Genomic DNA, 71,448 nt, shown 5'->3' on the forward strand with positions numbered 1-71,448 from the left:
TCATAGAAGTTTGTTTATTGCTATAAACTTTGTTTTGGGTGTTCAATAAACTTTTAAGATTTGTTAAAAATTGTCATTTGTACGTCCATATGAGTAGCGAATCTATGATTCAGGCTCACATATATCCAATTTAATTGAGGTGGCAGAATAGATGTGTTGAAATTTTTTAGTAAAAGATATATATCATTAGATATATTGAATGCTTGTTTGTTTTGACCATCATCTTCATTAAGTTTATATTACTGTTCAAGTTGTTCAATATTGCATCTCCACATACATCCACAATATAAATTTCAAGATTTTATCTAAAGTCATTGTATGGGAACTCATTAGGTTATAATTTAGCCATTTTGAGTAGTTCATACATTCTAAGTGCTTAAAAAGGACATACTTGAAGTTATATATCTTTGACCGAATAAAATACATCAAATTTTGTAGTAGTGCGAGTAGTTAAATTATGATTTAAATAAAATAACTTGCTAGTAGCTACCAAATCTTTTTAACTTTGGGTTTTGTTTCCTTACGTATGGCTAGTTGGGCTTAATCTCAAACAAAATGTTATGCATAACATATTGAAGACTTAATAGAATTCTTCATGGACAAATTAGATAATGATTAAAGAGGTGAAAATAGAGCCAAATTCAAAAGAACATAAATTTTGCCTCGTTAAGAGTTTCAAGGCCCACCAGATATAGATGGGATGAGACATTTCCACTCATGTTAATTATTCATCAACTTGAAAACAAAGTGTTTTGACTTTTTTACCGTTCATTTCAATTAGAAAGATAGAATCATAATGAATGTATAAAAGTCAAAACATATTTTTTTAAGTGGATGGATAAAAAAAAGTGGAAATAACACCTCCCTCCCCCCCCCTCTCTCTTTCTCTCTCTCTCTCTCTCTATATATATATATATATATATATATATATATATATATATATATATATATATATATATATATATATATATATAAAATTTTGCCCTTATCTTTTAGGTGCTCTTACTCTTCATATAAAGTTTAATATAGTTTAAATGGAGCTTAATAAACCAACTTATCTCATATATAAATGTTGAAGTTTGATTCCATTTATAGATGAAGTAATTTCTATTCAAAAATTATCCTAAAAGTCTATACATTCAATATAAGTTACCTTTGATGACTAAATTCCAAAGTTACAATGCAATATACAGTAAATTTATATCTAATACTCTCGTTTCTAGTTTAAAATTTGTGCCCGTATGAAAAGCATGAATCTTATACAAAGTTCATGAATTTATGGTGTGCAAGCCCGCAAACCATGACTTTTAAGATTCGATTCATGGACCACTACAAATTTGGTCACGCGTTAGGAACCCGATCTACGAACATGTCTTGCTTTTCATGCTTAGCAGCTAATATTGAATATTTTAGTATTTATATTCGCTAGGTGACACCAACGACCACCGCCACCTCTATCTCTCTCATATGTCACCTTGCCTAGTAGTGACAAAACTCCATTGCATAAATCTCTTCACATTCATCCACCTCCTCATTACTTCACCTCTTCCTTTCTTAATTCTTCTCAACTACACACATTATCAGAAGAAATTGATCATTCTATGAATAAACAATGGGGAGAGTAAAATTACAGATCAAGAAAATAGAAAATACAACAAATAGGCAAGTTACTTTCTCAAAAAGAAGAAATGGGTTGATCAAGAAGGCTTATGAGCTATCTGTTCTATGTGATGTGGATGTTGCCCTCATCATGTTTTCTCCCTCCGGAAGAGCTAGCATTTTCTCTGGAAGTAAAAGGTAAAAAGATCAACCTTTAATGCAAAATAAATCCCCTTTTGAGCATATATTTTGTGTTGTTTTGGAGCTTTATTCTAACCGCCCATTGATTATTTTCCTAAAATTCTTGTTTGGGTGTTTGATAGTATCGAAGAAATTATGGCCCGGTACATAAATCTTCCCGATCATGAAAGAGGAAGGTACGCATTAAGTAGTGTCAATGTTTTAATTAATTTTTTTCCATAAATTTGTTTGGTATGAATGACTCTTCTTTGGATTTTAACTTTTTCTACTATTTGTGTATGTGTACTTTGTTTTGCTTGTAATCTAATTTGGATCCGTATTGATGCATCAAAAATCATCTGAAGGTTGCAGAACCAAGAGGTACATATTTTTACGCATTTGGTTGTCACGAATTTATCATACTACTATAGTAATATGATGGTATGGAGTAGTAAATAAAAAAACTATAAACTTTGGATCAAATGAGCTAATTCGATCTATATTTAAAGCAGTACCTGGAAAAGGCTTTAGGAAAGTTGAGAAGAGAAGCACAAGATCACCGTATTCAAAACCAAGCCAGGTTTTTCCTTTGTTTCTAAAATCACAATTGAATACATCATTCTTATTACTTATATTTTCCTTCTCTACTTCTTTTTGTTCTAGGTATTTCAAAATTAATGATGTTGATTTTTGACTAAAGCTTATAACTTTACTAATTTATTTAATTTGATCTCAGAAGTAGCCTATCAAATGCAGATTCACAATTTGAGGTACATCATATTGTAGCCAATCTATTTTATATAGATTTTTGGTTGTTTCATTACCAACCATGAATCATTGCAATTTTATAACTGTATTTTACTTTGTTACAGGGAATTCAAAAAGAAATCATCCGATGCAAGTCCCAGATGATAGAAATGGAAAAGCGTCTCAGGTAAATATCTTTATGTTATTTGAAGTTATCTTATGAGAATGTTATAGCGATTAATTCTTATGTAACTCAAGTCAATATACAATTTACATTACTAGAAAATAAATTTATCTAACTCATACTTAAATAAATTTATCTTGTTTATAACCCAGTTATACAAAGACAACACATGTTATTAGTGTAATTATCATGTAACTTTGTTAAAAGTTTAATGGCTAAATCTATCTTATGTTGTATGTGTGTAGGATGTTTGAAGGGGATCCTTCTGAAATTACAGCGTTGTGTGAAGCTGAGTATCGGGAAGAAGTTCTTCAGGAGACTCTGAAACATGTTCGTCTTCGCAAGGTACATGTGTACATAACATGATCATATTATGTTGATTCAAATGTGTGTGTGTGTATATATATATATATATATATATATATATATATATATATAATGAATATAAAACTAATTTGATCTGTTTGTTTCAATTAACTAGCAAGTTCTAGTTGAGAAGTATAACTCGACAGATGCAGAATCTACTACACAGGTATGTTTACACAACTTTGAAAGATAAAAGAAATAAAACTAAAACGATATATACATATATATATATATATATATATATATATATATATATATATATATATATATATATATATATTATCTGTTGAATTTGTTTATCGGTTTTATAGCGCATAAACATTAATAACATGGTTACTACAAACCCAAGCAACATGTTTGACTGGCTTCCACCGAGAGAACCTCAAGTGCAGATCATGAATTTTATGAACTTCAATGGGATTCATCCTCATAGGTGATTGTAAATATATGTATAACTTTTTATGAACTTCAACAGTGTTGAATGTTTTAAGAAAATTTATTCTTTTTAACCATTATATGCAGACAAAATGAGAATGCAAACCGAGCTAGTGTGATTGAGAATGATAACAATGTGAATGTTCAACGATCTGAGTTTGGACAAGTTATTGATATGAATCTATCTCCATGGACACAATTCTATCCCTCTGGTATATATGCTTGTTACACTTCCTTTATTTTATTTGCACAAATATACCAATTAAAGTTTTAAAAATGAATCCACCATAACTCTTCGATTTGGCATGTAGGAAGTGGCCCTATGATGATGACACAACCTGGAGAACGGTCATTCAATGAAAATTTCCTCCCGCAATTTTCTCCATGAAGTCAAATTAGAAGCGTTAATTATATTTCCTCCCAACAGTTTTCTCCATAAAATCAAAGTAGAAGTGTTAATCTTTGATAATTTCCTGTCGTACTATGTTTTTATATTTTCTGATGTCATTTTAGAATGATGAACTCTAAGTTATATGTATATATATATTTTATTTTAATTAGTAGTTATATGCTTCATGAATGCTTTATTGATGCATGAATGGAGATTCCTTAAAAGATTCCAACACAAATTTTAGGGTCAAAATTGGTTAAAAACTTATATTTTTAAATAGACAATTAAGCTATACAAATATGAGCAAAAAAAGCTAAACATATTTCTAACTTTTATATTTCCTTTTTAAAAACTAAGAGTTAGTATATTGGAGTTAATAACAATGTTTGTATTGCATACCTTATCTTATTTATAGAAAAAGTGACCATAAGTAACATAGAGAAAAGACACAAACATCAAACTAATTCACCTTAGATCATAACATTGCACCATTGATTGATGGATTAAAACTCATTAAAAGCACATATGATTTTGACTTCTTTAAAATTGATGTTACATTGAAAATGTTTTATTTACACATGTACTGAGTATTCTTCTAGGATTCTAATCCTTTGGATTAGCCATTTGCATCAAGATACCTATTAACAACCAAACAAGGTGTGCCTGCAGGTGTTGCTACAAACATAAAAGCCAACACAAAACATTTATAAATCATATTAAATCACCTTACTTAGAAAAATATCATATGAATATTCTTGTATGATTATATACACATGTAATCATATTGTTATTATATTATTATGTTACTTACAACATGATGCACATATGGTGAAAAAGTCAAATCACTTCAATACTTTCATTCTTTCATGAGATGGTCAAACCTCAAAATAAAAATAGTAAATAATGTTTACAAGTATTAATATTAGCACCACATTTGTTTAATTTGTATTCTGGACAACCCTAAGTCGCTCGCTTCTTAGGTTTTTGGTTTTCCAGATGGCTTCTTCATGGTGATAGATAAATTCATGTTCAATTTCAAGGCGAGACAAAAAATAAATAACTTTTCCCTATATTCCTTCTCGTAATTCCTTAGGAGTGTGGCAGATATGAAGTCATTATATAGCTACCTTGTGCTGAAGGGAGACGTGGCCTGAAAAAGACAACATGGAAAGTAAATTGCAACAACAGACTTATGGACATAACAAACTTATTTGAACAGTTATATATTTTGTATTAACTAGTTAGCAACTTGATCTCATAAATAAGCGATATATTTTTGGTGCGCTGCACTTTCACTTGTTTGAATGTTGTCATCCTCATCATCATCTTGTACATGGTTATTTGCAAGTGGCATATCGAGTTGAACGTAATTATATAAATACTCATCACTTAAGCTCTCTTTTCGTATAAAATTATAAAATGCAAAAAATGTAATGATAATGTTTCATTGGTTAACCGACATAAATGGAACCATCTCTTTTGTGCACGGAACCATGCTTTCAATACATTAAAATCACACTCAATGGCATTTTGAAGTTTTGCATATACGTGGTTAACATTTTCTTTGTTGTTCGATGCATGTCTATACCAGGAAATACCTTACATTACGACACCAAACCATAAATATTCGGATATGTGTATACGCAAAATCACAAAGATAATATTTATCTATTTAAATAATATTTATATGTTTAGATAATCAGATAATTAATGTTTAAAATAAAGTATAGATATGTTATAAACATGAACATAGCTGATGGTGGAAACAAGAATAATGCATCGGAAGATGGAAAACCTTGAGCAAAAAGGTGGTGGAGCTTGTGAAGGTGCAGTGGCTGCACCGCAAGGGGTCGGAATGGACTTAGGAGCATGAGGAGGAGACGACGGACCATTATCTAGGATTGTTCGAGACGGTGGACTTCGAGGACGAAGTATGATTCAAGTGGGGGAGAATTGTAATGCCTAGTTCCTGGTATGTATTTATCTTTGCAATTGTTATATTTTTCCTTGGAGAACTCCGCGAGTTGGAAGCCTCAACTCGTCGAGTAGAAGTTGTCTTGACTGCGGGGTTTTATGAGGCAACTTGACGAGTTGAGGTGCCTCAACTCGGCGAGTTGGCCGCTCAGGAGGAAACCCTAATTTTAGGGTTTTGCTGAACTTAAGAAAATCTTTTATGTTTAAGGGTTGAGTTGAGTCGATATTCGGAGACGGGATCCGTTTAGCCACCTTTCTGTATTCGAGGTGAGTTTCCTTACCGGGTTTAGCGGGTCGAAGGCACCAAGGTCGTCCCATGTTTATATTATGTTGTTAGTATGCTAGTTGTCTTCGTCACTCTTGCATGTGCTTGTATGTATTTCGAGCTAAGGCTCAATGTCGGGCGGGTCCTAATGGATTTCTGTATGTTATGTATCTATGTTATTATTGCATGAGTATGTGTTTACGTTGATATCAGTCATTGTATGTTGGGCGGGGCCCATTTTACCGAGCTCAACTCGATGTCGGGCGGGTCCCACTATATGTTTATTGTATGTTTGATATGTGGTATTTTAGGGGAACTCACTAAGATTTGTGATTACGGTTTTTAGTTTATGTTTCAAGTACTTCTGGTTCCAAGGGGAAGAGCTTAGGATGACTGCATCGCACGCACCATTAAGATTCCGCAAATGATGTTTTACTCTGATTTTATGACAACTGATACATTGGTTTTTAACTTTTTATTTGAGATGATTGGATGTTATTGGAATCACTATTTTATCTATTATTAAAAACAAAATTTTTGGGACCATATTTTTGGATGTTTCAAGTTGATATTAGAGCCTTGGTTTGAGGTATTCGGGCACAATCTCGGGTGTGTCTGAACTCAAAATAAGGACTTAGTAGAAAGTTTTAAAAGAAAACATTTTTATAAAAAGAAGTTCTAAAAGAGAAAAGGGTGTGGTGTGTTAAATCAGCCGAGCTCAAGTAAGTTATCCCAAAATACCCATACATGCTTATATATGATATGAATTATGAATTGTGAATTGTGAATCACATGCTAGATTAGGGCTAAGGATCTAGGAGGGATGCCTTTGTATGCATGTTGTATGAGCTTATAGATTTGTATGCTAGTACTGATCAGCCAACGATAGGATGACCTGATTAGGTTATGTTCAGTTATGTTTACTTGATGCCCGAATGCTGCTTGCTTTATGCTTTTAGGAGTTCTTGCAAGTCTTAGCTAGTTAGTAAGCGAATATGCAAAGTTACACATTACGAAAACTAAATAATTTCAGAAGGTTAGGTTTAGCTCTGTTGCACAACTCTTTTTTGAGTCCAACCGTTATAGGGAGAGACCTCTCATTCGAAAAATTATCTAGTATTTGTAATATGTAATTGTATTCGTGAGCTAGTTAGAGAAGGTTAGCATGAGTTCCTTCTGCAGCTGATGGCAGATAGTGGTGTGGAGTCTGCCTTAGGAAAACTTAGGATGAGATTTAGTGTTGGGAGCCCTAGCTACGAGGGATTTGTTGGTTATAGAGTAACTTGGCTGAGTGAAGGCACTTTTTGAGGAAAGTACAGATAGATGCGAAAGGTGATATGGGCCCATATTACTGGAAGTATAGGATCCGTACTCGATTCAAGGAGGGCTGTAATGAAGCCAGGAAGCTTATGTAGTTATGATTTTCCCGATATGCGCATTGATTCTTATTATGATAGTTGTATGATCTATTTTTAGTATGGTGGTATTGCGAGGCAGGCCAGTGGGCAGTTTCGGTGTCGGGGAGGGTTCAGGCTCGGGTTCTGGAGCCGGGCAGCTTGATGACCAGATGAGGGAGTTCATCTCGTATGAGATTACGTGCAGTATCCTTGATCAGACTCCTGTGATCTTTGGCTCGGTCAAGGAGGGTATTCTGGAGATTCTTGATGAGAGATTGAGCGCCTTCCACGTTGAGATTATGGCATTGATTGGGACGCGCTCTTTGACCTTCGGGAGTTTCGGGCATTTGGAGCGCCAGACTATCATGGGGCCACGAACCCGGCATGTGGAGCGCCAGACTATCATGGGGCCACGAACCCCATTGCGAGCAACAGGTGGTTGGCAGATGTTGGCAACGCCTTTCGTACTAGTCGTTGTCCCGAGGGGGACAAGGTCAGACTAGCATCCTACCTCCTGAAGGACCAGGCTCGTGATTGGTGGGAGGAGGTAGGGCATGCTGTAGGAGGTGATGGTATTGATTCGATGACCTGGAGTGATTTCTCGACTAGGTTCCGAGCCGAGTTTGCACCGGTGATCGAGGTGCAACAGCTGGAGCAGGAGTTTCAGGATCTCAGTCAGACTGCTGAGACAGTGACTGAGATCACCGCTATGTTCAGGGAGAGGGCACTTTTGGTTCCGCAGTATGTGGCGGACGAGGAGATGAAGAAGGCCCGGTACCACAAGATATTGAGGAGCGACATTCGGCAGTTCGTTAGCCGATCCAGCTGCAAGATGCTGGAAGACATGATAGCGAGGGCTAGGGAGAGGGAGATTGAGTTAGAGATTGAGAAGAAGAGGAAGCTAGGTTCTGCGATGAGTGTTGAGGGTTCGGGCAAGAGGCCCAGTGTATCTGATTCTCGACCGAGGGGACAGCAGGGTCGTAGCCGTTGTGGCAAGTGCGACAAGATGCACGAGGGGACGTGCATAGGGGTGGATTCTGGCTGCTTCAAGTGCAGCCGGACTGGTCACATCGGCAGAGATTGTACTGCTACCACCCCCACCACTCAGTTATCTGACCTGATTTGCTTCCAATGCAATCATAGGGCCACAAGAAGGCCCATTGTCCGAGTTTGGCTACGGCAGGACCGGTGTCAGCACCCGGTCCTGTGACATTAAGGATTACTGACAGCCGTTAGGTCCGGGCAGATGCGCCAGCGGCGAAGAGTAGGGCGTTCAAGCTGACTACAGAGGAGGTACGAGCAGCTCCTGACATGGTGACAGGTATGTATCTTCTCCTTATCTCTGTAATTATACCGAATAGTTGCTTATGATTATGTGTTTTATTTTAGGATCATTCCTCGTGAACAATATCTCTGCCTTGGTATTATTCGATTCATGGGCTACCCGATCTTTTGTATCTCTTACGCTTAGCAAGAGATTTACTAGAGCTCCAGGGGAGCTAGATCGTCCTCTTGATGTGGAGATTGCTGATCATAGGTCTATTCAGGTTGCGAGGGTTCATCGAGGGTGTACACTTCAGTTATTCAGCGAGAAGTATTCAGTTGATCTGGTTCCCATTCCTTTGCGCGGGAACAAGGTTATCGTGGGCCTGGATTGGTTGATCCCTAATGGGGTAGTGATCGAATGTGAGTAGCAGTTGGTTCGGGTTCGGAACCTAAGTGGGGGAGAGTTGGTGATTCAGGGTGAGAGACCGCAACATGGGCCGCTTATGTGTTCTGCAGCGAGGGCTAGACGTTACCTTCATCAGGGTTGTGCATGTTTCGTCGCCTATGTCATGGATACCCAGGATCGGGGTAAGGCGACCGTGGACGATATGTCGATTGTGTGTGAGTATCTGGATGTACTCCCGGAGGATATGCCTGGTGTTGAGTATTTGAGATATTGAAACTGATATGGCATATTTGGTTATTTAGGGAAGCCTTTTTAGGGTTAATCATTTTATGATTCCCAACGGTGCCTTTATAGTAGAAGTTCTTAATCGAGCTCTTCTAAGGCATTTGTTTTATATTAGGCATAGATTTTATATTTATGGCATATATTTTTTGTTCCCTATAAATAATCATTAGGTTTACTTTTGGTGTAAGCTTTTTATCAGATTAGGGTTTTCTCTGTACGTTCATCTCATAATCAATATACACGAAAAACCTTTATCAGATTACTTGCATATTGTGGTGATTGATTCTTGATTGTTCTTGATATTCCGCATTCGTCATCTCGGATTTATTCCCAACAAGTGGTATCAGAGCGGGTTCTTGTAGATCTCAGCGATTTTTGCAAGAATCGATCTTGTTTATGGCGATATTTTATCATGAATCTCACCTTGTTCTTCAAGTTTTGTAAGTTTTCTGAAAAGAAAAAGTCTAATATCTCGTTTTTATTGAAAAATCTTGTTCAGATCTGTTATCTTCTACTCAATATTTCATTTGATTTGTTCTTGAATCGAGTTCTGGAAGAAATTTAGAAGAAAATTTTCGTGTTTACTTGATTTTTCGTGTTCAGATCCACTTTTTCTTTCTAAAATCCATCTCAGATCTGTTTTCTCTCGCTAAAAACCCTTTCAGATCCGTTTTTCTCTCTCTAGAATCTTATCAGATCTACTTTATCTCTTTTCAAGTTCTATAATTTGTTGAAGATCTAATGGATAAAACGAATCTATTATTTGACTCCATTTTAGAACTTGGATTAAAGGTTACTAAACCAATCTATGGTGTTAACAAAGTGACCATCTTTCAAATCAGTGGTCGATCTATGTTTAATGATATTCCTGAGTTGTATAATCTTCTTGTTGATAAGAAAATATCTAGATACTCATATGTTAATCACCATGAGTTAAGAGAGGATGAGAGAATAGTAGAACAATTTCATATTATATATGAACATTTAAATCGGGAACATAAACAGATGTTGAAGATAAAAAGGGTTGAAAAAGAAAAAGAAGAAGTTCATGTTGTTCTTCAAGTTTCTGAAGAAAAAGTGACTCCAGATGTTCTTGTTGAGGGGGAGTCAAGTGGTTCATGTTTTTCAGAAGAGTTACATTCCGAATCAGGCACTTCAGAAGATGAATCTCAAAGAAATTCATCTGAAATCGTGAAAGTGAAGACATTCTGTTCTATTGGAACTCAAACAGATGGTTCTTTATGTTCTGATGATATATTTGAAGGAATGATTCCTTACAGAAAGCCAATTCTTCAAGAAATTCATATTTACCAAACTCCAAAAGTTTGTGTGTCAAAGTCTTCAAATGTTCAGATTCAGAAAGAAGAAAAAGATGTTCAGATCCGAAATTTGTTTTTGAAGTCTAGAAATAAGAAAAGGAGGAAGAAGAGAAAGAACAAGAGTAAAATGAAGAAAGTTTGGATGCCCAAAGTACAAGTACCCAATGCTTGTGGAAAAGTTCAGAAAGCTGAAGTCAAGAATGTTCAAAGAAAGTTCCATTCACATTTTTCTTCAGATGAATATGGTAAAAGTTAGAGAAAAGAGAAAAGAGTATTTGGTTGGTTCAATGAAGTTTTTGGAAATTTTTGTTTTCCAACTAAAAAGAGGGTATTATTTTCAGAAGATGATAGATTTTCTTCAAATAAGCGGGTGTGCAAGAAACCAACTTCAATGTTGAACCTTAAATGGGTACCAAAAGTCCCATAAAAAGTTTTGACCTTTAACAAAAAAAAAACGTAAAAGGGATAAAATCTTGTGAAATCTGGTGGATTTGAGTCAAAGATATGAAATCTTGTTGAAGAAATCAAATTTTTTTTGGTTGGGAATGACAAAAGTTGAAAAAGTTGACAAAGATGGGCCTAAAAGGACATTTTCTGCAAAAAGGGGGTAAAATTCTGACATGTTGCAATAAAAAGAGGATACTAGCTGTCAGGTGTATTTTTAAAAGGGGCTACTTTCAGAATATTGAAGACGCTTATGAAACGGAGATGACGAACTCACAAGCGAAACTCAAGTTAAGAAGCGAAAGTCTCATTCTTTGCAGTGGAATTGTCAAACAAGAAGCGAAAGTCTCAGTCAAGAAGCGACACTCACGATTAAGAACCGAACTCACAAGAACCGAACCCGAATCTACTGTTCATAGGCGAACGTTCGGTCTATTTCGCTTTGGGTATGAAATTGAAGCGAACCTTTATTTGGATTTGAAGCGAACCTGCTTTCGGTCCTTGATCAACTTTCGGTCCTTGATTAGCTTTCGGTCCTTGATCAGCCTTCGGTCCTTGATTAACTAATTTGGAGCGAAAGTCACAGTCGACGCTGAAGGTTCCAATCGATTGTCAAATGGGTGTCAGAACTTTTGTGTATCGACATCATATGTAAACGAAGGTTCATATTATTTTAGAACCACAATTGGATCTTGAAGCTTCATTCAGAAATCGAACAGAAGAATGTGTTTCTAGTAATCGGACATGATCGACCAATTTCCATCGAAATTGTATTTGGAATCGATATTACCTTTAAACGTTATATTCAGAAATCGGAATGTTACGATCGACATTTTATTTCAGCCTCATACTCTGAAAAGGAAATCGGAACATCGCATTCAAAATTGGAATTACATGTGTTCGGAACTTGACGTGGTAATTGGAATTTCACAGCATTAGGAGATTAATTTTGTTGGGAATCGGCATTTGTGGAATCGTAATCTGCCTTTGACTTTCTAGAGTCAACCAATGCGTTTCTCTGCAATTTAATTTGGAGAAGATGACTCATGTTACACTATCGGTCCCTAAAACTTCAGCTATTTTACAGTTTTGGTCCCCTGTGTTTGAACAAATTGGCAGCTTCCATTTACTTTCACAAGTCAAACGCGCGTTAATCTGATTCAATGAAGATGATGGGTAAATTTACATTTCCTGTCCCCGAAGTTTGCGTGGCTTGACTGATTTATCCCCATATCCCAATATTTCACAATATTTTTGGGATTTTACCACTTTTATCCCTTCTTTCCAAAAGATTTTCACTTCTTATCCTTTTTCTCTGGTCTTATTCTTTTTAAACCCTTCTAAAATAATTGCTTCTTATTCTATTCTTTTGTCTAAATTTAAAAATCGAAAAATACAAAATTATTTTTTGTTATTTTTCCGGTTTGAATTTTTGAAGATTGGGTTTATTCTAAAGGGATTTATTTCATCAAATCTGACGGGTTTTGAAGATTGTTGGTGATTCTTCTTAACTTTCCGGATTCTCTCCATGGTATTTGTTGAAGATTCAAGGGGGAGTGATGATTATTCAAGGGGGAGTTCGTATTTGGAAGATTATTTTTATTTCTCTCGCTTTGAAGACCCCATGTGCTGATGAGTATCACAATTTAGGGGGAGAAATGCCAAGAAGATCGGAAATCATGATCTTCATCAGTTTCAACATCTAGGGGGAGATTGTTGAGTATTTGAGATATTGAAACTGATATGACATATTTGGTTATTTAGGGAAGCCTTTTTAGGGTTAATCATTTTATGATTCCCTACGGTGCCTTTATAGTAGAAGTTCTTAATCGAGCTCTTCTAAGGCATTTGTTTTATATTAGGCATAGATTTTATATTTATGGAATATATTTATTGTTCCCTATAAATAATCATTAGGTTTACTTTTGGTGTAAGCTTTTTATCAGATTAGGATTTTCTCTATACGTTCATCTCATAATCAATATACACGAAAAACCTTTATCAGATTACTTGCATATTATGGTGATTGATTCTTGATTGTTCTTGATATTCCGCATTCGTCATCTCAGATTTATTCCCAACACCTGGGGTACCTCCGGAGAGGCAGGAGCAGTTCAGCATCGATTTGATTCCAGGTGCGAATCTGATAGCCAAAGCACCATATCGGTTGGCTCCTCCCGAGATGCATGAGTTGTCTACACAGCTGCAGGAGCTGTTAGACAAGGGATTTATTAGACCGAGCAGTTCGCCTTAGGGAGCCCCGATTCTGTTTGTGAAGAATAAGGACGGATCCCATCGAATGTGTATCGACTACCGGAAGTTGAATAAGGTAAACCTGAAGAACCGTTATCCCCTCCCAAGGATTGATGATCTTTTCGACCAGCTTCAGGGTGCATCTTGGTTCTCCAATATTGATTTGCTATCGGGTTATCATCAGTTGCGAGTCAGGGAGGAGTATGTACAGAAGACAACTTTTCGGACTCGCTATGGCCATTATGAGTTCGTGGTGATGCCATTTGGGCTCACCAATGCTCCTGTCGCGTTCATTGACCTCATGAACCGCGTGTGCAGACCGATGCTGGATCGGTCCGTGATAGTCTTCGTTGATGATATCTTGGTCTATTCCAAGACGCAGGAGCATCATGAGGAGCACTTGAGGGAGGTGCTTGAGACATTGAGGAGGGAGAGACTTTTTGCAAAGCTCTTCAAATGTAAGTTTTGGTTGCGCGAGGTGTAGTTCCTGGGGCACCTTGTTAATCAGAAGGGTATTCTGGTCGATCCGGCCAAGGTCAAGGTCGTAATGCAGTGGGAGGTTCCGAGGTATCCATCTGAGATTCATATTTTTCTTGGCTTGGTTGGTTATTATCGGAGATTCATCCATGATTTCTCCAAGATTGTTATTCCGTTGACCCGACTGACCAAGAAGTCGGTGGCATTTCGCTGGGGGCCTAAGCAGCAGGTAGCATTCGAGACTCTTAGACAACGGCTGTGTGAGGTGCCGATTCTATCTTTGCCAGAGGGTTTCAATGATTTTGTGGTCTATAATGACTCGTCGATCATGGGTTTGGGTGCAGTTTTGATGCAATGGGGTCGCGTGATCGCTTACGCTTTGAGGAAGCTGAAGCCTCATGAGGCGAATTATCCGATGCATGATCTGGATCTGGGGCTGTGGTTTTCTCCCTCAATATTTTGGCGGCATTACCTCTATGGAGTTCGTTGTACTATTCACACGGACAACAAGAGCCTGAGGTACTTGATGGATCACCGAACCTGAATATGAGGCAGCGTCGTTGGTTGGATGTGGTGAAGGATTATGATTGTGAGATCCTGTACCACCCGGGTAAGGCCAATGTCGTGGCTGACGCTCTCCACAGATCTGATTCGTGATATATGCTTGAGGATGACAGTGATTACTCCGTTGTTGGAACGGATCTGGGAGGTGCAGGTTGAGGCTATGAAGGAAGAGCGCCAGAAGTGTGAGCGGATAGTAGGGCAGGTGGCATCCTTCGATTATGATAGTCGGGGATTGTTGACCTTGCATCGGAGGGTCTGGTTTCCTAGTGGGGCGGTGTGCGCCAAATCCTGATGGAGGAGGCTCACAAGTCGAGATTTTCCATTCATGCCGCGGCGACGAAGATGTATAGGGATCTTTTCCCTGATTATTGGTGGCCCTGTATGAAGAGGGATATAACATGGTTTGTGGAGCGGTGCTTGACTTGTAGGAAATTCAAGGCCGAGCATCAGCGACCTCACGGCAAGATGCAGCCGTTGGAGATTCCCGTGTGGAAATGGGAAGACATCACGATGTATTTTATCACGAAGCTTCCCAGAACAGCGCGCGAAGTGGATTCTATTTGGGTCATCATTGATCGATTGACCAAGAGCGCGCATTTCATCCCGATCCAGGAGAGTATTTCTGCAGAGAAGCTAGCCAAGATTTATGTTCGGGAGGTGGTGGTACGTCATAGGGTGCCGGTATCAGTAGTTTCAGACCGGTATGTTCGCTTTACTTCCATATTTTGGAAGTGGTTTCATGACGAGATGGGTACTCGTCTCCATTTCAGTACAACTTTTCACCCGCAGACCGATGGGCAGAGTGAGCAAACGATTCAGACTCTTGAGGATATGTTGCGTACGTGCGTATTGGATTTTGGTGGGAGTTGAGATACGTAACTTTCGTTAGCGGAATTTTCGTATAACAACAATTATCACGCTAGCATTGATCGACCTCCTTTTGAGATGCTGTATGGGAGGAAATGTAGAACCTCGATCTGTTGGGGTGAGGTCGGTCAGCGAGTCATGGGGAGCACCGAGGTGGTACTCAAGACTACTAAGATGATTCAACAGGTTCAGAGCAGGCTTCAGACATCTCAGAGTCGGCAGAAGAGCTATGCTGATAAGCGCCTGTCAGATTTGGAGTTCTGGTGGGAAATATGGTTCTCCTGAAGGTGTCACCTTGGAAAGGTGTCATCCGGTTTAGGAAGCAGGGCAAGCTGGGCCCCAGGTATATCGGTCCTTTCAGGGTTTTGGTTTGGTTGGGACGGGTTGCGTATTGTCTAGATCTTCCATCCTAGCTCAGTCAGATTCATAGCATATTTCATGTCTCTTAGTTGCGGAAGTGTTTGGTGAATGATTCTACAGTTATACCCTAGGAGGATATTCAGGTGGATGACTGCCTGAATTATGTTGAGAGACCAGTGGCAATATTAGATCGGAAGACGAAAACCATGAGGAACAAGGTGGTGGAGCTTGTGAAGGTGCAGTGGCTGCACCGCAAGGGGTCGGAATGGACTTGGGAGCCCGAGGAGGAGATGAGGGTGCATTATCTAGGATTGTTCGAGACAGTGGACTTTGAGGACGAAGTCTGATTCAAGTGGGGGAGAATTGTAATGCCTAGTTCCCGGTATGAATTTATCTTTGCAATTGTTATATTTTTCATTGGAGAACTCGACGAGTTGGAAGCCTAAACTTGTCGAGTAGAAGTTGTCTTGACTGCAGGGTTTTATGAGGCAACTCGACGATTGAGGTCCCTCAACTCGGCGAGTTGTCCGCTCAGGAGGAAACCCTAGTTTTAGGGTTGTGCACCCTATTTAAACACCTTAAGTCCTAGGTGTTGGCCTCATTTCCAGCCTCCATAGTCCCTAACCCTAATCTCGAAACCTTAAAGACCTTTTTTAGTGTTGTGAGCTCTTTGTGAGTGTGTTTTGGTGTGTTTGAAGCCCTTGGAAGAAAGAGAATGTTGGTGCAAGGTGGTGATTCAAGTAGGAGCCTTCAAGATCTTGATTATTTGCACCATTTCCAACATATTTCGGGTATAAAGTTCTAACATTGATCTATATTTGATTAGATCTCTTTTTGGGGTTAGTTTTGATGCTTTTAGCCATGTTTGGGTGGTTGGTGGCGTTGAAGGACGTCCCAAGTGCTATTCTTCCAGATCTATGGTCCTCTTGAGCTCTTTTGGCATAAAGGTGCCAACTTTATGGTCTTAAGGGCTCCATACATTTATTGAGTTCATCTTATAGCTTCTTTTGAGCATTTGAGCTTCTTCTATGTATACTTGAAGGTAAAGTTGGAAACTTTACGTGGTATTTCAGCTCTTAGGGCCAGATCTACAGTTTGGGGTTATGCCTTTGGTGATTTAGTGCTTATTGATTAAGTCCTTACCCTTTTAAGCCTAGGGTTTGGGTTTTGAACCCATTTTGGTGGTTCTTAGGGGTAAAGTTGGAAACTTTACCCTTCTTGAGGCTATTTCAGTTAAGATCTAAGTCATGAAGCTCCTAGTTTTGTTAAGGAAGGCTTAATGGATTAAGAGGTTGAATATTTGGTGAACTCGACGACTTTATGGAGGAACTTGGCGAGTTGGATCGATTTCTCCTGACTTTGCAGACTGTTAGATAAACTCGGTGAGTTGAGTCAACTCAGATTGTTGACTTTGACTTCGACTTTAGTCTTTGACCAAGTTTGACCTATAAGGGGGATTCTGGGCATTTTGTGCTGAACTTAAGGAAATCTTTTAAGTTTAGGGGTGCAATTGAGTCAATATTCGGAGCCGGGATCCATTTAGCCACCTTTCTGTATTCGATGTGAGTTTCCTTACCGGGTTTAGCGGGTTGAAGGCACCAAGGCCGGCCCATGTTTATATTATGTTGTTAGTATGCTAGTTGTCTTCGTGACTCTTGCATGTGCTTGTATGTCTTTCGGGCTAAGGCTCGATGCTGGGCGGGGCCTGATGGATTTCTGTATGCTATGTATCTCTGTGATTATTGCATGAGTATGTGTTTACGTTGATATATGTTATTGTATGTTGGGCGGGGCCCGTTTTACCGAGCTCGACTCGATGTCGGACGGGGTCCGAAGCCGGGGGGGAGGGGCCCACTATATGTTTATTGTATGTTTGATATGTGGTATTTTGGGGGAACTCACTAAGCTTTGTGCTTACAATTTTTAGTTTATGTTTCAGGTACTTCTGGTTCCAAGGGGAAGAGCTCGGGATGACTGCATCGCACACACCATTGGGATTCCGCACATGATGTTTTACTCTGATTTTATGATAATTGATACATTGATTTTTATTTGAGATGATTGGATGTTATTAGAATCACTATTTTATCTATTATTAAAAAAATAATTGGGACCATATGTTTGGATGTTTCAAGTTGGTATCAGAGCCTTGGTTTGAGGTATTCGGGCACACTCTCGGGTGTGTCTGAACTCAAACTAAGGACTTGGTAGAAAATTTTAAAAGAAAACATTTTTATAATAAGAATTTCTAAAAGAGAAAAGGGTGTGGTGCGTGCAATCAGCCGAGCTCAAGTAAGTTATCCTAAAATACCTATACATGCTTATATATGATATGAATTGTGAATTGTGAATCTCATGCTAGATTAGGGCTAAGGATATATGAGGGATGCCTTTATATGCATGTTGATGAGCTTATAGATTTGTATGCTAGTACTGATCAGTCAGTGATAGGATGGCCTGATTAGGTTATGTTCAGTTATGTTTACTTGATGCCCGAATGCTGCTTGCTTTGTGCTTTTAAGAGTTCTTGCTAATCTCAACTAGTTAGTAAGTGAATATGCTAAGTTACGTATTATGAAAACTAAATAATTTCAGAAGGTTAGGTTTAGCTCTATTGCGCAGCTCTTGTTTGAGTCCAACCGTCGTAGGGAGAGACCTCTCATTCGATAATTTATCTAGTATTTGTAATATGTAATTGTATTCGTGAGCTAGTTAGAGAAGGTTAGCATGAGTTCCTTCTGCAGCTGATGACAGATAGTGGTGTGGAGTCTGCCTTAGGAAAACTTAGGATGAGATTTAGTGTTGGGAGCCCTAGCTGCGAGGGATTTGTTGGTTATAGAGTAACTTGGCTGAGTGAAGGCACTTCTTGAGGAAAGTACGGATAGACGTGGAAGGTAATATGGGCCCGTATTACAGGAAGTAGAGGATCCGTACTCGATTCAAGGAGGGCTGTAATGAAGCCACGGAGCTTGTGTAGTTATGATTTCCCCGATATGCATATTGATGCTTATTTTGATAGTTGTATGATCTATTTTCAGTATGATGCTTATCTTGATCAGACTCCTGTGATCTTTGGCTCAGTTAAGGAGGGTATTCTGGAGATTCTTGATGAGAGATTGAGCACCTTCCATGTTGAGATTTGTGGCGTTGATTGGGACGCGCTCTCTAACCTTCAGGGAGTTTCGGGCATGTGGAGCGCCAGACTATCATGGGGCCACAGACCCTATTGTGAGCAGCAGGTGGTTGGCAGATGTTGCCAACGCCTTTCGTACCAGTCGTTGTCCCGAGGGGGACATGGTCAGACTAGCATCTTGCCTCCTGAAGGATAGGGCTCGTGATTGGTGGGAGGAGGTAGGGCATGCTGTAGGAGGTGATGGTATTGATTCGATTAATGGAAACTATCCCTCTTTCAGATTAATGGCACGTCCGCACCATTTTTTATCCCTTTCCATGGAATTCGTTGGAGCACCACTTCATCTTCTTTTTAAGCTTGAGCACTCATTTCATCATTCTCAACATAATTTGATATCTCATCATTCTCAGCATTGACATTATTTGGAACACAGTTACCTTCGTTCACATATTCAACATTGGTATATCCTTATCATAATGAGTAAACATTGTTGGTGATCCACTATTAGTTACATAACAAACTTCCTTCAAATGATGAAGATCCCATTAAACAACATCATGATCTTGTTCTTGGAAAGTCATCTTCATGTAAAGATTTGAACAAATTGTTGGTGTTCTGAAACCAACAAAAATAAAGCCTTCCTAGTTGAATCGGCTTCGGGTGACTGTAGACTACTTCTTCAGCTAGACCAAAGGGTAGATGAGTCAAGCGATAAAGATAAATAGGTGGCTGTCATAGATCATTTCAAGGTCATGAATATCACTGAATCTTTCAGTCTAACACACTCTTTTAAAAAAGGTAGACGTATAATATATATATATATATATATATATATATATATATTACCGAATCCATTCTCTTATGTATCATAATCATTTACGGAAGGAAGAGCCATTAGTCGGTTTTCACATACCTGTTCTAACCAATCATGTAAAGTGAATCAAGGAAAGGCATGACGGCATGAGGAGAAAGCTGAAACATGTAAAAGTGGTAAATTGTTGTTGCAAAATTATTCTCTCATTGTTTTGTAAAGGTTCATCGGCGGTTTCGTTGGGGTTCTCCTACGAAAGAAGAAGAAACGATGGTAGCAGACGGCAAGGGAGGCGGCAGATAATTTAGACATTAGCAATGACAAAATATGAAGAAGTGAAGAAGGAATGTCGTGCTTCATTTGGAAACAAAATCAAGGGATTTTTTTTTAATTCTCTAAATTAAAATGAGGGTATTATTATCAATATCTTAAGTTTTCTGTGGATGGAAAAAAAGTCTCTATGGCAAAATTAGCTCCTTTTAGTAAATTCGGAAGCAGAGCTCAAGATCCCATTATAGATTTTCTTTAAGATAGATTTTAGTGAGATTGAGTTTTTGACTTGGAAGATCTTAAAATCTAAAGATCAAAATTGATATCAAGATTGAGATCTTAACAACATTGACTAAAATTAACTATATTTTACCCTAAAAATTAAGATATTTTTAAGATTTTAAACAATAATTGACTTTTTTATTATTATTTATTTTTAATTTATTTTTAATTTTTTAATAGAAGAAAGTAAAATAGTAAATGTATATGTTAGGCAAGTGATTTCTACGGTAGCCAAAAGTTATGTTAGGCCTGGTGCAGCACAAGTTCTGTCTGTTGTTCTAAAATGGCAGCATCGATCAAGTGAGAATGCCTTCAAGTTTCTGTAAATCCAGCTGATTTGAAATGGCTGGTTCTGCGGACGAATCATCATCACCATCAGGCGACACAGAAGGTTGCAGTAGTTGTTGGAATTGGAGGAGGGCATTATCAGCCGAAGTAAAGCTGTTCCGAGGATTTGCGTTTGCTTTTACCCTCGTCTTCACGTTACTCCTCTTCTTGTCCTTCTATCTCTTCTATCTTCGCCTCCGCCGTCTTCGCCGCCGTTCACCGCATTGGTCGGAACCCTCATCTGTCAACAATGCGGTATCCACGGTATCAATTTCTTCTTGCTACTGATTGATCTCGATTTATCTAGGTTTCGGAAATCGCATCATAGCATTGAGAGTATTTATGATTTCATACAAATCTATCGTTTTACTTACGTTTTCTGATGCAGATTCCTTTTCTAAACCTGCGAATATCTTTGGATTGATCTTGTTTATTTCCAATTACGAGCAGGAGCAAGCTGATTTGGGGCTGAAGAAAGAACTGAGGGAGATGTTGCCTATTATTGTGTTCAAGGAGAGCTTTTCTGTAACTGATACCCTGTGAGTCTCGTGCTTCTTTATTTTCCTTATATATAGCAGATCTTTAGATGATGCATTACATGATTACAATCTCACTACTAAGATTTGAAGAAATTGAGATTCTTTTATCAGAAAAATCAATCTAACCATGTAATCCGTCTTTTTCTAATATAGATAACTGGAATTCAGGTAACTTTTGTATCAAATCTAAGACACAACTCGTTTAGATTCGAATTCGAAGCCATCATTTCTTATCTTCTTGCTATCTATATCTTATCCATTTCACATTTGCCATATTGCTTTAAAAGTTGGTTGACATTAAATTTGCAGATGTTCTGTATGCCTTGGGGACTACCAAGCAGATGATAGGCTGCAACAGATACCAGTTTGCAAGCATGTATTTCATGTGGAATGCATTGATCACTGGCTTTCAACTCACACCACATGTCCTCTCTGTCGTCTCTCTCTTCTTGCTTCTTCTCCAACTGTTCCAGAAACAACTAATGATACTTCATCCACCACTGCAGAAAACAGTAGTGATGCAGATGCATCTCTTCAGATTGATAATTGTGGCCAATCTTCAGCAGATGTGGAGCTTATTACTACACAATAGTTAACAAGGCAAGAAAATCTCTATTTATATTCATATAGAATAGCTGTCTTTGGATAATATGTAGTTAGATTATTGGGCTTACAGTATGTAATAACTCGTTCCATATGGATACAAAAATGAAGAGTTCAAGTGGGGATCAAGTTTATATAAGATAGAAACCCATTCATGGACAGAAAGTGAGTTGTGATCGTGAGTTTCTTATAAGCCTATAACTAACAACATGGCCACACTGTGCAACATTTTCTTTTCTTCAAGATTAGCTTAGCATTTTAACGACATTATTTGCTTATAATGGGTATAAATTAAAAAAAAAAATTGAATTAAAGAAAACTTTCTTTTGGGAATATGAACTGAGCTTAAAGCTTTTATATTAAAGAAAAAGGGCTCCTTGAAAAATATCTTTTCTTTTGAGGTTTTTTATGTACTTTTACACATTTAAAAAACTTGCAACTATTTTTGCCAAACATTTCTACATAAATAAAAGTTATAGCTTCCGATTACTAGCTACCAACTATTTTGCCAAACATATGCAATGTCTAATCTCAACGGAAGGCCCCACATACATAATATGCAAAAAGATGAATATATGGGTGTTACAAATACTACATCCACAGAGAAGACTGTTAAGTTGTAAATTTGACCATATAGCTGCTAGGCAGACCAAGTATGGGGCCCCGCTCTTTTGAGAGCGGGTGGGAGTCAAGAGGGAGCTGCCTCTTGCAGGGCTGGGGGTAGCGCTCGAAGAGGAAATTTTTCGTGGGCTAGTTTCTATGTTAGATTAGCCTTTAGATCTTGTCATGGGTCAGTTTTTGATTTGACTTGATTTGACTGAGTTTCTAGGCTTGACCTTATTGGCAATATTAGTTTAAGTTACTAGTATATATATCACATGAATTCGTGTAACCTCATGTATCGTACCGAACCTTTTACGATAGAAATAATAAAACTCTCATTTTCACTGAGGACGTAGTTGATCATCCTGATTTGTGAACCATGTAAATTGATTGTGTCTTTGTTTTCGTTTTGCATTATCACTTTGTTTGAGAAATCGTTGAATCGTTTGTTGAAGTGCTTAAATCATAACAAAGACAAAAACTAACTTTGCATTTATACATAACATAAAGTTAAGTCTTCTAGTCATAAGTCTTATCCTCTCCAAAAGCACATCCGAAAGTGTGCTCGATTTCTTCGTATAAAATATTAATGCGAGAGGGATACAAGGGTCTAATACAACTGCATTATTCCAACTTGTTTAAAAAAAAGAACATACAAGGAAATATATACTAGAACACTAGGGTTGATAACCACTTAACTGGACGTTGCCTTCCTTATTGATGAAATAGAAACTTGTAATCACATGTAATGATAATGTTGTTGACATATACAATCATGATGGCAACATGTATGTCACTCGAGTGTTTAGTAAACATTGTGTGATATGTTTGTCCCTAGTAAATCAATAACTTTTAACTACTGCCAGCCGAACCACCGAACTACCGTTAACTGTCGGGCCACCGCCGTTTTATCCGGCACTAACTTCGTCAAAGAAGAAAAAAGAGAGCGATCCTTCGTAAATCGATACACTGGTGCTGCCCATTTCGCCACAGTTCTTCGTCTTCTTTGTTGGATTCGCTGGATCTATTAGTCGCCTGTCCCATATCTGTTCATCTCCTTCACCGGATCAACTCTTCGCCTCCAATAGATCTGATATCACCGCCGTTGTCTGGCCTTTGTAAAGACAAAGATGACGTCGCCGCCACCATCTATCCGATGAAACCCTAGTGTCGTCGCCATTTTCTCATCTTCGACCTCTCTTACCGAAACCCCCATTCGTTTATGTGTATGAGAGAAACAGGGAGGGTGAAGGATATGCCTACAAGCATCGATGTTGGACCTCTTTCAAAACCTTCCGATCTGATAAACCATCAGATCTGAAAAGTCGTCGTCACTGATAGAGGCGGTGTCTGCGTGGTCTAATGAACTAAAGATCTGTAAATAAAGAATCGAAGTTGGGATTTTTCTTGATGAAAACTGAAGTGGAGGTGGGATAAAGAGGAGAGGCTGGAGACTCTGGTGAGAGAGTGGTGACTCCTGTAAGAGGTAAGAGGGTAACTGATAAGATTTTCCGGCAACTTTATATTCTTGTAAAATGGAAATATATTAAAAACGAGAGAGAGGTAGAGAGGGGGTGTGAGGGATGGGGTGGTTTCCGGTGGTTGGTTCCGGCGGTGGTGGCGGTTTCCGACGGTGGCGGTGGTGTTTTCGGTGAAACACTATAGAGAGAGCATTTCATCCCGATCCAGGAGAGTATCTTTGCAGAGAAGTTAGCCGAGATTTATGTTCGGGAGGTGGTGGCACGTCATGGGGTGCCGGTATCAGTGGTTTCAGACCGGGATGTTCACTTTACTTCCAGATTTTGGAAGCGGTTTCATGACGAGATGGAGACTCATCTCCATTTCAGTACGACATTATCATCCGTAGACTGATGGCCAGAGTGAGCGGACTATTCAGACTCTTGAGGATATGCTGCGAGCGTGCGTGTTGGATTTCGGTGGGAGTTGGGATACGTATCTTTCGTTGGCGAAATTTTGGTATAACAACAGTTATCACGCCAGCATCGATCGACCTCCTTTTGAGATGCTCTACGAGAGGAAGTGCAAGACCCCGATTTGTTGGGGCGAGGTCGGTCAGCGAGTCATGGGGAGTACTGAGGTGGTGCTCAAGACCACTAAGCTGATTCAGTAGGTTCGGAGCAGGCTTCAGACAGCTCAGAGTCGGCAGAAGAGCTATGCTGACAGGGGCCGGTCAGACTTGGAGTTCCAGGTGGGAGATATGGTTCTCCTGAAGATGTCACCTTGGAAATGTGTCATCCGGTTCAGGAAGCGGGGAAAGCTGAGCCCCAGGTATATTGGTCCCTTCAGGGTTTTGGCTCAGGTGGGCTGGGTAGCTTATCGTCTTGATCTTCCAGCCGAGCTTAGTTAGATTCATAACACTTTTCATGTCTCTCAGCTGCGGAAGTGTTTAGTGGATGATTCCGCAGTTATACATTTGGAGAATATTCAGGTGGATGACCGCATAAATTACATTGAGAGACCGGTGACAGTTTTAGATTGGAAGACGAAGACCTTGAGGAACAAGGTTGTGGAGCTGGTAAAGGTGCAGTGGCTGTACCTCAAGGGGTCTGAGTAGACGTGGGAGCCTAAGGAGGAGATGAGGGAGCATTATCCCGAGTTATTCGAGACAATGGACTTCAAGGACGAAGTTTGATCCAAGTGGGGGAGAATTGTAACGCCCGATGGTTCCAAGGTATTATTTAATTATTTAATTATTTATATAATTGTTTAATTATGCAAGTTGTGTGGGCTTAGTGGAATTGGGCCTTATTTGAGTGGGCTTGCTGAGGCCGTACGCTGGGCGTAATGGTCCATTATGGAACACGGAGGCATTTCACGTACGCTTAGCATATGAAGAGGTACGTGCATCGTACGTGGTCAGGACCAAAAACCCTAATTTTTAGGGTTCCAGCCATATATAATGTCATTAAGTTCCATGGGTTAGCCCCTTATCATCCTCTTTTGTCCAAAAACCCTAAAATCGACCCCTTTATCATCTTGGTGTGTTCTTGAACTTATGGAGTGCATTTTTGGTAGTTTGGTGCCTTGGAAAGAAGAAGAAAAAGTTGGTGAAGGAGAGTTGTTGGAGTTAAGCTTGAAGATCCGGGTTATCTTCATCATTTGGCACTCATTTGAGGTATAAAGCTCAGAACTTGCCTTGTTAGTGCTTAGGTCTTCTTTGTTTGAGTTTTTGGGTCTTTTTGGTCCTATAGATGAGATCTTGTGAGTTATTGTCATTTCTGAAGCTTAGAGTTGCTACTCTTGGTGTTCATTTGGTCATTGAGTCATAAAGTTGCAATCTTTGAGGCTTTGAATCATCCATGCATGAGTTTGGGTTCATTTTATGGAAGTAGTGTTTGATATTTCGAGATTTGGTTCATTTGGGGCATGCAAAGCCACCAAGTTTACGACTTTATGGTTTAAGACACTTCACATGACTCCGATTTGGGATTGGAACCCTGGGTCTTAAGGATTTAAGTGCTTTTTGGGTTTATGGCTTAATGGGTGAGTACGTTGAGCGTACAAGCCTGTACGCTTAGCGTACGGTTGAGTACGCCCAACGTACAGTTGAGTATGCCCAACGTACTCAATGGATTTGGGCTTTGCGTCTTTTGGGCCTCGAATGGGCTACTTTCTTGGACTTTGTGTCTTGGGCGTTAGTGGGCCATCTGGAATCGAATCTTTGGGCTAGGGAAGCATTATTGGGCCTTAGGCTAAGGCCCATGTGAAGAGATTGGGCCCAATTGAAAATTGGGCCATATGTTGGGCTTTAATGGATTGTTTAACTTTTGGGCCATTGGATTGTGATTTAGGGTTTCATTCATGGACCAAGTTATGTTAGGGGTAAAATAGTCTTTTTACCCCCATGCAAGGATTTTTGGTTAATGTTGTAGATCCCAAATGTTAATTAGTTGTTTTTGTTAATTGATAGCTCGGGGAGTTGTAGGACCAACCATGGTTGTCAAAATCGTGATCCTGATCGTAGGATCGTACGATCCTACGATCCTAGGTATGAAAAACGATATGGATCGTAAAAGGATCGTATTTTGGGTAGGATCGTAGGTAGGATCGTAGAATCGAGATCCGATCCGATCCTACCTTCCTTTGATTTTTTTTTTTTTTGCAAATGAAAATTATTTTTACCACTTTATGTCTTTTACCCTTTACCTATTTACCATTTATAATTTTGTGTTGTGACTTATGACTAATATTTTGAAGTTTTTATAACTTTTGAACGAAAAATTAAATGTTTGAAATATTTTTCATGTTTAAAAATTATAAATTAAAATTATGTTTTATTTTGTGGGATCTTAGGATCCCGATCCCGATCTTGCAAACTCAAAAACGATCTTACGTAGGATCCTGATCTTAACAACCTTGGGACCAGCAATAAGGGATCATTCGTTTCATTCAGCTTTTCGAGGTGAGTTTTCCTCACCAGGTTTAGCGGGTCTAAGGCACCAAGGCCGACCCTTGATGATTATGTTGTTATACTTGTTGTCTGTGTGATACTTGTATGTGTTTGTACATGTTTGCTTATTTGGGCGGGGCCTGTATTGTGAGTGTGGGCGGGGCCCGTATTGCAAGTGTGGGCGGGGCCCATTATTCGAGTGTGGGCGGGGCCCGTATCTCTTTGGGCGAGGCTCGTATGTGATATGTTTGGTATGTGGTATCTTAGGGAACTCACTAAGCTTTGTGCTTACGAATTTTAGTTTGTGTTTCAGGTACTTCCGGTTCGAAGGGGAATGGCTCGAGTTGACTGCACCACACACACCATGGGGATTCCGCATTTGATATTTACTCTGATTTTGATAACACATGATACATTGATTTTGTTGGGTTGTATGGATGATATTTGAAAATACTATTTTATCTATTAGAAAAATGAAATTTTTGGGACCATATTTTTGGATGTTACACATCCTTTTTTTTAGCACCGACTATACTACTCACTCTTCAAAATCACTTCGAAAAAATATTTTTAATGTAATTTGAACAATTTATATGTATTTGTGAATTAGGATTGTGTTTTTGTCATACTTTGAAACTTTATTTACGTTTGAACTAATTTAAGTGATGTAATATTTAGTTTATTTATTTATTTTTTGATTTTAAATGAATTAACCCAAGTTTAATCAATTTATGTAGTAGGTTGGGTCGGGAACTAAATAAACAGGTCAACCCGGTGAGTAGGGGTGAGCATGGGCCGAGTTGGGTCGGTTTTGGGGTAAACCAAACCCAACCCATGTATTTCGGTTTCTGGGTTTTAGAACCCGTCGGGTACGGTTTTTGGTCGGTTTCGGTTTTTGGGTACTTGGGTCGGTTTCATTGGTTTTTGGGTTCAACCCATGGATTGATGGGTTTTGGGTTGTAACCCATTTTTCAAAAAATCTTTATAACTTAAAAATGAAACAAATTTAGCAACCTAGATTAAAGAAACTAAAAAAAACCATTTCAACACCAGCACAACATCAAAAGTATGTTGCTAAAAGTTTACAACAACCAAGTTTAACAAGTTTTTAGAAACAAAAACAAGTAGCAAACAACCAGGTAATAATCTCGGTTTCACTAAAACAACACCACAAGTCATATATTTGGTGTAATTTAGTACCAAAATCCATTTGATGTATATTACCTTTGACATAGAAAGTCAAATTATAGCATATTATTAAAAAACATGTAATAATATCGAGTTGGGTTGGTTTCAAACCCAAATGTTGGGTCGGTTTCAAACCCAATAGGTTGAGTCGGTTTGAGGTACTAAAACCGAACCCAAAACCCATTTTTCGGTTTTTAAAAATTTAAACCCAAACCCGACGGTTTAGGTTCGGTTTCGGTTTCTCGGTTTTTGGGTTTTCGGGTTTGGTTTTGCTCACCGCTACCGGTGAGAACCCACTTATCTAAAATGTTGAGTTGGGTTGGAAATATTAACCCATTTAAATAAACAAGTTGGGTTGAAATAAATGGGTTGAATCCAAACCCAACCTAGATCGACCCATTACCAGGTCTAATTTTTACACTATATTTTTTGATAAAATACTATAACTTTAAGACTTTGTTTTAACAATATAAGTTATTTCTTTGTTGTGTCTTTAAATATTCCTACCATGAAAAAAACTCATAATTTTCGCATGTTAAAAGAAATTTCACAAGTTAAACCTACAAGATTACTATTCATCACTTAAGTCCATCAAAATCATGGATAAAGGGGACAAAAACAAGAGATCTAGCAACATGGCAAGAAAAGGTTGAGTCTTGGGCACTCACCAAGGTCCAAGAAATAAGCTTAGATGAAGAAATGATGCTTGCCAAGTAGCCACCTCACCAAGAGCTTCCTTCTCCTTCTAAAATCACCAAAAAACACCAAGAATGAGCTCACAACTTCAATGAAGGCTAGGGTTAGGGTTTATGAGGTTGGGGGGAAGATGGAGGCTGAAACCCTAGCCTTAATGTTCCTTATATAGGGTCCAAAACCCGAAATTAAGGTTTCCTCTAAAACACCTGCCACGTCGTGGTGCCCCAAGACCAAGTCGTGGCGGGTCATTAAAATCTCGCGACCCCGCATAGTCCGCCACGTCGTGGTGATGCACCACCACGTCGTGGCCACCCCTTTTAAAATAAATACAAGAAAATTGATTTGTACCTAGATCGGATGTTACAGAAGGTTAATTGGCATTTGGCTAATTAGTTGTTTATTTTTAATACAATATATAAACAATTATAAATTTATAATGGTTAATAATTAAATAATAAGTTATGAAATCTTTTTTAGTAAATAATCTTATCAATTTAAATATAAAATATTAACTTATAGATATAAACTATAAAAATACATATTAATTAAATAGCTTATTCGGTTAACCAAATAAAAAATAATGAAAATTTAATCAAAACCAAATCAAATAAGGTATCCTTATTCGGTTAACCAAACTGAATTAACTAAATAATCGAATAACCCAAACCAAATAACTCAAACCTTGTTAATGTTTCCTTCATGAAAATATCCACTTACTTGAAAACAATTCAAGTGGACATACATGAATCTTTAGAATACATGCAGAAAAAAAAAATACATTTGACAGCCTCACGATAAGATTCTTGAAGAATAGATTGAAAGCGTACATAAATACACACATTATACATAATATCGGGTCGATAAGAGTCATAGTTTAATAGTTTTTCTTCAATTTTAACCCCTTAAAAATTATCATCATAGGAGTGTTAGAAAGTTTCATATTAGAAAAAATTAGATTTTTTCAACATGTGTTCTAGATAACTTAATCGTGAAAAAGGTCTTGTCTTTTACTTGGCGAATTTGCAATTTAGTATAGTTGAAAATAATATGGCTAATCACAAAAATGGATAAAATAGGTAAGGCAAACCATACTATAACATCTTTTCTTAATTTATCACAAAAATGGTCATGTGAGGGCCGAAATGGGTGTACCGAAATGCATTAATTACATATTGGAAGCCTTCATCACGTACAAGATTGAATGGTAAGCCAACCACATAGACCCAAATCACAAACTTTTTCAATGCAATGTTCTTCAACTTCTCTTTGATTGGATTGTTTTTATCCGTTGTCCTTTGATGTTTTTTTTTTTTTTTTTTTTTTTTTTTTTTTTGCGATCGTTTATATAAACAGATCAAGTGGACCGTGAACATAGAACTTACAAACTTTCTTTTCTTACTATCCTCCTTAACTCATATCTCATCTTCCTCGTCCTCGTTTTCCGATAATTCTATTGTGTTTGATGATCTTATAATTTCTATATTTCTTTGTTTTTCTTTTCTTTTTCTTGTATCGATGCAAGAACTCTCTTCATTATCTTTGGTGTCACCTTAGGACATTTGAATATTTCTCTTATATGAGCAAGGTGTTGCTTCAACCTTGTGATGCCTCTACATATATATATTTTTTCCGGTCACAATATGCATTTGTGGGGCCTTTCCAAGCTCTCCACTCCTAAGCCATATCTCAATTTAGGCATTTGGTATCGACATCTCATGACGTGGCAGTAGGGGTTAGATTTGTCGAAGCGTGTGAAGAATGACCTTCCATGTTTACAAGTTAAACTTGTTGCACAAAAAAGAGTTACATAACGTTTACCCCCTCTCAACTACTCAACTATACATAACAAATTACAAATTAAATGCATTAACTAGCTAACTATATATAACAAATTACAAATTAAATGCATTAACCGTGATCTACTTACAAATTAAATGCATTCCCTCCATGTATATAGTTGATTAACAGACACAAAGCAAGTATCGAGAAGAACTAACAAACAAGAAACAAGTAATAGAAAAAAAGCAAGTTCATTAACCGTCTAACTAAGATACTGAGGTCCTAGTATAAAAGTCGTCGATTAACAACAAAAGTAGGACTTAAGGAGGGGGAGGGAAGACTCAAAATTTCTTAAAGGAATAAGATGCTTACCTCATTGGTCCCTTTGATTTAGCTTCTCGTCACTTAATTTGATGGTGGGACTTGGGAGTCGATCACATCAATAAGAAAAAAGAAGGAAGTGTTGCAGACAAGGGGAAAAAAATTGTTGTTTCCTTCTGGTGTTTTCCGACAAGGTCATAACGGTACATAAAAGATACTGGGCTAAGAATATTACAAATAGTGGGTTGGTCCATATCAAAGAATATATTTTTTATAAATCAGTAAAATAAGCCCAACTAACATTTAAATGTCAAATAGCAGTAAAACGAGATATAGGTTTTGAAATAACGACTTATCTAGGCGATAATCCCAACTCCTCTATTTGTGAGCCCTATTTCAAACCGCTATTTTTGCTATACCTGCGAAACGTTATCTCATCGAGATCTCGACGCTATTAACTGTCTAGGTTACAATAAACTATCTTATTTTTAATAAACATAAACTTAAATATGCTTTCATTATAATTTTTTTTTTTGATAATAATGAAAAGGAAAGTAATTTCTAAATCAAACATTGGGTTAATTTGGATTATCCATGCTATTAATAACATAATTTGGTTGACAAATAGTAGAATTGAATTCAATCAAAATTCATCATCAAAACAAGTTCCTCATTCTATCCTTGCAAACTTTTCTTAGATCACATCTAACGCATCCATTTTTGCTTCTTCCCTGCTGCATTTTCTTAATTTATCACAAAAATGGTCATGTGAGGGCCGAAATGGGTGTGCCGAAATGCATTAATTACATATTGGAAACCTTCATCACGTACAAGATTGAATGGTAAGCCAACCACATAAGCCCAAATCACAAACTTTTTCAATGCAATGTTCTTCAACTTCTCTTTGATTGGATTGTTTTTACCCGTTGTCCTTTTTTTGCGATCGTTCATATAAACAGATCATGTGGACCGTGAACATAGAACTTACAAAGTTTCTTTTCTTACTATCCTCCTTAACTCATATCTCATCTTCCTCGTCCTCGTTTTCTAATAATTCTATTGTGTTTGATGATCTTATAATTTCTATATTTCTTTGTTTTTCTTTTCTTTTTCTTGTATCCATGCAAGAACTCTCTTCATTATCTCTATTATCTCTGATGTCACCTTAGGAAATTTGAATATTTCTCTTATATGAGCAAGGTCTTGCTTCAACCTTGTGATGGCTCCACACACACACACACACACACACACACACATATATATATATATATATATATATATATATATATATATATATATATATATATATATATATATATATATATATATATTCGGTCGTAAATTATGCACCGAATATTCCCTTTTTTGTGGGACCTTTCCAAGCTTTCCACTCCCAAACCATATCTCCATTTAGGCATTTAGTATCGGCATCTCATGACGTAGTAGTAGGAGTTAGATTTGTCGAAGCATGTGAAGAATGAACTTCCATGTTTACAAGTTAAACTTGTTGCACAAAAAAAGAGTTAGATAACGTTTACCCCCTCTCAAGTACTCAACTATACATAGCAGATTACAAATTAAATGCAGTAACTAGTCAACTATATATAACAAATTACAAATTAAATGCATTAACCGAGGTCTAATTACAAATTAAATGCACTCCCTCCATGTATATAGTTGATTAACAGACACGAAACACGTATCAAGAAGAATTGACAAACAAGAAACAAGTAATAGAAAACAAGCAAGTTCATTAACTGTCTAACTAAGATACTGAGGTCTGAGTATAAAAGTCGTCGATTAACAACAAAAGTAGGACTTAAGGAGGGGGAGGGAAGACTCAAAATTTCTTAAAGGAATAAGATGCTTACCTCATTGGTCCCTTTGATTTAGCTTCTCGTCATTTAATTTGATGGTGGGACTTGGGAGTCGATCGCATCAATAAGAAAAGAGAAGGAAGTGTTGAAGACAATGAGAAAAAAATTGTTGTTTACGCCTGGTGTCTTCTAACAAGGTCATAACAGGACATAAAAGATACTGAGCTAAGAATATTACAAATAGTGGGCCGATCCATATCAAAGAATCTATTTTTTTATAAATCAGTAAAATAAGCCCAACTAACACTTAAATGTCAAATAGCAGTAAGAAAAACGAGATATCGGTTTTGAAATAATGACTTATCTCGGCGATAATCCCAGCTCCACTATTTGTGAGCCCTATTTCAGACTGCTATTTTGTTATACCCGCGAAACATTATCCCATCGAGATCTCGACGAGTGTCATGGTTACAATAAACTATCTTATTTTTAACAAACATAAACTTAAATATGCTTTCATTATAATTTTTTTTGATAATAATGAAAAGGAAAGTAATTTCTAAATCAAACATTGGGTTAATTTGGATTATCCCATGCTATTAATAGCATAATTTGGTTGACAAATAGTAGAATTGAATTCCATCAAAATTCATCATCAAAACAAGTTCCTCATTCTATCCTTGCAAACTTTTATTAGATCACATCTAACAAATCCACTTTTGCTTCTTCCCTGCTGCATTGTCATTCTACTGTAATCTTTATCATCTTGCTGCTCACATCCAACACATCTTTGATCTTTAACCTCATCGTTCTCTTCTGTGTCGACCAAACACTTTTGACTGTAAAAGAAAGAAGGCTGATTCGGGTGTTTTTCCTCAATTTCAGTCTCCATAAAATTAGGTAATTTGTAATTTCTTTCTTACGATTCAATTCATATTGGATGTGTTGATCAAAATGTGGGTTTTGGTGATTCATCGTGAGTTGTTATGATCGGATTTTGGTTTGGAGGGTTACGAATCAAAATCAACGACTAACAAAATAAAATAGCAATCAAAAATCAAAATAGAAGAAAATGAATATAAAAAAATTAAAATAAAGGAAATGAACACAACCTTCGAAGCAAAAACGGTCAGTCTCACAAGTCTAAACCACCATCTCTCTCTAAGAATTTACGGCGACGGTGAGGGGCGACCACCACCGCGTCGAGGGAAACACTCTCCGCTGTCGATTTTGACCACCGTCGCTCCCTAAATGACTTAACATTCGGTACTCAACGATCTACATCAGGTAAGAAAAGTGGTATTTAGTGTAAAACAGGTTAAAAGGGATTCTGATTTGTGATTGCTGATAAAATTGTTGTTTTCGAGATTGAGATTTGCTATGATTTTTCCTTGAGAGATTTTTCCTTCCTCGATCTGAAGTCCGAATTGCACCGGAAGACATGTAATTGACGATAAAAATCATGACAGCTATCTTCTTGTTTTTCCATTCCACATAAGTCCATATTTTTCTTTACGTAGCCATGAGTCTCCATCTCACAGACATCTTCTCGACCCCTTCTAGAAATTCAGAATGAAATTAGGAGATTGATTGATAGACAATCCAGTCATTTGGTGGATCTTGTCACTGGATCTGTATCGTGTATTTGACAAAGCTCCATAATCTTTATCGAACCTTATACCCATTTTCACACCTGCAAGTCTTCATTTTCAGCTGTAACTTGTTCTATTGACTGAATAAAATGGCGGAAGCAGCAACAAACGAACTGGTAAGAGTTCTGCTCAATCTGTTCTAGCTTTTTCCCTGTGTGTGACATGTATATGTTGATGTTCTCAGCTTAAACCTGAAGGTGAAACCACAGATGCTAGTAAATCTGTTTTTAATTTGGGAGCTGTTGTTGGTGATTTAACCATTGAAGAAGATGCAAGCAGGTGCATTTTCTTACCCTTGACTCTAAATATTGATTTTTATGCAGTTAAATCAATGGTTGGTTTATTTCAGCAATGATATATCATTGGAAGGACTACAACAGGAGCTTGAAGAGTGCAAAGCCGATGAGGTACCTTTAGTCATATACTCATATGGATAATTATCAAAGTTATATTGTTTTCATGTACAATATCATTTTATTTGTTTGAATTTAGGTTGTTGCAAACATATTATCAAAAGGTGTGAAACTGAGGGAGTATACTAAGGGAGTTGAAAACAATTTACGCCAAGTTGAATTGGACTCTATTCAGGCAGGTGGCTGAGTTACATTTTTTTTTTTTTTTGTTTTTTCAGTTTACTAATGTAATTTCCTATCTTTTTTATCAACAGGAGTATATAACTGAGAGTGATAATCTAGTGTCACTACATGATCAAATTCGTGATTGTGATGTCATTCTTTCACAAATGGAAACTCTGCTTGGTGGATTTCAGGTAGTTCATCACATTTTATGCTAGACTCAAAAGAAATTTTCTTCAAGCTTTTGTATTATATATTCTTTAAAGTATTTCAACTTTCTTGTGACAGGTTGAGATTGGTTCTATTAGTTCAGACATAAAGATTCTTCAGGAGAAATCATTGGATATGGGGCTGAAGCTGAAAAATCGCAAGGTAATCCCATTATAATCTTCTGTAATACTTTTTTTTTTGATTAAATATTTCCTTTTGGTATATTTTACAGGTGGCAGAATCAAAGTTAGCAAAATTTGTTGAAGACATCATTGTCCCACCAAGGATGATAGAAATAATTGTTGATGGAGAGGTACTTTTTGTGAACAATACTCATTTCTTTTTGGAGGGAATTAGTAAATTTAATATTACAAAATTCTTATAGGTCAATGAGGAATACTTGAGGACTCTTGAGATCTTGAGTAAGAAGCTGAAGTTTGTGGAAGTAGATTCCATGGTTAAAACTTCAAATGCTTTAAAAGATGTTCAACCCGAGTTAGAAAGATTGAGACAAAAAGCAATTTCAAAGGTAAAATACATATTCATCCATTTCCTTTTACATTCTTCACATGATCTCACTTTGTTTCCTGTAATTTTTTACAAATTTCTTTCCACTTTTTAGGTATTTGAATTCATGATTCAGAAGCTTTATGCTTTGAGGAAACCTAAAACAAATATCCAGATTCTTCAGCAGAGCATCCTGTTGAAATATAAGTGAGTCCTCTCTTCTAACTTTTCACCATAATAGCAACATGCTTATGGATTATTATTATTTATTAAATACATTATTATTTCCATATGTAATATATACCCATGCAGATATGTAATTACTTTTCTCAAGGAACATGGAAAGGAGATTTATAATGAAGTGCGTGTAGCATATACTGATACAATGAACAAGGTAGACATAGTAATTAGTAAGGGTATATTTGGTATTTCTCTACGTTATTCCGTGTTTATAAAAATTTGGTGATAATGTGGCAGGTGTTAAGTGCTCATTTTCGTGCATATATTCAAGCATTGGAGAAATTACAGCTAGATATAGCGGGTCCCACTGACTTGATAGGTGTAGACACCAGAAGCACGAGTCTTTTTTCAAGAGGAAGAGAGCCTTTGAAAAATCGGTCTGCTATTTTTGCTCTTGGAGATAGGATAAATATTCTCAAGGTATTTTTTTTAATTCAAGTTATTGTTGTTTGTTTTCTTGCCAGCTGGCATTTAAGTTATGTTTGTTTATTACTGATATGATATATAGGAAATTGATGAGCCTTCATTAATTCCACATATTGCTGAAGCAAGCTCCAAAAAATATCCATATGAAGTCCTCTTCAGAAGCTTGCATAAACTGCTTATGGACACTGCTACTTCAGAGTACTGTATATTTGTTTTTTACACACACACACACACACACACACTCTCTCTCTCTCTCTCTCTCACACACACACACACACACACCAAAATGGTTATTAACTTTTATGATGTACAGATATGTTTTCTGTGGGGATTTTTTTGGAGAAGAATCTGTATTTTTAGATATATTTTCAGGTAGTTATTCTAATGATGAATAATCTGCAGTAATTGTATATCAGTTATTTAAATATATATATTTTTGGTTTTTTTTTTCAGGGCCATTTACTGTAATGGATGAGCATTTTGGTACAATTCTTCCAAATTGCTTTGATGCAATTGGTATAATGCTTATGATTCGCATCACACACCAACACCAGGTGAATCTTATAATTTTTCTTTTGAATAATTTATCTAGAAAATTTTAAATTTCCTTGTTATAAAGAATTACGTTTGTATATTTTTTATACATTGAGTCGTTTTTTCTTATTTTTTTTCAGCTCATAATGTCTAGGAGGAGGATTCCGTGTCTTGATTCTTATTTAGACAAGGTATGTATGTACTTTCATTTATTTGTTTTTAGTTCATACTATTTTCATTTATTTATCTCTATTACATCATTTTAATTTCAGTTTTTTCTTGTTCAAAAAAAAAAAAAAAAAACTTAGGTTAATATATCATTATGGCCACGTTTCAAGATGATATTTGACATGCACATCAACAGTCTGAGAAATGCAAATGTGAAAACATTATGGGAAGATGATGTGCATCCACATTATGTCATGAGGCGTTATGCTGAATTTACAGCTTCACTTATTCAACTTAATGTTGACTATGGTGATGGCCAGGTCAGCAGTCAAACTCAAAGTCAAACAACTGATTATTATTATTATTATATTATTTTTTTGAATACTTTGCAATTGATTTATAAATAATTATAGCTTGATCTGAACATGGAAAGACTCAAAATGGCTATAGATGACTTGCTTATTAAGCTTGCAAAAACCTTCACAAAGCCAAAACTGCAGACTGTGTTTCTTATCAACAACTATGACATGACAATTGCAGTTTTGAAGGTATAATAGATGCAATTTCTTTCATTTTATTTTAATAATCACATGATTATTTATAAAAAATTATTATTGATGTATTTGATTTTGGTTTCCAGGAAGCGGGTCCCGAAGGTGGGAAAATTCAGCTCCATTTTGAAGAACTTTTGAAAAATAATACAGCTGTTTATGTCGTAAGTTGTTTGAGTTTGACTTAAGGGGTGAAGGGCATTTTCGTCTTTATGGTATAAGTATGGATGAAGTATTTTCCTATTTGTCACAGGAAGAGTTGCTGGTGGAACATTTTGGCAATCTCATCAAGTTTGTAAAAACCCGAGCATGTAAGTGTGGTTTGTGTTTTTGAGTGAAGGGTAAAATGGTCATTTTGGTTAAAAATAAAAATGGTTTGCAGCTGAGGAGGGGAGTTCGGATAAAGCAGCAATCATGGTTGCAGAAGTGGAGCCGCTGGTGAAAGACTTTGGAAGCAGATGGAAAGCAGCAATTGAGTTGATGCATGGTGATGTCATCACTTCATTCAGCAACTTTCTTTGTGGGATGGAGATATTAAGAGCAGCTTTAACACAGCTATTACTGTATTATACAAGACTCTCTGATTGCATGAAGAGGATTGCAGGTGGGTCCGCTCTTAACAAAGATCTTGTTTCCATATCATCCATAATGTATGAAATCAGAAAGTACTCCAGGACATTCTAGAACATCATCATTCCTTCATTGATTTGTAAACATTTTTAAGGATTCACTTGCTTTTTTTTTTTTGTCAATTTGTATGTGTATGTGATGCGAGAATTGAGATGAGGTTTTTTTGATAAAATAAGATTGTGGAGTTGTGTTTATTTTACTTTATAAGAAATTAAATATCCTATTACCTTTTGTTCCTACATATCATCCTACCCAATTAAATGATGATATGTGTAATATTTAATGCTTATTTAATAAAATTTAATAATATTTAGGATACTAATATGACACATGTCATCATTTAAATGGGTAGGAGGATTGGTAGGAAGAAAATGTAGGAGGATATTTAATTTCTCTAAGTTTTTTTTTTTTTTTTTTTCCTTTGCACATGGGTCTAAGTAAATTAATAGATATCATTATGTTAGTTATAAATAGCTATTTTTGCATATTATATGAACATTACTTGTGAAGAAATATAGTAGGCTGCCTTAGTAGTAGAGTGGTTAATGTTGACAAAGTAGAAGAGCACATAATTTTGTCATTTTGGTATAAAAAAAGGATCATGGAATTTAGGTTTTTTTTTGGCTTACCCTTAGGAATCATAAAATCAATACGATACATATTCACTGATTCGATCCACAATTCAGTCCATTTGAAAACCAAACCAAACGCATCCAATTCCTTTGGATTCCACTTGAATCTTTGAACCAAACGTGCCTTAAGATAATCTTTTTCAAACTAACTCGCTATTTTATTAAAAAGGGTATAATCTTTCTTATCTATAAACAAACACATGCTTTTACTTAAAAATATATTTATTTGTAACGAATTATTAGTATTTTTAGCATAAACATTTTAAACTCTCAAGGATCAATCACCTTCAAAATTCATCAAAATAACTTGTAGTGGTATTTTTTTTACCAATCATAAGGACCATTGATGTAACTATCTATAAAAAAAATATATGAAAACTTATCGATATTAGTTACTAGTTGTGAGAACCATGTATTACATGTGTTAATTTAAAAAAAAAGTTAAATATAAAAGTCAAAATATTTGAGAACTTTGAATTTATAAGAAAAAAATAATGAATTATTATAATAGAATTGTTTTTTATCTTTTAAATTTAAACAAATAATTTAAATAAATAAAAGAAACTAATAAGCTTTAATTTTGAAAATTTTGAATTTAAAAGGTAAGTTCATTAATGAAATTGATATCTATTTATTACTACATTTATTGCAATTATTATATTAAAGTATTATGTGAAATTTAATAAAATAGAAAAAACTAATAAAATGACATGTAGAAAAAAAATTAATTCAAAATAACCACATTTGACAATTGAGTGAGAGTGTGACAAGTGGCAAAAAAAACCTTCATTTAGACATGTGGAAAAAAATTAATTCAAAATAACTACAAAATGACATTTGACAATTGAATGAGAGTGTGACAAGTGGCAAAAAAAACCTTCATTTATTAGAGAGGACTCATGTATTTTAGTATATTTGTTAATTTTTTGATAAATATAGAATATAATTAATAACCAAATAAGTTTTATATAAAAGTAATTATTAGGCCATTGATGGTGGGAAGATTGGCTCAATCTCAAGTATATTCGAGTGTATTTTTTTTTTTTCTTTTGATTTCTTTTGTCTTAATTTGTAAACTAAAACATCCATATATGGGTCAATAATAAGTTTGTTATACATGATAAGGATCATCAAGGAGTACGACGTGGCAAATACTGTCTATAATCTATATGATAATTGATAAGGATAAAGTTTGCAAATTTAAGTATAAATTCTATATATCATACATCAAATATAAAGGAGAATGTTTTCCTATTGATTTCCCAACAAAGTAGGTTACAAAACAGGAAGAACAGATAAGCTAATTTTACAAAAGGATATAAATGGATATACAGAATATTTACGAGTTATTTATCATATCTTTTTTTTCTTCTTAAATTATCAATTTATACAACAATATTCATTTTTTTCAATTTATGCAACCGACACAAATTACAGTCACATTTCAATTAATTATCATATTTTTTGGTCTTAAAATAAAATATTGTTGCGTATCGGTATTCATACAAAAAACATTTATTAAAATAATTATGAAAATGTGAAATATGTTGTTATATATAAATACGTATTTAACTTATCTTTTTATATAATTTGGGTTTTAAATCGTTGGTCCATTGGATAAGAAAAAAGTCAAAAATATGTAGAGGTCAAAGTCCAATCTCTCCCATCCTCTTTATAGATCTTCTTCCTTCTCTCTCTTCATCTTTTTCTATATATATACATATACACCTTCACGCGAATACAACTCCGATCACCATTCTTCATCAATCATCATTTTCACCATTTTCCAACACAGAATCAATCCATTATCAACCCTGACGACATGGCATCCATTGTATGTTTCGGAGAGATATTGATCGATTTCGTCCCAGATACCGCCGGAGTCTCCTTGGCCGAGTCTCAAGGATTCCTCAAAGCCCCCGGCGGCGCACCTGCAAACGTCGCATGTGCCATCACCAAGCTCGGTGGCTCCTCCGCTTTCATCGGCAAGGTAATTACATTTCAGCCATTTCATCAATTTCACGTTCATCTCATCGGATCTGCCATCTGCGTGATTAAGATTAGATTGGGAATTTTTAACGTTTTATTCTCATGGATTTCTATTTACGTATGGAACACAGGTTGGGAAAGATGAGTTTGGATACATGTTAGCAGACATACTGAAGAAGAACGGAGTAAACGCGGACGGAGTTTTGTTCGATGAGCATGCGAGAACGGCTCTTGCATTCGTGACGCTAAAGAAGAATGGAGAAAGGGAATTTATGTTCTATCGGAACCCTAGCGCTGATATGCTGTTGAAAGAGTCTGAACTGAACATGGATTTGATTAAGAATGCGAAGATCTTCCATTACGGGTCAATCAGCCTCATTACGGAGCCCTGTAGGTCGGCTCACATGGCCGCCATGAAAACCGCCAAGCAAGCTGGGGTCCTCCTCTCTTACGACCCTAACGTCCGCCTTCCTCTTTGGCCTTCACCGGAGGCTGCCAGACATGGTATTATGAGTATCTGGAACGAAGCTGATTTCATCAAGGTATTGATTTCCACATACTTTAAACCTAAATAATTCACTATGACGACGGTGGACGGTGGTTGTACGTAGGTGAGCGACGACGAGGTGGCATTCTTGACACAGAAAGATTCCGATAGCGAAGAAGCAGTGAAGTCATTGTGGCGTGATCACTTGAAGCTTATGGTTGTTACAGATGGGGAGAAAGGATGCCGATATTATACCAAGGTATGTATGTATTATGCATATATGAATATGAATATGAATATGAATATGAATCTGATGAATGGATTAATTAATCATTTGAATTCTTATTGGTTGATTGTTTGTAGAATTTGAAGGGAAAAGTTGGTGGATTCTCTGTGAAAGCAGTAGACACAACAGGTGCAGGAGACTCGTTTGTGGGCTCCATTTTGTGTTCCATTGCCAAGGACAATTCCATTTTTACGGTAAAACTTTTAAATTCATTTCATTTTAACGTGTCCAAAGACTATTTATATTTAAATTATATTAATATAATTAAATGTGTTATTGTCAACGTAATGATTCGATTTTTTTTATTAATATAATAATAATTTGTAAACACGTGGAGGATAATTTAAATTATCTGTAAACTATTCAAGTGTACCATTTTTCAAATCAAATTTGATAATAGAAAATGTTAGAGTTGGAGAAGTCGAAGAAAATTTAAAATAAATTTATTGGTTTAATCAGTTTTCAATAAAAATTTATTGTATTTGGTAGGACGAAGGGAAGCTACAGGAGGCACTGAAACTAGCAAACGCTTGTGGAGCAATATGTACAACTAAGAAAGGAGCCATTCCCGCACTTCCATCAATATCCGATGCACAAGCACTCATGTCTAAGTAAACAACATAGTATTATATATATATATATATATATATATATATATATATATATATATATATATATATATATATATATATATATATATATGGTTCCAAATTGTATCTTTTTTTCTAGTCATTTTATTTTTTGAAAAACTTCTCTTTCGTGTCTGTCTATTAGTAGGGAGTGATTTGCATTAGATCTTTTCATAATCAATAACAATGTTTTGTTGCGTAATGTATGAGAGATTGATTTTTCAGTTTGTTAGCAATCTTGTGAAGGTGAAACTAGTTTGGAAATGGCGTTATAATTTTTGCCCCAACTATTCTATACATTCTCATGTACATGTTTAAAATACATACGCAAACCATAAACCATCATATATGGTTCTATAAAATCATTTCGTTAATCACAAATTTATCATTGGTAATTATTATTACAAGGCTATCTTTGAATCATATTTTATCTATACTAATTGAAGATACATCCATCCAAGAGTGCCTTATTTTTTTGCATCTCTATAAATTTAGAAAATAATATAACAGAGATGATCGGTATAACTTTTACCCCAAGTACATTGAACCCCGTTATTGTATTTTAAAATGTTGATACCAAAATAATTTCCACCCTGAATTTTGTACAAGTCTTTTTATAGACTCGATAATGTAGCGACAAATCGAAACTTTTTGTCCACCAAAAAGACAGGATATGGACTTGATTTTGACATTTCGTCCATGGAAAACATGAAAGTCTTCTGTCATTACTATAAAAAATAACTCTAAAAATTAAAATCATAATAATCATAAACTTAATCAATTTTTATGATCAAATTAGAAAAAATTGAGCAAATTACTGATGAAGCCTAAATTTTTTTATGTGAATCTGATGATCAAATTAGAAAAAATTGAGCAAATTACTGATGAAGCCTAAAAAATAAATTAGCCACTGTAAAACAAATGGATGGTAACCTATCGAAATGAGTTTGTATCATAACATATTTGCACGACCTAACAAAACCCAAGGAAGGAACAAAAAAAAAAAAAAAGTTTCTTTGATGTTTCTTATTCTCCATAAAAAAAATCCTAAATTAAGTTGCTGAAACCTTGAAGAAATAGTCTTGTCTGTGACTACGTACTCTTTTCAGCAGCCAAAATTATACTTGAACTTTGATCCAATCAAGCAAAGCAAAACAACCAAAACTGTACATTGAGACCCTGACTGATCCAAATATGTTGTTGTTATATTTACAGTTTGATGACTCATCCATCCATCCATCACCCACTGCCGCCAGCAACCTCCGCCGCACGCTGCCTCATCATCTCCATAACCGCCGCCCTCCTCCTACTGTCCGCCTGTTGATTCAGCCTTCTCAAATGTTCCCTTAAGTCTCTGTACATTAACAACATTCATCATGATAAATGCAACTTAAGCATATATAGTCATAGTCATAGTCATAGTCTTGTTTTTATGGTATGGTTTAAAAGCACATCACATAATACCTGCAACGGGGGACATTGCATGGAGTGTCTTTACAAGCTCTGGCATGAAGCTGAAGAAGATGCCACATTTTCTTGCAAAGAAGACAACCACCAGATGCACGTACTTTGCAATGCATTCCATGTCTGAAAAGCCCCTTCACCTTCCTACAATTTGGATACTGACATAACTGTGCCCGACATTGAGCCGCATGCACCAAAAGATCAAGCATTTTCCGAAGCTACACAACCAACAAATCATTTCTACTTTCATTCTTCTTTTCTTTTATTATTATATTTAATATTTATATAATAAATATGTATTATAAATTACCTGGACAACCCGTAGTTGTCGGGCTTCTTTATTTTGTGCATCACGTTCAGCAATGGAAGGATGATGTGTCAACTTATGAGGATGATCGATTCCTCTATCTTTTCTATAACACGCATTACACAAATCATAATCCGGGCAGATCTCACACCTCCAACCCTGCCCGGTTTCTATATCCAACCGACATGCAACACATGTGATCACAAAAGCAGGAGCTGTTGGATTGTGGAGATGATACAATGCCATCATTGAAGAATGTTTAGCACGTCTTAACGTGTCATATTGATAATGGTTTCCTTGGCATAGACTCAGAAACGCTTGTCTCGTATCAAAAAATTCACTCTCAAGAATCTCATCTTTATCCTTTGTATCTGTAGCCACATCCTTAATCTCAACCTGTGTATAAATCACCCAAATTTTTTGTAAAACGTTACAAGTTTTATTTTAAGGAAAAAAAAAAAAAAAACTTACAGGATAAAGTGGATGTTTGACCCTTTGGTTAATAGGATGTTTTTCTCTCTCTTCAATATTTTGTTCAATCTCATAACAACTGCAACAAACAAACAAACATGCGGGGCCCGTTTTGTTATACAGAACAGAACAGGTTGTACTGTAGAATATTAGATTATTATTACCTGTTGCAAAGCTGGAAATTTTTGCAATTGTTGCAAACCCAACGTGTTCCAGAGACCATAAGGAGACAGCAATGAGTGCATGCATGCTGTAAGTGAACCATTATGAAATCTTCCTTCATTGGGGATATGGTTTCACCAAGCTGTAAAAAAGTTAAATCACAAATCATGTTTAAGAAAATAATAGGAATAACAATATGGTGTATTTAAAATTACCCTATGCATGAGAAGGAGATCTTTTGAAGCGTTTCCAGAAAGATCCATTTGACCGGAAGCTTTCAAAGCTCTTTTTGTTATAGTTCTTTTCATTGCACCTTTTTTATTTAATTTCCTTCCTTCTTCTTCTTGTCTAAGCTGGTAAATAATATCTTCAGCAGCTCCAGGCCAATAATCACCATCAAAATAAGGCAAACGAGCTGCAGTAACTTTAGCTTTACATTCACCAGAAGACACAAAAAAATGATCATATAAATTCGTAAGATCCACCACAATATTCTCCTTTGTAGCCTTTCTCAACATCGACAAATACCTAAAATAACCAACCAAAACAAAAAACAATTCATGTCAATAAATATAAAATTAATTCAATTCAAGTCATGATAATTAATTTTACTTACCATTCCCTTAGTTTATCGGATTTTGGTGTTTTTTGGATTTCTGGATGACAATATAAGATATAATCTTCACCCTTTAATGGAGGACATGCCCAAATGTAGCAACTTGTGAAACCACGTAATTTGCAGTATTCTAAATAACCGATTAAAATTTCATGATATACAAATGTACGTAAGGCTTCCCCTGTTACTGTTCTTATTTCGGGTCTAAAGTATTTGACTGAATCCAAATAAGACAGATAAACACGTCGATGATTTGGTTGTTCACATTCTGCTCCAAATTCTTGTACATACATCCCAAATAAACACACTTCTACCCCTTCGATTTTTTGAAATAATAATACCACCTACAACAACATATATATATATATATATATATATATATATATATATATATATATATATATATATATAACACATTTAGTAATTGAGTAATTGCTCAACTTTAATGATATATAAATAATATGTATAGCAAATACCTTAGATTTATATGCGAATTCCGAAGGGTAATTTTCCTCTTGAAAGATCTCAAGAAACCTTGGTTTCACTTCTAATTTTTTGTCGACAGATGAAACAACTCTCACAACAAGTGATTCTGCTCCAGGAACCTAATAATACCAACAAAATTCATATTTATTTAAAAAAATAATAATAATAACTAAAACCATATAATCACAATCAGCTACCTCATCATAACTTTTCCCATGAAACCTGGCCCTATCTAGTCTTTCCTGCTTCAATCTCTTAAACAATCGGTTCTCAATATGATCACTAAGAATAGTTCTTGGCAAATCTTTTGCTCCAAGAAGTGCACTTTGAGGTAGTGGGACCCGCTCCCCATTCTCAACTTCTTCCATATAACAATTTGGACACGTGTATTCCGCTTGTCCCCCATCATTTCTTCTTCCATTAAATAAAGCACATATTTGATGTTGCCACGCTTCACATTTGTCACATTGAACCCACTGTAACATAGCATCATGTAAATTTTTATACCCATTATTTAAATTTTTTATAACTCAATAAAAATATATATATAGTGTAGCATACCGGTTCTTCAGTCTCCTCATCATTCTTCTTTTTTTCTAACCTTGCTTTCAAGATATTAGTTCCATCAACACTTACAGTGTCCCCACGTGCTTCATTATAACAGGGTATACAAAAATAGTGACGTGTATCACCACTTCCAATTGTGTAAAACATTGCGTTTCTTTTTATGCGGGCCCCACATGGTGAACAATATATAGGAGGTGGTTCAAAATTTAGCTTTTCAACCGCACATAACTGACATGAATTTTCATTCATTGATAGCTCCATTGCTTGATTCTTTTCTACCTTCGCTTTACTCTATACAACAAATAACAAATATTAGAAAAAAAAAAGGGTAAGTTGCAGGAATTACTTCATATTTTTTTACCCATAATTTGATTGATATAAAAAGCTGACCTGGCCAACCCACTGCCTGAGACCGGTTATATGCTCCCGAACCTGCTCTGGTGTAAACAATTCCGTCATCGATACCCCTTTTATTTTTGGCTTCCCGGATTTCGTTCCAGGGGCGATTTCATCATTTTCTTGTTTGGCCGGGCCCGCATCATTTAACATAACAGAAGCAACATCGGTAGTGATCTTAAGACTTTCTTGAACAGAAGTTACAGGAACTTCCATTTTCACCACGGTAACCTCTTGAGGTGGGACCCGCTTTACGTCCTGTAAAACTTCAGATGTACTGGTAGTGATGGGAGTGGGACCCGATGATGTTACCTGGTTTTCGGTTTGTCCAGCTGGCGACTGACATGGCTGTTGCTCAATCTTCATCCGTTTCATGGACGGATGTAAATCTTCTGAAGTTTGAACAACAGATGAATTCATGTTTTTACTATTTTGCCCCTGTACGCCCTTCTGTTGTACAAAGAGCTTCACAGGGACACAAACAGGACATGTTTCATCCCTACACTTTCTATGATGATGGAGTAATCGTTTTGTCCTATGACAACGAGGATATGTACATTGATTTACATCCATACATGTTGAAATATGATTCAACAGCTTTTGAGCAGTAAGGCAATTCGATTCCGGGCAACTTCCGGGCGGATGAGGGCATTTTCGGGCATGCATCAAGAACAACAACCACCTTTTTTGATTCTTGAATTGTAATTCACGGTCTAAATTACCAGATCTAGATACAGGTGTAGTATCTGGAGGGTCTATTGGTCTTTTCACCTCATTTGACAGAACACCTTGAGATCTTGACTGCCATTGACCTGCCTCTTGTTGACCTCCAAAGTTAGGCTGTTGTTGCTGCCCGGAAGTTTCGGGCAGTGGTAAACGTGTATCTTGAGAGATAGATGACTGGAATTGTTCATAGACTTGTGGTGGCTGTAATGATTCCGTTCCAGGCTCGGACTTTATTCGATTTCCCATATCGGAGATTACTTGATTCTGATTCTGATTCTGCCCATATTGGAATCGCTGATTCTGTTGTTTTTGTTGTCTTTGAGGTTGAATAACTTGTTGCTGAAAGTGAAGAGGCTGTTGTGAATGCATGGTGTTCCTGAAGTCCATCTCTTCAGATTGATTCATGTTTGCAGGCTGATGGTCGGTTGACTGGTTGACCACCAAGGGCGAATTTGTCTTTTGTAACGCTGATAAATTTACCGTGTTCGTGTTCGTGTTCGTGTTCGTGTTCATGTTCATCATTGATGAAGCTGACGTGGCGGGGACATAAAAATTACCTGATCCATCATTCACCATCTGTCCTTGATGTTGATCAAAGTATTGAGGAACTGGAACTGGTTTAGGGGCGTTTCCGTAATCTGTCAAAAACCCTTCGGATGTTCCCAAACTGTTGACCATCTGTTGACTTTTACCCATCATCCCTAGATTGTTACTGTTTAATGACCCGTTTTGAAACCCGTAGGTTTTTTGATTCAATGTAGACCTGATTCCCCCTCCCATATGACTCCCTAAACTATGCAAGATCCGACTGTTTTGACCACCAACTTGTTGCTTTTGTTGCTGTGGTTGACTCACCATTGTTGAGTCAACATTTGAAAGCATAGAAACATTATTTGTGGTATTATTAGTATTATTAAATCCAGGAGTAGGCATCATTTGGCTGTTCATGGAAAAGCTTCCTGGATTTACAGCTGATGATGACACCATGACATCAGTAGATGATGGAATCATATTCCCACTTTGAGGGACACCAGGAGTTGGAATCATTGTTCCCATTCCAGAAGCATTATTTTGTTGCTGATATCGTTGTGTGGGGCGTCTTATCAGGTTATGTAAACGAGTCTCCAATGTATCTAAACTCATATATTCCTCCTAAAACAACAACATATATATACATATAAATTATAAAGTCTGTATGTGTATCATAAATCATATGTTACAAGAAGAAGAAAAAAGAAAACCTTTGTTGTAGCAGTTTTGAATAAGCCTTCCTCCAATCGTCTAACAATATCAAGAACATTCTTTGGAGCTATCTCCCGAGTTTGTTGCCTTTGCATTAGGAACTCATAGCTAGAGAAAAAAAAAGATTAATGTTTTTCATCAGGATTTAATTTATAACTAACTAAACAATGTTGAAAAAGAAGAGCAGAGCTTACATTCTATCTTGTATGAATCTTCGAGCTTTATCAAAACCAGGTTCCATGATTAGTGAAGCATGGGAACCTTCAGAGTTCTGAATCATATTCTGTTGGTGTGGTATTGCAGGCAATGAAGTTCCAGCTTGATTGGAAACTTGCCTTGAGAATTGTCCTGCCATTTGAGTCTGTAAATTCATTTTTATCCTGTCCCCTTTTTGCTAAAATATGTTTCATAACAAAATGTGACAACTCCAGAGGTTGGAGAAGTGAGGCCTGATCATATACGCCTCAATCTGTATCAAGATTCAGCTTCAATTTTGCCTAGTAAAACCAGAACATATCACATTGTATCAGAATTGTAAGAACGACCCTATCAATTTGGCAATAGTAAGTCTAATATAGATGATAAAAATGAGTTCTTTTGGGGGATCTATCAATAAGTTGTAATCAGTCAACATTTTGGATTCACATTTGATTCTGCAAGATATGAAACCTACCCAACAAGTATCCCAACTATTTCCACCCAGGCACCCACATCAAATCCATAACGCTAATAGAAAAACATAATTTGCAATTCAATTGCCAAGAAAACGTAAAAGAATTAATACATTAAAACCGCAATTTCGATTCCCATTTACGAGAAATTTCAAATTTTCAAGCCCCAAAACCCCAAACTCGATGTGTATCAACATCGACTGTCTTTTTCCTTAAAATTGAATAATTCAAAAGCTAAAGAAGCTACGGCAATCATCCATGGCATAACAACATGGATTAAAGCATCGTTCTTTGCAACAATCAATTCCGATTGTTGCAAAACCGCAATTAAATCAAGAACCCTAAATTGATTAAAATTAAGCAATGATTAAGCGAAGGCTAACGATAGATCGCAGTGCACATACCTTGATTTGGTCAGGATTTGTGCACCACGTCGATAAGCAAGAAGAGACGTATTTCGACCCGACGCGACTTAAGAAGTGAGAGAGAAAAAGGGTTGAATTTTGTACGGCATAGTAATAAAAATACCTTTGTCTATGTATATTTACACAAAATATATCAACGGATTTAAATGAAAATTAAGTTTATTTACTTTCTGTTCTATAAGATAGTGTTTGATATACAACATTAAACTAGATCACTATTGTATATATATAGTAAGACTATAGTTCAAATAAAGTGAGTTTTCCGAAAACATTTGGTAAAACTAAGACACAACAAAACATGACATTAAAATTACCGTATCGCCTTTAATACACAATGAGACAAACTTTGGGGAACGGGTCTCACGCCATAATATGACATCAAAATTGCCACATGCCCGCAATTTGGATATCTTTTGGCCAACGACGATAGGATTACAGTTGTTTAGGATGAAACAACTGACATCCATAAGTGAACTCGTACTATTACACTGTATTACAAATGGACGACAGAAAACACATATTTTTTGTGTATATTCAACTGATTTGTATTAGAAGGTTTACATTAAACATATCGACCATCATAAACCATATAAGGTTCAAAACTTGATAAATGATTAAGAAACATGAATGCATAGATGTAGTTCATCAAAACTGGTTAAAGTATAGTACATAGTTGACCCCCCCCCCCCCCCCCCCTTAAGATATCGTAGATCTTTTAGGTAAAAAGATTTATATAGACAAGAAGGTGCATGATATTTGTACTCGATCATATTCGATCCTTTACGTAAGTATACACACAAAGGAAATTTTTTGTCTCAAGTAACCGTTAGTTCTCCTATGCATTTTTCTGTTACGAGTTCATATATGTAAAACAACCTTAGTAATAAACAGAATGTTGAGGCTCGTGTTGAACATGATTCCCTTAAACAGATTCATCACATGTTCCCAAGGTACAACATCTGAAGCAGTGTGTACTGCATGAAGGAGTCTCAAGGTGCTAACCTTCATAAGAAGGAGTCTCAAGGTGCTAACCTTCGATTTTATTTTGAGGACGAAATCTTTTTAAAGGGTAGACAATTGTAATATACTAAAATTTAAGACTAGGTTCTTAAATTTATAAAGTAATAAATGAAAGATGATTTGTATATAATTAAATCATCAAGGAATAATCATATCATTACTTGATAAGAAGTTTAGAAAGTTAGAAGTGAAAATAATAACATTTTAAAAGTTAAAGGGGCAAAAATGTCAAGTTTGCAAAGTGAGTTTGACAAAAGGGTTAACTCAATTAATATATATGACCACCAAAATTATATAATTGATGAATGAGGACTTGTTATGTCAACCTTTTAGGCAAATGTGAAAATAAGTGAAGTAATGGTAAATTTGACAAAAGATATGAACTAGAGGTGTTCAAAACCGAATATCCGAAAATTCGGATATCTAAAAATTCGGATAGTGGATTATCGATATCTGAATCCGTATCCGAAATTCGGATATCTGAATTTTCGGATATCGATAACGGATATCCGAAATTCTTAGTTTTTTTGTTATTACCAAATATCGATCAACTTAAAACAACATATTTTAACATATATTGTTAATCATGCAAATCAACTCAACAATTACAAACCACTTGAAATTCAAAACAAACAAAACATTCATCCATCAAGTATTAAACGTTAAAACGTTTGTAACCACAATCAGATCCATTGCTCAAGTAGATCTAAAAAAGGTAAAAAAAAATTATTTGTTTATGTCCAAATAAATAAGACATAACCACATTTAAAAATCTAAATAAACTATAATTTTAGTTTTAATAGTAGGTCATCAATTCATCATATTGACAACTTTTGAAAGTAATCCAATATGTTATGTTATATTTTTTAATATGGAAAAATAAGGTGTATTTACATTTTTCTTGAAGATAGAGCTATGTTTCTTTGTTTCAAGTTGTTAATATTATTAGGTGTTAGTCTCGTGTAGTATACATGTTGATTAAAAAAAGATTAAATATGGATTTTGCTTCAAACCACACTTATCATTTCTATGTTACTGCAAGGAATGGATTCATAATCTACTCTATTGTAACGCCCGCAGATTCGGGCTAGTCAATTTAAGGACAATGAGCGTCAAAAATGACTTTTTGATGGAAGATTATTTATAAGGAGTAATCTTAACTAAGTTGTAGTATATGTTACAAGGATTCCGTACATATAAAGAACGCTGAAATCCGAGTTATAACGAAGAAGTTATGACCTGTCGAAGTTTCGCGACAGAACCGACACGACACAGCGCGACGTAAATAGTGAATTTGCGATAGAGCGATATTTGGCCTTAGAGATCTAAACGAAAGTCGTAGAATACGCAAAACCGAGAGCGTGCATAAAAGAACGCCCAAATCTGACTTCGTATGAGGAAGTTATGATTTTTCGAAGTTTCGACTTAGCAGTATGCAGTCCGAAATTTGAATATTAGATCGAGCGATTTTTAGCCGACACAACCTAAACGAGAATCGAAGATCTCGTTAATAGTAGCGTAAAGATAAAAAGACAGACGAAAACGGACGTCGGATGAAGAAGTTATGAAATTTTAACGGACTTTTCCTGTCCCGGCCCGTTAAATATATAATATAATATAATATTAAAAATAAAGTCAAAAATTTAGCCGACGGAGTCTAAATGAAAGTTGTAGATCATAATCTCACCTACGCGCGGATATAAAGAACGTCAAAAACGGAGCTCGTATGCGAAAGATATGGATTTTTGAAGTTCGGAGCACAAACTTCGAGAATTTGACTGCATTCACGACGTGGACACAGTGTTCACGATGTGAACTCAGTGAACGACGCGTTTCGAGCCTAGAAGACACACGAAAATCCTAGGGGATGACCAGGATCAAAGTCACGACGTGAACATACATGATTCACGACGTGAGAGTCGATTTTTCAGCCTATAAATAGAAATCGAGCCCTCCGGGTTTATGTTACCAATTCTCATTTCTCTTTCACTTTAAACACTCTTTTAGCCTACTTTTAACCCCCCTAAGTCCCGATACCATCCCCGACACCTGAAGCAAGTCCCGAAGCCTCGAAGATCCCGAGAAAAAGAGTTTTCGAGCCGAAACTTTGCCCGCGTGAAGCCCGGTTTTTGAAGATATCCTGGTTTCATCGAAGAATATTACTTTATAGAGTCGTACTGCTGTCCGATCATCGTCTTATCATGTGAGTGCATAGTCCCTTTCATGAACATGATTTTAATACAAGTATTGTTTGAATGTATTAAATATATGTTTTGTGTGAGTTATTTGATGATGTCTGAATTAAGTGTTAAAGAACATACCTGATTGTTTATGATAACTTAGGTTAAAGAGTAAACCTAAGGTTTGTTATAATGTTTATGGGGTAGTATCTATTTATGAGTACGAGTGAGATATATACGGAGAATAGAACTTTAAAATATGTCATTGATCCCGAAGCATGGATTAGACATAGTTATTCGTCCCTAATCCGAGAGTATGGATTGGACTTAGTTAATTGTCATTAATCCGAGAGTATGGATTAAGACTTAGTCAGTTGTCATTAATCCGAGAGTACGGATTAATACATAGTCAGTTGTCCTTAGTCCGGGAGTATGGACAGGACATAGAATTTGTCATTAATCCGGAAGTATGGATTAAGACATAGTCAGTTGTCCTTAGTCCGGGAGTATGGACAGGACATAGAATCTGTCATTAGTCCGGGAGTATGGATTTAGACATAGACCAATTGTCCCTTATCCGGGAGTATGGAATGGGCACAATCATGGACTAGAGTATATGGATTAGATCCGGGAGTAAGAGTTAAAATTTAAGGTTCAAGGGTATGGATAGTCTAGTTGAGAGGATTGACGGGGTGGGGGTAAGAGTTGGTTATATATATAGAGAGAAAATTTTATATTGTGTGAATTCTAAATTATATATATGTTATAACATTGTGAGATTGAAATCCCTATGTACTCACCAGATTTTCCCAACCTGACCCACTCAATATTTTTGTATCACAGGTATCGATACAAAGACACATTACACTGAGAGATTAAAGAGACGTATATCATTAGTGTAGATGAATGTAAGTTCGGTTTATGTTTATGTGTTTGTATTGACCAAGACATCCTAAATGTTTTGAAACGAAAAAAATGCATCTCTTCGGAGATGCTATGATAAAGTATTTATCATGTTTTCTGGGAACAAATTCCGCAACACTTTTAATCAAAGGATTACTCTGATTTTATTTTTAAAAAAACATAAACTAAATCGGTCTTTTCTGGCCGTGAATTTTGGGATGTCACATCTATGAATATTAATAATACAAATAAAAGATTTATATAAGTAGATACTAATTAACTATAGTATGAAATAAAAAAAATGGATGAGCTACATATCTTACAACGGAGGATGTATGCATAATACTATATATGTCCCATATTTATTGTTTACTTTTGATTTTTGAAGTCTTTATTCTTTAACTTTGACCTTAAATATTTTTGTTTTAGATATATAATACTTGATGCAAAATGTATGAATGAATTGTGTTTTAAATGTCTATTCAATGTTAAAAGTTTTATCAAGTAATACATAACACAAATAAAAATATTTAAGGTCAAAGTTCATAAAGTAAAATAACATAGACTATAAAAATCATAATAATTAATCAATTTACAAACAATAATAAATCTCAACACACATATTTTAAAGATTATTATATAAACATTAAAAATAATAAAAAGATTATTTTTAAAGAGGAATATTCAATTAATTATAAAAAGACATACATAAATATATATTTCAAAACCAATGACAAACAATAAATAAGTTTTATAAATATTATCCTTAAACTCTATTATTATGTAATCATGATAATACAAATATTTTATTAGAATGAAACACGTTATTGTTATCGATACTAGTATATAAAAAAAAAGTGGTTGTAGCCTCGAAAGAAAAGAAAATGGTTTTAATAAATTGCAAATAATTATAAATCAAATATTCATCACATTAAAAAAAATGACATTTAGTTATTAATTTTTGTTTTGCACCACATATTAGTTTGAATGGAAAAAAAAATGATTTTGAATAAGTAATTAGTTTGAATAGAAAAAAAATGATTTTCAATAAGTAATTATTAAGAGTGTTTATTGGATGTCAATTTAACAACATCCATTTTTTCATATTTATACAAACAACTTCAACGACCATTATAGTAATAAATATTTATTTATAAATTTGTCAAATTTACAACTTAACAGTCTTCTCTGTGACTGCACGATATCTGTTTCTCGCCTCCGAGTCGACTTCTCCACCAGAAATCGGAGGTAAGTGGTAATCCGTTTACAACTGAGTCGACTATTGGCTCACGATTTTTGTTTCTCACCTCCGATTTCTGTGTAACATTGTTTGTTGTTGTGTATTTCATGGTTTGTTGTTGTGTATTTTATGGTTTGTTGTTGTATTCTATATCTCAAGTTGAAATTTGTTCACTGTATTTCATGATATACTCATGTTTCTTTTGATTGGTTGCAAATCTGAATTTGTTCAATGCTCACTATAATTTTGATTATGACTTATGAGGCTCTCTTGGTTGATTGTTTGAATGATGATTAGGTTTTATAGTGGTTGTTTACAGATTGTAGTTGTGTACATATTGTAGTTGTGTATATGTTTTATAGTGGTAGCCGGGGGACCGGGGGACCGGGGACGATGGAGTTAGCCGGGGGCGGGACCGGGGGCTATGTAAACGGGGGATCCGGGGGCGGGACCGGGGACGGGGGCAGGAACTGATTTCGGGGGCGGGGGCGGGGGCAGCTATTTCCGCTCCCGTTTGCCCCCGTTGACATCCCTATTATCAATGCACGAAACATAGATACAATGCGAATAAACATTTAAACTATATTAGTTATAGTTATGGATTATACAAACAGTCATTTAAATTCAGAGGATTCATTTTATTCTACACTTAATCGTTAGTATAGCATTTTATGAGTGAGCATCTTCGCGTACTTACCTAATTACTAACAAAAGTCCTGAGATTATAACCAGAGTCTCCTGGAGGGAGAACGTGACTTTGTGTATAGATCTATACGGGACTGACAATCCCGCACCGCAACTGTTAGCTGCAATTAGGCTGGCAGGCCTGGGTGATAAAGTCATTTCGATTCCGACACCTGAAGAACGTCGTTCAGGCAATTCAATGGTCAAGTATGGTTATAACAACTCATAAATTTGGTACTAAATAATATGATTAATGTAGGAATGGTAAACAAATTCAATTAGTTTTATTTTAAATTAATAGAACTACTATACACACTGGAGGATTCCAGGGTTTTCATACAAGGACATACTATACATACTGGTGGTAGTCAGGGTTTTCATACAGAACACATTATACATTACTGGTGATAGTCAGGGATTTCATACCATAGTTTTCATACAAAACAATACTATACAATTCCATTGGTGGTATCCAGGCATATAAACTAACACTTTCATATACTACTACAAGAACATAGTAACGAACATACATTTTGGTCTTAGGGTTTAAGACTACCTTTCATTACTAAAGAAAATATTGGATTTTCTTGAGAACATGCAAACATTTTACAGATTTACAGACAGGTTTTCGTTACAAAAACATACTTATGAACTCACCAGCTTTAATGCTGATACTCTTTCAAAACCGCTTGTATTCTCAGGAAATCAGTAGACAGGTACTCCTGCCGACTTTTGAGAAGACGGAGCTTTTAGAGTCGCGTCTTTTATACTTTTGTTATACTTTTGCTGTATACAAATTATGTATCGAACAAATGTAAATATTCTACTTATTCAATGTAATGGTTGTGTTTACTTTGATTACTATGATGCAATTGTTGTGATATTGTACATGACGTCCTCCACCCCCGAACGTTTCCGCCGTTCCGGTTTGGGGGTGTGACAGATTGGTATCAGAGCATTGTTTGTAGTGAACTAAGTATATCAAACCTTACATGATATACAACTATAAACGCTAAAGGGGCCGAAGCGCTCTAAACTAAAAGTATACTTTTAAAATCTAAGTATTTTATAAAAAGTATACAAGTATCCATACATACCAGAAACAGTATCACAAGAAGAACAAAACAAAAGTATGTAGATGTTGGACACTGCAGTCAAACCTGGGCAGTTGTCACACCCCCAAACCAAGGATGGCGGAAACGTACGGAGGTGGAGGACTTCATGTATCGTATCACAACAACGAGTATAATAGTGCTCAAAGTAAATACAACCATCATAAATATAATTGAAAAGGTTACACCATAGTATATGTTTACATGTTTCAAAATCAATTACATTATGATGACAAAATGAAGTGTTTGACGATTTAATGTCCCATCCTCAAGATGTTGTTGATTTCCTGAGAATACAAGTAGTTTTGAAAAAGTGTCAACAATTAATTTGGTGAGTTCATAAGAGTTTTATTTGAGAAAGAAGCCGTTTTCCTTGTAAAAGCGATAGAGTATGATTCCAGAAAATCCAATATTTTCTTTATTAAGTGTGAAATGAAAGCTCCTATGTTATGCAATAATGTACCCTAGAGAGACCCGTAGATTCCTTCTATAATCACCCAGTGTATATAAGTTATATAAAATTTAAGTTAAATAAACCATCGAATATAATGGGTCCGCCCTAGGTCCACAACCAAACAAGGAACAGGAAGTAAGGCGGGCCCACCAATTCTAAGTCGACTGTGACAAAATTCATATATAACTCTAACATGTACACTTAGCAATTATAGCTGAAGTCTAACAATTCTAGATGAAACGTAGTTTTAATAGGAATGTGTTTCCAAAGAAAATCCAATATTTTCCTTATAAAAGTCATGTAGTCCTAAATCCCAAGACCGAGAGTATGAGTGTGTTTTATACTTATAACGTGTTTGTAGTTTTAAATAGATAAAACCCCTTTTCAAAGTAGAATTTTCCATGTAAACTTGAAAGATTGTTAACTCCCTATGTGAGTCGTTATAACCATACTATAACGAGAAATAACATGCAACAACGTTTTTCAGACATCAAGATCCTATGACTCTTGTCACCCGCAGACCTGCCGGTCCGGCTGTAGCTAGCAGCGAGGTGTGGGGTGTCAATCCCAATATAGATCTATACATAATTATCACGCTCTCCCTACAAGAGACTCTGGTTATAACTTACAGGAATTTGAACCCGTACTCTAAGAGTACAATGAAGACGTGTCTCACAATTTACGTTAACTAGTTTACATATAGTTTGAGTATTAAACCCCTTCCGTGGTGGAAGTGAAATCACCTTTTATGAAAATATATTAGTGATATGAATCCATAAACTATTACTATTAAGTAGTATATGAAAAACCCATTTGTTTTGAGAGTAAAACATTTTCCATGTAGTATGTTTTTATCGAAAATTCATAAACTCTACTTAATGTAGTTTATTATATGTGTTCGAAATGAATGGAGGAAAAACCTTAACATGAATGACTAATTTCTTTTTATGATGGTAAACTAACAAGAATGCATCCAAACATTTAGAAACTTATTGTTATGCACTTTGCTCAACATACTACAAAGTGTTGTTAATATGGTAAGCTATGTAACTAGTTTTTATCCTTTCTGCATTGTTTTAAAAATATCATAGACAAATCATACGAAGTCAAAAACTGAATCCGTAAACTCTGAGAGTTCATAAAATATGTCTAGTTTATTCATAATTTTTATTATGATTTTTAGAAGTCTTTAACTTGTGTGAAAATGTTCATATTCACAGACTGGTCCGAATTCGTTTATGAAATGATAGGCAGTTTTGTAAAAATCACCATAAATTGTAGAAAAATCGTATGGAGATATGCAAGTAGTCATTTTAAAGGTATGAACCTGAACTATTTGCATATTAAACCGTTTTGAAAGATATTAAGTCTAAGTTGGTTAAAACAGTCCGTGAATAGGACTCAACTTTTATGATGAAAGCTGTTGTTTGAATTTAGTTAAGTTTTTAGTATTTTAACTTGTATTCCCCCCCTAAAACTTGAAGAAAACATGAAAATGTAGGGGTATGAACTCACCTTGAGTGATTTCAGTAGATGGATGATGAAGAAAAGAAGTGTTCAACTCAAGAACACTTGGGAGATGCTTGAAGATTCGAAGATCTAACAACAAATATGATGATATTTGTGTAAGGAACCCTTGATTTGAGTGAAGAAGTGTAAGGAAAACAAGTGAGGGATGAAATATCTTACCAAAGGTGGATGAGAAGCCTTAGAACTCCTGGAGAATTCGAGCCTTTGGAGAGAAGAGTGAGAGAGAGAGAGATGGGTTTGATTCTTCTTGAGAAAGAGTGAATAATGTGGGAAGAGAGATAATAACTTCCAGCCTTTAATCAAGATTATGAGTTGGAGAAAAGGGGTGAAAGGACAAATAATTGACTAGGTATGGGTGAATAGTGACTGAGTATGGTCTTGGAGTGGGTGTAGAGGGTTGCTTGTGTCATGACTCAAAGGTAAAGTCAACACTCCACCTCTAAACCATACCCACTAGATTTTATTCCTAAATAAAGATTTCCCTAAAAATGTGTTTAAATTATGAATATATAGGGTCTTATATGTCAAAATATGAGTTTGGGTGAAAATCTCACGTTAAAATAATGAAAAACGGGCTTAAAACGAAGTCGTGGTCGAAAACCGGGTGAAAGATGCATTTCAGCGAAGCCTCTCGGATTGGGGCCGAACTTCGGTCCTGAGAGGGTGAGAACTGAAGGTAAAATGGTGCGAGATGGACTGAAGGCGAAATGGCCCGAAAGCGAAATGGGCCGAAAGGAGGTTCGATCCGAAGGGACCTTCGGGTTCGGTCCTCCGAGGTTCAGGTTCGGTACATGGCAGGGTCGATCTTTGGTGGTTTCGGTCTTGGTAGCTTCGGTCATAGTAAGCTTTTGTCCCATTAGAGAGTTTCGGTTCTAGAGAGGCTTCGGCCCTATATGGCTATTTTTCAAGGTATCTTCCCGTTTCGAACGGTTTTTCACCAAGTTAAGTGTCGGGATGACCCAAATGATTATAAAAAGTTGAAAGAAGTTTTGAGAGAGATTTTTTATAGAGAGAGATAAAGTGAGAGATTGAGAGAGATTTCGTTTGCGACCTTTTTGAGTGTTTGGCTTCGTAACGCAAGGTTCGTAAATCCCGTTAAGCCTCGTTATGAATGTTATACGCCCTCGAGGGGTATGTAATAATGTTTTGTCGAGTAGTTTCATCACTTACCCTGATTAGGTTTTAGAATTTCCGAACACGCGAAAAATCTAAGTGATGCTTTGTATTAAGATCGCGAGTTGTACAATAGGAAACATAACGGAAACCCTAATATACAAGGGTTAGATGAGTTGACCGATTTGAATTGTTGACTTTAGTTGACTTTGACTTGACCAAAAAATGACGGTTGTCACAGCAGTATGTAATCATATCTGGAATAAATATAGCCTGATCAACTATATTTATTCGAGATACGACCAACATGTGTTTGGGAGTGATAGTGGTGTTGCGACAAGTCTAAAACTTACCAAACTCCATACAAAAGGAAATCAATAGAACAGAACACACAACCTAAAATACTATAGGAGTATTTTATCTAGAGCCAAACACATTGTAGACAATTCATTCCAAGTGTTGCTAATTCATTTTTCTAGGGATTGTTTACTTGCATTAGTAGACTTCTTCTGTAAAATCGCTTAATAGAACACTTTATCTATCAGGGTGAGATATATTTTATTCAATATCACCTAACATCTAACCACCGTAGAGGACTTATATTCGTTTTCTCATAAATTATTTTAGAGAAAGATGCCTCCGAAGAAGAAGTCCAACCGAAAGAACAAAAATCCTCCACTGCCACCACCTCCTCAGTTCGATCCTGTTGTGTTTCAAGCAGCAGTTACAGCCGCTGTGGCTGCCGCTATGTCGCAAATCAATTCTAGCGGCACTAGCGGATCGGGTAGTGGTACCCATCTCCTCAATCTAGATGGTGGCCAGGGACACCCGAGGGAGCGTTCCTACAAAGACTTAATGAACGCAAAGCCCAAATCCTTTGACGGCAATGGAGGTGTCATTGCCCTAACTCGTTGGTTCGAGAAGATCGAATCAATTTTCGAGATCTGTGCATGCCCTGAGGCAAGCAAGGTGAAGTTTGCCGCCTGCACCTTCACTGATAGAGCACTAACTTGGTGGAACAGCCGAGTCAAATCCCTAACTCTGCCGGTGGCCAATGCCATGAGTTGGGAGAATCTAAAAGAACCGATGATCGCTGAGTACTGCCCTCGGGGCGAGATGCAAAAGCTAGAGCAAGAGCTCTGGAACCTGAAGATGAAGGGTTCCGACATTACTGCATACACTGCTAGGTTCAGCGACCTGGCTCTTCTGTGTCCCCGGATGGTCACCCCGAAAAGCAAGAAAGTTGAGAGGTACATATGGGGATTGACACCCCCAACTCAGGGAAACATTTTGGCTGCTAAACCCCTCAAGTTCGACAGCGCCAAGTGTCTGGCGCAGACCTTGATAGATCACGGGGATAGTCATGAACCCGTAGCAGCCGCTCTTGAACCACCTAAAGAAAGTGGTGGAAAGAAAAAGTTCTGGAACAAACGCAAGGGCCAGCCTTCACAAGAGCCCTCCAAGAAGCAACAGACTGTGACAGTCCACGCTGCTACCGTCCCTGCTGCTGTTCCCACTACTCCAACAACTCCCAGCCGTTATGCTGGAAACCTACCCCTATGTAACAACTGCAACTTCCATCACTTGGGGGTTTGTAGGGAAATGCAATGCGACAAATGTGGCAGAAAGGGGCACACAACTCGTTTTTGCAAGACTCCAGCACAAGTCCAACCAGCCAAATAGGGTCCTGGAGCAGGAGTAGGCCAAGCCTGCTATGGTTGTGGAGAAACCGGGCACTTCAAGAAGAATTGCCCCAAAGCAACAACTGCTGGCAACACAGAGAAGGTGCTAGCAATGGGCCAGGAGGAGGCAGTTGTTGATCCCACCGTAGTTACGGGTACGTTCCTCCTCGACAACTCTTATGCATGCATTCTCTTTGATAGTGCTGCGGAGAGAAGTTTTGTCAGTCATGCATTTAAACATCTACTTGAGCATAAATCCCAATCTTTAACCGAAACATTCACCATCGAGATGGCTAACGGAAAGAAAGAGAGTACTAACGACGTATTCGTAGGATGCACCCTCACTTTAAACAATTATTCATTTCCAATCGACCTTATGCCGATTTCCATAAAAAGCTTTGATGTCGTCATCGGCATGGATTGGTTGAGCCCCAGTCGTGCTAATATTATCTGTTATGAAAAAGCCATTTGCCTCAATCTACCATCTGGCGAAGCCCTCGTTATTTATGGCGAAAAACCCAGCACGGACTTTCGTATCATTTCGTGCATCAAAGCCCAAAAATATCTACGAAAAGAGTGTCATGCATTCCTAGCCCATGTCGTAAATGAAAAGCAAGAAGTTAAAGACCTCGAGAGCATCCCCGAAGTCTGTAACTTTCCCGATATCTTCTCCGAGGATCTTCCCGGAGTTCCTCCCGAGCGCCAAGTTGAGTTCCGAATCGACTTAATTCCCGGAGCTACCCCTGTAGCCAAATCCCCGTATCATATAGCTCCAACGGAAATGCAAGAATTATCCAGCCAAATTAACGATTTGCTCAGTAAGGGATTCATTAGACCAAGCTTCTCACCCTGGGGAGCACCAGTCTTGTTCGTTAAGAAGAAGGATGGATCTTTCCGGATGTGCATAGATTATCGTGAGCTCAACAAACTCACTATCAAGAACCGCTACCCCCTTCCCAGAATCGACAAACTTTTTGATCAACTTCAAGGAGTGAGCTATTTTTCAAAGATTGACCTGAGATCAGGGTACCATCAGCTACGAGTCCAGGAGAGTGATGTTCCGAAAACAGCTTTCTGAACTCGATATGGCCACTACGAGTTTTTAGTGATGCCCTTCAGTCTAACCAACGCACCAGCTGTATTCATGGACCCGATGAATAGGGTGTGGCGTCCATTCCTAGACAAGTTTGTGATAGTATTCATAGACGACATACTTATCTATTCACGAAGTGAGGAAGAACACAACCAACACTTAAGACAAATTCTAGAAACACTGAGAGTAGAAAAGTTTTACGCGAAATTCTCTAAGTGCGAGTTTTGGATTAGGAAGGTAACTTTCTTGGGTCACGTGGTTAGCGAAGAAGGAATACATGTGGAACCTTCCAAAATAAAGGCAATCGAGAGTTGGTCAGCACCGAAGATGCCCACAGAAATCCGGCAATTCTTGGGTCTTGCTGGCTACTATCGCAGGTTCATCCAAAACTTCTCTAGGATTGCTAAGCCTCTTACTGCCCTGAATCAGAAAGGTGTAACCTTTAGTTGGGGAAAACAACAAGACACTGCATTCCAGACTCTGAAGCAAGCCTTGTGCAGTGCACCTATCTTGTCTCTTCCTGAAGGGACAGAAGACTTCGTAGTTTGCTGCGATGCATCCTTTTCTGAAAACTGAAGGTACCTGAAACCAAAACTGTAAACCGTAAGCACGAAGCTTAGTGAGTTCCCCAAATACCACATACCATAAATATCAACTGGGCCATACATGCCATACATACAGTGAGCCATACATATCAATCATATATCAAATAAGGTGCTATGTGCCGCACATAGTCTTGCCGTTATGCCATGGGCCGCCACATGGTATTTCTTGCCAAGCCGGGGGCCACCCCCTGGGTCTTACAGACAAGTGACAAGAGCCTCCCCCTGGTCTTCCATGCAAGTATCACACAGACAACTAGCATATATACTACTCTACGTAGCTAATGAACATACAGTGTGCCAAGAGCCACCTCCTAGTCTTTCATGCATATTACCTAGGGCTAACCCCAGGGTCTTCATGTCATACATAATATCATACTGTGTGCTAGGAGCCACCCCCTGGTCTTTCATACATAGTGCCTAGGGCTAACCCCCGGGTCTTCCTACCATACATAATAACGTAATGTGTGCCAGGAGCTACCCGCTGGTCTTTCATACATAGTGCCTAGGGCTAACCCCTAGGTCTTCCTACCATACATAAACTAAATGGTTCGGTATTGTGGCCGTATACCCATACACACAGTGAGGAGACTCACCTCGCACTGCTGAAGTCCCCCGGATAATCCTCTGGCTGTTAGCTGGCGAATCCCTGAACGGCTGATCCTTCGGCTCCCCGAGCTACTAGTTATCATATAAACTAATTAAGTTCAGGATTCTCATAAGTTAACCGTAAGTTCTCACTGGGGTAAAAGACCATTTTACCCCTCACATATTCTTGTCCAAAATGAACTCCACTAAATCCTTGGCCCAAAAGATAAACACTCTTATAAGGCCCAACACTTGGACCAATTTCCAATTGGGCCCAATACCTTCACTTGGGCCTTATCCAAAAGCCCAATAACACTTCTCTAGTCCAATGTTCGATTCCAGATGGCCCACTAAGGCCCAAAGCAGCCAAGTCCCATGAATGGCCCAAAATGAGGCCCAATAACGCAAAACCCACTCTGACTGAGTACGCGGAGCGTACTCAGCTGTATGAAGGGCGTACTAGGCTTGTGACCTGTACGCTGTGCGTACCAGCTTGTACGCCCAACATACTCCCCTGTTAAGTCCTTTCTTCTATTAAGCACTTAATGCTTCTATCTAATGGTCCAAATCATAGATCTAAGTTCCTCTTAACGTCTGAATCCATAAAGTCACTGACTTGGTGACTTTGCATGCCCCAAACAAGCCCAAACTCCAAAAATGGTATTCTACTTCCATGAAAATGGTCTTAACTCTTGCATGAGCCCATTAAGACCACCAAGATGACAACTTTCTGTATTAGGGAGTCATTTAGCACCAAGGGTGGCAACCCTTAGTCTAGGAATCAGATTTGGACCATAAAGCTTCATCCTTGGGACCAAAAAGGTCCAAAACTCCATCATAATAGATCTAAGCATTCAAGAGACAAGTTCAAGACTTTATACCTCAAGAAAGTCTGAAATGAAGCAATAACCCCAGATCTATATCTTCTCCTTTAATCCACCACCTTGATTTGCTCTTCACTTCCTTGAAAAATGGATCCAAAACACCAAAATGCTCTCTAATGGACTTCTAAGCTCCAAGAACACTCAATGGAGGATTAGGGTTTCGTGGTAGTTGCTTTAGGGTGAGAGGGAGGCTGATCCTTGAAGCATTATGTTCTTTATATAGTGTCAAACCCTAAAAATTAGGGTTTTGGGATTCTGAACGTACGTTGGGCGTACGCCTCTCCGCACCCGCGCCCATACAGCCTTATACGCTGGGCGTAACCCAGCTTACGCTGGGCGTACCTTGCATGCATGGTACTTACTTGCCAAACATTCCCATTAAGGACCAAAAATGAAAATAACTTCAAAGTGCTATAAGTTCTTCGTTCTAAGTCCGTTTCCGACGAACTTTATATCCACGAGAAGGTGGTGAAAAGTGTGACATCCCCATTTTCACGGCTAGAAAAGACCGATTTTGTATATGCTTTATTGATGACTTGAAAAACTCTTAGATCGATTAGATCTTCAACAGGTTAAACAATAAAAGCAGATAAACACAATGAACACAAAATGGAATCAAGTAATGCTTAATGATTCAAATGTAGTCACGCCTCAACAGAACTCGATGAAGAACTTCCGCTGTAGAGGCGAGCTAGGGTTTGCAGTACAATATCAGAATAATAATAAAAGCGCTAACAATAAAGGATGCATGCATGCACCTTAAATACTAAACCCTAATAAACAAAACACAGTTGGACAGGCCCAAACCGTATAACAAAACCGGTCTAAGGATCGAGCCCAAGACGCAACCTTACTAGACCCAACAATCTCCCCCTTTGCGTCAAATGAGGTGAGAGACTATTTCGGTTGAGTAACCTTGACCTTCTTCACAACCTTGAACAGCCGAGGGATGATCGCAAGAAGTGTCTGCCGAAACTGAATATACCAGCGAAGCATATCGGTGAACAACTTCTTGTCGGCTGCACTATTCTGATTACACCTGTGGATAATCTCCAAAATATGCTCCAGGCAAGCAGTCGAGAACAGGTGCTTGTCAATAAGAGCGAATAGGCACTTTTGACCTTCGCCCCTAATGAACATCACTGTATGAAATTTTGGATCGATTTTGCCCTTGACCATCGCGTTCACATTGCCAGTTCTTCTAATTGGTTTGATCGTTGGTCGCTTGTGAATGGCAGATGCGATCTCTTGATCCATCTTTGCTACTTCGTGAATGTAACAAACAAGCATTCGCTTGACATGATCAATAATCGGCTGATACTCCTGAGGATTGGACAACATAATATTGTTGAGGAGTATCCAGTCGTGTGGGTTCAAGTTCGGTAGATCAGCCAGGGAAATGGTATGGACCGAGCTATCCGAGCCTCGGGTCACTTTAAATTTGACATTAACAAATTTCCCAGCTGAATAAGGCTTCAATACCTTGACCGTTGTAATCTTCTGTGTGCTCTAGGTCAAGTATTGAGGCTGAGCAAACTCCAGATAAAACTCCAATAAATCCTGATCCACCTTCGGGTCTGGAGAGGGAATGGCAGCTGTTGAGTTAAAGCAATAAAAGACAAATGCCTTTCGGGTGATTGGCATGTCGAATTGAGCGTCCTTCGAGTTCTCAAGATCGAACAACATAATGGGTTCGAGCCAGTGAGTACTCGGTTCATCTATGACTTCCCTCTGGAGCGATTCAATGGTCCATTCTGGAAACATGGACTTCTTTTTCTCTAAGAGCTCTTTTTCTTTCAGCTCCTTCTCGATGAGGACCTTTTCTTTCCGAAGTCTCTCCTCAATTTCTTTATCAGTGGACTTAATTTTCGGATTGGGTTCAGGAGGATTCCCACCCATGATGTCTTCAAAATCATCATCATCATCTTCATCGTCTTCTCCAATAATCTTCTTCTTCTTATTCCTCTTACTGACCAAAGCTACATTAACCTTCGGTTCAGCAGTTGATTTTGGTTCAGGAGGGGGTTGAGCTTTGCCTTGTGTAACCTTTTCTCCCCCTTGTTTCGGAAGGACAGTAGTCTCCGGAACACCCTCAATCAGACTTAGGATATCCAAAGCAGGTCTGAGCTTTTCGGCTAAATGGCGTCGAATGGAGATAGTCAAAATGGAGTCGTGGGCGTCAAGAAGATGCAACAGAATGGAATGAACATCACCCACGGAGCTGCGAATCACCTCTCGTTCAGACTTCAAGTCATCAAGCTCTTTTGTGGCAGTTCTGAGCTTTAAACTCTGAATCTTGAGCTGGGAAGTTCGCTTGTCCAGCTCATCCATAATTCAGTTTTCAACTGCAAGCTCGGCCTCCGGCTGAGTTAAACGCTCATCAACTTTAGTATGAAGGTATTCGTTAGCAGCTTCAATGGCTCGTTGAGCGACTTCGAGATTGGTCTTCTCAGCTTCCAGTGAACGCGTGAGATTGTCAACAGAAGCATTAACTGTCTGGGTGTTTTTCTGAGCAGCAGCTTGCAAAGAATCCAGGAAGAGTTGAGCCTCTGAAATTAGTTTTTCGACTTTTGCGGTCGCTTCCTTGCAGTCTTTTGTTGAGGTTTCAACAGCAAGTGAAGCCTTCTGACACTGAGAGGTAGAAGCATCAATAGCCTTTGCAGCATCGGAGATAGAAGTAGCATGTTCTTGTACCACTGAAGAGAACAAGGCTTTAAGAGCTGCTTCTGAGTAAGCACCAGCAGAGGACGAAGAAAGTAACTGATCTATCTTATCAGTCACAACCTGTAGATGGCGCTTGGTGAGAGGAGCATCTTCATCATCATCGCTTTAGACACGATAAGGACTGAAGTAAGTAGAATCAAACTCCAAGTCCTCACCGCCAAGAACGGTATTGGTTTCTGTCGAGGGAGTAGGTGATGGAGGTTTGGTGTAACAAGGGTGTCGGGTGCTGAAGAATGAGCCCCCGTATGAGATACGTTGGTCCGAACTCCAGTAGTGGTGGTGGTAGTTGATTCAGTGAAGATAGGTGTAGAAATGGGAATGGTAGAGGAAGGTTGTGATGTGATGATAGGGAAAATGGGAGGTAAGGAGATAGGAATGGAAACAGGTGGAGGAGAAGGTGCTTTGGAGCGAACAGGTACCTCTGGTGTAGGCGAACGAGGTGGTGTATCACCATGAACCGAACCTTCATCTTCGGAGCTGTCACTCTCAGATTCACTTGGAAGGGTGGATTGATGACCAGGAGGCACGTACTATGAGTCAGAGTCACTTGATGATTGAAGAATGAGCCTTCGAACAGGTTTCTTGACTTTCTTCTGCTTGGACTAGGAAGGTGCTGCCTTCTCATATTTTTGCTTCTTAGGGGTCTGAACCTTTAAGACTTGACCCCCTTTATCCCCCTTTTTCGCTTCTTGCTTCTTGCCCCTCTTAGTAGGTTTGTCTGCTTCCTCAATAGATTTCACTATTTCAGCAGTGAGTTCCCATGGACCAGAAGAGGGAAGCTTCTGTACTCCTGAATAAGCTTGCTTGAAGGAGACACAGAAGCATACATTATCTCAGGAATGGAACCAACGAAGAGAAACTTCGACGGATGAGTGACAATGATGTTGGTGGTATGAAATGTAACAATAGAGGAAAGCAGTGAGTCCGCCATGATAGGAACATGATAACGTTCCATAACCCATTGAGTGATAAGAGTCCAAAACCTGTCACAAGAAATTTCTGTGTGGCGAGAAGAAGATGACAAACTTTGGACAAGTTGAAGCCACAAGACCAGTCCATAATCAAGATTGAGACCATGGTACAACCCATAAAGCAGAGTCATGAAAGACTTGCTAGCACCGTCAGATCCGACACTTCGTTCATAAAGCCCTTTGAAGAGAAGAGTGAAGAGGCCATTCCATTGAGGAGGAAGGAATGACTTTTTGAACTTGGTCACAGTGGTTAGGGTTTCAGTGTACCCCATGTTGTAGAACATAGAGAAAAGCTGACCTGTTGCGATGGAATCCGGATTCACCATGGATTCTTCATAAGGAAGTCCTAACAGTGAGCAAAAACGAATCTTGGAGATTGAAGCTTTCTGGTTGAGGATGTCGAAGTAAATCTTGTCTGCACCTTTATCGTACGTGGCAATAGAATAGATTTGAGAGAGACAGGACATCAGAACGACTTCCACTGTTGATAGGGCTTTGACGAGTGGGGAATATTTAGGCATTCCACCACTTGATGCATGTAAGTATCGTAGAGAAACGGTGTGAGATCGATCAACAGGTTTTGATTGGGCTTGATGGCAAGAAGAGTGGAGCGTGCGGTGGTTTCTTGAACAGAGGAAGATTCTGCCATTGTTAAAGCTTGTCGAAGAAGAAGATGAACAGTGAAAATTGGATCGCTTTCTTTTGCTTGAGAGATTTGAAGTGTGGTAAAGAACAACCCCACAAAAACCAAACCCTTATATACGATTTTGTAGAGAGAGAAAAATCGCAAGCAATGATTCCTTAAATCTGGGAAACGACGCTTAAAAAGGCGTGATTGGACAACTGGCAACCCCGATAAAGTAGTGATGACGCATGATGAGGAACGATTCAAATTCTGGCGCCTTCCAAACTTATCCACAATTCAAATTAGCAATCGTTTAAACTTCCTGCTGAGTCACCGCTTGAACTGTCAATCAAATCTTTAATACCATAATAACCAAAGGCGTTACAGTGACACATCTCTTTGTTTTAAAATAAACTGCATCACATCGTTAAGAACCGAAGCTATATATTGATAAATAGCTTATGAATAACCAAACAAGACTTTTGGAAAATACAATATTTTCGTGCAAGATAGTGTCAAAGATAAAGAAATAAATCAAACTATTTATGGGAATTAGTGATGTCATTTAAGACACAAAGCAGTGGATCCCGGGCACGAAACTCTTCCTTCAAAGTCAAGAGAGACTTCAAAGTGCTTGTTTGGATTCCCGTTGAATTACGATCAAGTACTTGTTAAGAAGCATTGAAAGGCATCTTTTATATATAAGGCTATCAATGGTGGCTTTCGCTTCAATTCTTGATTTCGATACTTGATATAAGACCGAAATAGAACGAAGTACTTGTGAGACCGATGTGGCATGTTAAACAAGTAGGTGTGGAACGTATTCAGTGACTTGTTGAAAAACTAATAATAAGAAATCTAAAAAAAAAATCTGGATCCTTTGGGAAGAAAAGTATTGGTGAAAAACATTTTCATAAGGATCTCTCAAAAAGAAAAGGAGATTTCGTTAATTCAAAGGGTGAAATCTAGAACATTTAATTGTTCACCGTCAATACATTAAAGGTTTTGAATTTTGGGTTTCACTTGGCACGTAGTGGCACGAAACCAAGATCATCAACACAGAAGTTGTGCAACCATAAACCTCAGTGGTAAAGCTGAGAGTCTCAAGGGTTACAGTTATGAGATGAAGTATGATGGAGAATAGATAGGAGGTGGATAAAGAAGCGAATGTACCTCTGCTACAAAAGCTGGACTAAGCAGAAAAACTCTTAACTCAATTTGAGTAGAGTAAGGTAGCTCATGATTAGAGTGAAGGAAACAACATGATTGGGAAGACAAGATTTGTATATATCAAGTCATTAAGGCTTCACTCAAAATCTTTTGAGGCTTGGGACAACATGCAGCAGCATGCTTCTAGGGACACTTAGCTAGTACATAGAAAGAGAGTTATACCTAACCCAACTCCATCATTGATAATAATCCTTATACACAAATTATATTAAGTAAATAGAAAAGAAAAGAAAAATATTTTTGGATTTTATGAGATTTTCTGAAAAAGAATTAAAACAGAAAGAAAAATATTTTTGAATTTTATAAGATTTTCTGAAAAAGAATTAAAACAGAAAGGAAAATATTTTTGAATTTTATAAGATTTTCTGAAAAAGAATTAAAACAGAAAGAAAAATATTTTTGAATTTTATAAGATTTTCTGAAAAAGAATTAAAACAGAAAGAAAAATATTTTTGAATTTTATGAAAAACCAAAGGAAAAACATAAAATAAATTGTGAGAAAAGAGTATACATACTGTACAACCGAAATCATCAGTTAGAGATGAGAGGCGAACCGAGCCCGGTTAAACCGAACCCAAAATAGGCCGAGCGTTCGGCGCATTTCGGTTCCCAGAAGAACCGAACCCGAAATGGACCGAGCGTTCGCTCTATTTCGCTTCCAACTTTTATTGAGACAAAAGAAATTTCGGTACAGATTTAGCTTCCATCATTCCTAAGCCTTGAAGGATTTTATTAAAACTTGCTTCAGGCAAGGCCTTAGTGAAGATGTCAGCCAACTGATCAGTGGTTCTTACGAAATGAATTTCTACGTTACCATCTTCCACATAATCTTTGATAAAGTGATACCTCAGTGCTATGTGTTTCGTCTTTGAGTGTTGCACTGGGTTATGACGAATGCTAATTGCACTCTCTAAGTCACAATATAGTGGGATTTTCTTCATGTTCAGGCCGTAGTCTCGAAGTTGACTTTGTATCCAAATGACCTGAGATGTGCATGATGTTGCGGCTATATATTCTGCTTCGGCAGTGGAGAGAGATACACACATTTGTTTCTTGGATTGCCAGCTAACAAGTTTTCCGTCCAGAAATTGGCATCCTCCAGTGGTACTCTTTCGGTCCAGTCCACATCCCCCAAGATCAGCATCTGAGAATGCTTGGACAAAGAACCCTGATTTGGCTGGGTACCACAAACCGAGAGAGGTGGT

The 71,448-nt window shown here is 37.2% G+C and overlaps 5 protein-coding genes across 6 annotated transcripts; 4 read left to right on the forward strand and 1 right to left on the reverse strand.

The window, feature by feature from the left end:
• Positions 1–1,612: 1,612 nt before the first annotated feature.
• On the forward strand, positions 1,613–3,899 carry LOC145122475 (agamous-like MADS-box protein AGL66). Its single transcript, XM_079058075.1, has 11 exons — positions 1,613–1,797; positions 1,923–1,976; positions 2,145–2,160; positions 2,292–2,359; positions 2,522–2,549; positions 2,652–2,713; positions 2,956–3,061; positions 3,192–3,242; positions 3,388–3,509; positions 3,599–3,723; positions 3,823–3,899. Exons 1-11 carry the CDS (start codon positions 1,613–1,615, stop codon positions 3,897–3,899), a joined length of 894 nt encoding a protein of 297 aa, XP_078914201.1.
• A 16,615-nt stretch (positions 3,900–20,514) lies between these two features.
• On the forward strand, positions 20,515–27,268 carry LOC145119567 (RING-H2 finger protein ATL58-like). Of its 2 annotated transcripts, XM_079055243.1 has the most exons (4): positions 20,515–20,866; positions 21,053–21,141; positions 21,451–21,741; positions 27,072–27,268. In XM_079055243.1, exons 1-3 carry the CDS (start codon positions 20,618–20,620, stop codon positions 21,731–21,733), a joined length of 621 nt encoding a protein of 206 aa, XP_078911369.1. In that variant the 5' UTR covers positions 20,515–20,617; the 3' UTR covers positions 21,734–21,741; positions 27,072–27,268. The 2 variants fall into 2 exon arrangements, with proteins under 2 accessions (XP_078911369.1, XP_078911368.1); XM_079055242.1 differs by lacking the exon at positions 27,072–27,268 and having other exon boundaries at positions 21,451–21,987.
• Positions 27,269–33,573: 6,305 nt separating this feature from the next.
• POK (Vps52 / Sac2 family) lies at positions 33,574–38,246 on the forward strand. The gene is made up of 21 exons (XM_079055650.1): positions 33,574–33,846; positions 34,273–34,327; positions 34,396–34,490; positions 34,561–34,618; positions 34,704–34,799; positions 34,879–34,980; positions 35,075–35,158; positions 35,229–35,309; positions 35,382–35,525; positions 35,619–35,710; positions 35,816–35,897; positions 35,981–36,163; positions 36,252–36,367; positions 36,483–36,541; positions 36,623–36,723; positions 36,844–36,894; positions 37,012–37,191; positions 37,285–37,419; positions 37,512–37,586; positions 37,676–37,733; positions 37,805–38,246. Exons 2-21 carry the CDS (start codon positions 34,301–34,303, stop codon positions 38,104–38,106), a joined length of 2,121 nt encoding a protein of 706 aa, XP_078911776.1. The 5' UTR covers positions 33,574–33,846; positions 34,273–34,300; the 3' UTR covers positions 38,107–38,246.
• A 2,151-nt stretch (positions 38,247–40,397) lies between these two features.
• LOC145119520 (fructokinase-2-like) lies at positions 40,398–42,399 on the forward strand. Its single transcript, XM_079055186.1, has 5 exons — positions 40,398–40,674; positions 40,805–41,215; positions 41,285–41,419; positions 41,524–41,640; positions 41,936–42,399. The coding sequence occupies exons 1-5, from the start codon at positions 40,507–40,509 to the stop codon at positions 42,059–42,061; spliced, it is 957 nt and encodes a 318-aa protein (XP_078911312.1). The 5' UTR covers positions 40,398–40,506; the 3' UTR covers positions 42,062–42,399.
• Positions 42,400–42,957: 558 nt separating this feature from the next.
• On the reverse strand, positions 42,958–49,692 carry LOC145119519 (histone acetyltransferase HAC1-like). The gene is made up of 14 exons (XM_079055185.1): positions 49,588–49,692; positions 48,707–49,009; positions 48,512–48,620; positions 46,539–48,422; positions 46,143–46,439; positions 45,779–46,057; positions 45,572–45,700; positions 45,096–45,439; positions 44,695–45,007; positions 44,482–44,621; positions 44,318–44,396; positions 43,850–44,242; positions 43,540–43,757; positions 42,958–43,429 (listed from the first exon to the last, which is right to left on the reverse strand). Exons 2-14 carry the CDS (start codon positions 48,883–48,885, stop codon positions 43,315–43,317), a joined length of 4,479 nt encoding a protein of 1,492 aa, XP_078911311.1. The 5' UTR covers positions 48,886–49,009; positions 49,588–49,692; the 3' UTR covers positions 42,958–43,314.
• Between the last annotated feature and the right edge of the window lie 21,756 nt (positions 49,693–71,448).

This window comes from Lactuca virosa, chromosome 6 (assembly GCF_052849685.1).
Source record: "Lactuca virosa cultivar CGN04683 chromosome 6, Lactuca_virosa_CGN04683_v6, whole genome shotgun sequence".
Lineage (NCBI taxonomy): Eukaryota > Viridiplantae > Streptophyta > Magnoliopsida > Asterales > Asteraceae > Lactuca > Lactuca virosa.

What these genes read in the sequence shown, in the direction of transcription:
- LOC145122475 (XM_079058075.1), top strand. Translation starts at nt 1,613, where the DNA reads ATGGGGAGAGTAAAATTACAGATCAAGAAAATAGAAAATACAACAAAT. An exon ending in ATTTTCTCTGGAAGTAAAAG is followed by an intron (nt 1,798 to 1,922) that starts GTAAAAAGATCA and finishes GGTGTTTGATAG; the next exon opens with TATCGAAGAAATTATGGCCC. An exon ending in AATGGGATTCATCCTCATAG is followed by an intron (nt 3,510 to 3,598) that starts GTGATTGTAAAT and finishes CATTATATGCAG; the next exon opens with ACAAAATGAGAATGCAAACC.
- LOC145119567 (XM_079055243.1), top strand. Translation starts at nt 20,618, where the DNA reads ATGGCTGGTTCTGCGGACGAATCATCATCACCATCAGGCGACACAGAA. An exon ending in TCAACAATGCGGTATCCACG is followed by an intron (nt 20,867 to 21,052) that starts GTATCAATTTCT and finishes AATTACGAGCAG; the next exon opens with GAGCAAGCTGATTTGGGGCT. An exon ending in TTTTCTGTAACTGATACCCT is followed by an intron (nt 21,142 to 21,450) that starts GTGAGTCTCGTG and finishes TTAAATTTGCAG; the next exon opens with ATGTTCTGTATGCCTTGGGG.
- POK (XM_079055650.1), top strand. Translation starts at nt 34,301, where the DNA reads ATGGCGGAAGCAGCAACAAACGAACTG. An exon ending in TGAAGCTGAAAAATCGCAAG is followed by an intron (nt 35,159 to 35,228) that starts GTAATCCCATTA and finishes TATATTTTACAG; the next exon opens with GTGGCAGAATCAAAGTTAGC. An exon ending in TTGACTATGGTGATGGCCAG is followed by an intron (nt 37,192 to 37,284) that starts GTCAGCAGTCAA and finishes AAATAATTATAG; the next exon opens with CTTGATCTGAACATGGAAAG.
- LOC145119520 (XM_079055186.1), top strand. Translation starts at nt 40,507, where the DNA reads ATGGCATCCATTGTATGTTTCGGAGAGATATTGATCGATTTCGTCCCA. An exon ending in ACGAAGCTGATTTCATCAAG is followed by an intron (nt 41,216 to 41,284) that starts GTATTGATTTCC and finishes GGTTGTACGTAG; the next exon opens with GTGAGCGACGACGAGGTGGC. An exon ending in AGGACAATTCCATTTTTACG is followed by an intron (nt 41,641 to 41,935) that starts GTAAAACTTTTA and finishes TGTATTTGGTAG; the next exon opens with GACGAAGGGAAGCTACAGGA.
- LOC145119519 (XM_079055185.1), bottom strand. Translation starts at nt 48,885, where the DNA reads ATGAATTTACAGACTCAAATGGCAGGACAATTCTCAAGGCAAGTTTCC. An exon ending in TCCGATAAACTAAGGGAATG is followed by an intron (nt 45,008 to 45,095) that starts GTAAGTAAAATT and finishes TGGTTATTTTAG; the next exon opens with GTATTTGTCGATGTTGAGAA. An exon ending in TCAAACATCCACTTTATCCT is followed by an intron (nt 44,243 to 44,317) that starts GTAAGTTTTTTT and finishes ATTTATACACAG; the next exon opens with GTTGAGATTAAGGATGTGGC.